The following is a 72,089-nucleotide window of genomic DNA, read 5'->3' on the forward strand; positions in this document are numbered from 1 at the left end:
GGTTTACAGAACTCATTTGGAGACCTCATCATATACCGGTGAAGAGCTTTAAATTTAGACCTTTACTCGGCATTCAAAGCCATTGAGCCCTGGGGGATCTTTATCGCGCCAACGCCTGTCGTGACACGGGGTATCATTTTTTTAAGATCTAATGCGGAGTGCCAGCAACTATGACTATGACTTCAAAGTGCCGAGCGCCTAGCGAAAAAACAGTTGCTACAGACCCTGAAACGTGCTACTACCCCACACGCACGCTGCACGAACGGTACACGCTCGCTACACGGTTTGCACGAAACGCTGCACGGTTTACACGAAACGCTACACGGTTTGCACGAAACGCTACACGGTTTACACGAAACGCTTTGCACGAAAGGCTGCACGGTTTACACGAAAGGCTGCACGAAACGCTTTGTACACGTTTCTCACACGCTTTGTACACGATTCTCGCACTGTTTGGCCTCGATCTAGATTTTCTATTCGGAATCTCTCGGTCATTATTATTTTTTACGGGTTAAATATAGATTAATTAAGAGACGCAATCTTTCACAGTACGTTTTAAATTAAAACTCGCTACACCTGTACTACATGCTTATAAACCGATAGAAATATTCAAAGTTTAGTAGTTAATAATTCATGATTGTCATTCCGTTTGTAATCCGCTTGTTTGAAGGTGATATGCCCATCATCGCCAGTATATATGCATTTATCACTAGTCTAAATTATACACTGCAAGAAAAACATTTATATTTGTCCCTCATAATTTCTTTCGGCATTATTATTTTTTATAGTATTTATATTAAATATAACTTTAGTAATTAATTCTAATAAATATTATACTGTGTTTTATTTCGTGAACGGATTAATCTTCTAATGATTTAGTAATAAGTTTATTTTATTGAATTAATTTAGGTTCTCTCTTTAATATTCAAAATTTATAAGTACATTGCAGAAAAGAGGATGGTTATGCATTTTCTTTCTTCCTTTCTTTTTTTTTTATTTTTTGGCCGGGGGTGAGGAGGGGGGATTACCGAGATCTTGTGTATATGTAAATCTGACATGGCTAAAAACCAGCAGAGTCATTTCAGTAATCATGCTATCGTGAAAAAATTACTAGAGAAACAAGTAACTGTGCTTAAGAATATTCTTGTCTCCAGCGAGATTAGATTAAATAAAACATTTTAACCGTTTTACATTGTTTAATTTAACATTAGAATTCTATATGTAAGAATGGAAGAAAATTCCGCGGGGGGGGGGGGGGGTATAAACATGATAAAGGATAATTAGCTCTCTCTACATGTACCTTAAATACATGTAACAACAAAAACATGTACCCATTACCTTGTAAATTCCTTCATTATAAAACTCGGTAGAGGGGAAATTTTACGTAATTTATAAATAGTCACGGCACTCAACTTACCATGTAATATTCGTGTATACATTCCAAGTACATTGCATGAAAACTCATCAATATTTCAAAAATTACAAATTAAAGCTGCCTGATTTATAAAACAACTGATAAGTAATTATTATTTATAATTTATTTATTTCTAAACTCTTTTTTTCATTATGACTGCCGAATAATCCACTGTTCACGGAAATTCGGGTCGATTAAAAATAAAATCCACAGGTATTTTGTGTACCCATTAAATAAAAAAAAATCATTTAATATCACACATTTAAGCTCAATGGTTATTCTCGGGTGTATTTTAGCCATGATCATTGATAAAAGATAAAAGCGGAACAAGTTTTCAGTTCTCGTCCGTGGAGCCCGTGGTCGCTGTTGTAAATGACCTTGATTACATTCGCACATTGCAAATGGGAAGTTGACGATTTAAATATTCCAATATATTTTAAGTGGTGAATCCGATGTACCACATAAATAAAGTATTTATTTCTTTATACAAAAGAAAATCAATAATGCTTTTTAACACCCGGTAACGACAAAAAATGAAATTTAAAGCTCGCGTTTTTGAAATGCGCCCCCCCCCCCGGAAATATCTAATCATAATTCGTAAATGCATGTGAGTTATAATTCATATATTTTAATTATTAATCAACCAATGCTATGTGTTAGAAGACTATTAATGACACACTGTTCTGATTAAAATTATTTAATACAACCTGATAATACATGTAAGTAAGCGCAGATTCCTGATAAAATTTTTTGTTTGAAATTTCGTTTGTTGCTTTCTTTGGAAAATAAAATAAAAAAGCTAGGATAACCCCGATGGTGCATTAAAATCAATTCATTAAAATTGTTGTACATACACTGTAATTACATGTAAATAACTTGAATGAATTCTCTGTCCATCTTTATTTTTGAGAAAAAAAAAAACAAAACAAATTAAATATACATTACCGTGTAATTTTATTTTGTTACTCTCATACTTTTTTTTAATTTCACTCTTAAAATACATCCAGTATAATATATCCGAATAACATTAGCTATAAACAACACTATTTGGCATCCTGACCCATCGATAGCCATATTTAAAATGAAATGACTTCCGAATGAATCTTACACGTTTTTCACACGATTCTTGCACGAAAGTCGCACGTTTCTCACACGGTTCTTACACGAAAGTCGCACGTTTCTCACACGGTTCTCGCACGCTCGCTACACGGTTTGCACGAAACGCTTTGGAGCTTACACGAAACGCTGCACGATTTACACGAAACTCTACACGGTTTACACGAAACGCTACACGGTTTGCACGAAACGAAAAGCGCACGAAAGTTACACGCTTTTTTGGGGTAGTAGCACGTTTCAGGGTCTGTACCTATTTTGGTAACTATTAAACATGGGAAGTGTCTAGAAATTTAGTGTTAAATCATTTGTCATTCATGTTAATTCATCTACTAAGGTAAGACAAGACCTAAAATAGAGAATAGATAATGAAATTTATATAAGTACTCTGAAGCTGATATTAAAAGATGCTTGAGTTTCTGATTGACAATATCTATCTGGTTTTTGGAGACCAGGTCTTCCAACAATCTGCTGGAATTCCCATGGATACCAATTGCGCTTCTTTATTAGCAGACTTAGTTTTGTTTTGTTTCATATGAAGCAGAATTTATTAAAAATCTTATAAATGAAAAGAAAATTCTTGTGGTAGCCTTTAACTCGACATTTAGATATATCGACAACGTATTATCAAATAACAATAGTTATACCATTCATATGTCGACACGATGTATCCTAGTGAGTGTGAAATTAAAAATACCACCAAGTCTGAAAAAACTGTTTCACACTTGGATATTTTACTGTTACGTTAATAGTAACCTAACAACACAGCCTTGTGATAAACGTGATCATTTAACTTTTCAATCGTCAACTTCCCTTTCATATACAGCAATATATCCTTATCTCCTGCATATGGGGTTTATAGCTCTCAGTTAATTCTATACGCAAGGGCATACATTACGTTTAAACGATTTATAAAACGAGGTAAAATTAATGACAAATAAGTTGATGAAACAAGAATATCAACAGTCTCGTTTAAAGTCATCATATCGCAAGTTCTATGGTCGATAGAATGCCCTTGTCAGCCAATACAATCTATCATTAAGTCATATGTTGACTGACGTTTTTCATAGTGATTGTTATGCTATTATTTACACGCTGTATTGTCGAAGGATTTTTTTCTCCACATTTCCCGATCATGACAAGGAGACACGGCGGGTGTGACCGGTCGGTAGGCGATGCTAACTCCTCGATAGCACCTGATCCCACCTCTGATTTAAATTACTTAAATGTATTGTTGAGCTTTAGTACTGTTCGTTATCTCCAATATCTCATTATATTAATGTAAAAAATCCCAGAGTTTGGATCAGGTGCATAGGAGGAGTAAGCCTTTTGACCGATCACATCTGCCAAAAGCACTATATGTATTGAAGATGAAGAAGGAACAATCCGTATACAAATCCAGTAAGAAAAAACAAAGGTCTAACATTTGGTATGAAACAAGTCAGCCAAAATACGACCCAACGAAAGGTGATTTTTTATGGTCATTAAATAGTCCCGCTATAATCTATACAATCGCAAACAGTTCATAATACTTCAAATTCACTGGATTTGCGTCCGTTTTTCCCGGAGGGTCAGTGCGCGTGCACGAGCAATGTAGCGTCACAATCAATTTCTGAAACAACGTTGAAAACAATGGTTGTAACGGCCGGAGTCAGCTGTGTTTCTGAGCAGAAATGTCTAGGCAAGTCTACTGCAGGATTATTTTCCAAACACGTCGATGTATTACGCACAGCGGAAGGAAAACAAGGAAGTTATAATTTATAATCTGAACATTTTTATTATTTTTCTACGACAAATTTTGTTTATGAAAATGGTATCGTCATAAAGCCTTCTTTTTTATTCAAATCCCTACTATATAATAAGACAAATATGGACTCTCGGTAGTGAATTTGGTTTGTTATTCACCAGGAAAATATCAATATTGACTTAGGCGAAGCTAAATTCACCGCATAAAGAGTCCATAATTGTATAACATTTGCTAATAAGGTTGTTATAACGACCATAGATTTTACGAAATGCTGACTTAAAACGAGGTTGTTGAAAACCCTGCAACATCAACTTATCTCATGAGTATCGAATAAGTTGGGAGATGTAAAGGCCATGTTCTGGTGATAGCGTGATATTACTATTTAAGTTGGCGAGCGACAGCAAGTCTTCTCCTTTCCTGAAGACGTTTTTGAATAAATGATTAAACATTTGGACTACAACTAATTCTATACAACAACTTCCTAAACTTATTATCATTGAAAATCTAAATTGACTGATATATGAAGAAGACAAATAGCAACTTATACCCTTTTCGAATCTGATATGTTTTTTCTTTCTCCCAGACTTAATTAAAGCTTTCATTCTTACCGTTAGGTCATTAATTATATGAAAAGAAAATGTCCAAAATATAATAAATCATAATTGATACATTGTAGACGTCTTTAATTCAATACCAAACTTTTGAATAAAAAATATGAATTCTATACAACTTCTACCTGAAATGATTATCATTGAAAATCTCAATTTATTGTGATGAAGACGAATAGGAATTGCCTTAATTAAAGCTATCATGCTTAATGTCAGATACAGTTATTATATTTAAAGAAAATCCTCAAAATATAACTTATAATTATGGAAATGAAAAGGTTAGAAATGTAAAAAAAAAAAACACGCCCTGTAAACGGTGAAATCTGACTATAAAATAACCTTTCTAATTCTATGTTTCATCAATTTAACATGTAATTCGATTTCAAGACCGATTCGTTTTGGACCTTAATTGTTCACGTCTTTAAATATTTGATTTCTGCCTAACTAAGCGCAATCAACAAAGATATATTTTTTGAAACTTTGTTTTGTTTCGATTTTTGTATGTTTTTTGTTTATGTGTTTGTTTTGTTTGTTTGTTTGTTTGTTATTTGTTTATTTGATTGTTTGTTATACACGAAGATACTATTTTTCTTATTTTTTGTTGTTTTTTTATTGTGTATGTGTGTGTGGGGGGGGGGGGTGAAAAGGTAGCTTTGTTATAATTTCCGGTATTTGTAATCAAAATAAACATATATGTTAGAGTATTTAGTAACTTATGGCGTCAATTTTGCTGTAAAATATATATTATGCAAAGCAATCTGTTTATATTTTCTTAGAAATTCATCCAATAATTTAAAACACTCATTCTAACAACATTTGAATCAATAGAAGACATTTGCCATCTCTCATAATAGAAGCATTTTCGTGAGTCTGTATGAATAATTTAAAGTTATATCAGTCTCGTAGATTATCTTTGATGGGCAACGTTGATGTTTGAATTAATTCCGTTTATCTTCACAGAAATACAAAACTTTTTACAATAAATTTCTCTGAAGGTAAGATGAATGGCCATTTTTTGAAATGTCAGAATAATTTTCCACATAAAATCATTTTGTACGTCAAGAAAAACAAAAAATATTATTTATTAATTTGATATGGTCGTTATAATAACCTTCTTTGTAATTAAATGAAATATGTGGAGATAACGAACAGTATTCGAGCTCAAAAGTCCATTAAACATTACAAAATAAGAGCAGAGCAAACACGGACTTCTAAAACATCAGAGGTAGGAACAGGTGCCATCGAGGTGCCATCGAGGAGTGAGCACCCCCTGCCGACCGGTCACACCCGCCGTGTGTTCCTTGTCCTGATCGGGAAATAACGGGAAAATCCGTCGACAATTCAGTGTGTAAAAAATTAGTATGAAAAAAGTCATTCAGCATTTGATAGTTTGATATTTGCTGACAAGGACATTGTATCGACCATAGATCATGCTCTGGCGTATCGAATCATCTGAGAGATATAAACCCCGTATGCAGGTGATAAGAAATAAATAAGTGATAAATACAACCTCTCGTTGGGTCGTTTTTTGTCTGACATGTTTGATACATTTTTTTAGATCATTGTTTTTATACTAATTTGACTACAGAGTTCTTCGTATACATACTCAACATATAGAGCTATTGCCTAGTATGACCGGTGACGAGGGGTAGCTTACTCCTCAATCGTGTCTGATCCCACCTTCGGTGTTTCCTAGGGTCCGTGTTTTTGCCCTCTTCACGATTTTTTTTATCGGATTTTTTTATTGTTCGTAATCTTCAAATTTTACATTGTGTTTTGTCATTAATTTACAAATCGTTGTAAAAAAATTTCCTAGGGTATAAAGAGTTTTTAGTTTTGTTCTATTTTTCTGCTTTGTATTGTTCTATTTTGTTTTAGTTATACATTTTATGGCAGAGTAACACTGTGCTTCCAAATTAAAGTAATAGCATTGACTTCTTATTTTTGGTATCGTCGGTCCTATAACAGCACCTGGCCGTGCCAACAAATTGAATACCCTCACTAGTGCAGTTTCATAATTTATTGGCACGGACAGGTGCTGTAATACATAAAGGACCAAAGACCTTCAAAAAGAAGAATCGAATGCTTATACTAACATTCTCTTATTTTGTTCTCTTCAAAATTATTTCAGTGTGCTTAATAGATGAAAAAGCCGTTGTGGAATGGAAATTTAATTAGAAAAAATGAATATTGTGAGGAAAATTTGAAAAATTGAAAAATTAATCTATGAAAACAACTATTTTATTTTTACGATAATTTAATAGGACAATTATTTTTAATTAAATTGAGCAAAACAATATGCAATTTGGTATTCCTAGAGTATTGAAAAACCATGTGGTTCCTATTGCATATTCTACAGAGCAGTGACAAGGTTTCATATGTGTTATAGGGCATTGAATATTGTAGTTTTCCAATGAATTTCATTAAGAAAATTACACTGAATGTAAATATAAAATTTTAATTCTTAGATTTTGGATGTATAAGAACTTTATATAAAGACTCTATGAAAGAGGATGCGGCTAGTGTCCTCTCATTCGTTTTTCGATCAATCTTTAATATCATTTTTGAATCAAATTTAATTCATCATTTATCTGATTATACTTCCTTTATCTCAAAGGAAAATGACTTCAAGAATGTTCTGGAAAAAAAAACCCGGTTCATTTGTACAAAAAATTCTTTATTAGATGAAGGGGTCCCCCTCCCCGGCCCTTCCTGCACTGCCCTACGTAGACCAATGCGGCGGCCCTGCATCGAGATTGATGAAGTATTATTTATAATTTTCTACTAGATTTTTCTGATGAAATAGAAAAATATCCTAATTCAATCATGTAAAGATCAGTTAAGGTTATATTGTAGTTTTAATAGTTAAGCCTTTTCTATATTAGTCTTTTTTATCTGTAGCTAATAAGTACGAGGGGTGATCAAAAAATTCGCGAACTATCTATATTATCAAAAACCACAATTCAAATCAGAATGAAAGGACAAGGTATGGTAATGGCCGAATCTGGCCCCTTATTTGATGTAAAAATCAGAACACAGTTAAAATTGTGATAGTTTGTAGTTAAGAACTTAAGATGATGCTTGATTTAAAACAAGCACTAATTTTGATTCAAAGCTTACACGGAGGGCATAAGAGGTTGCGAATGTAGGACATTTTCCCGAATTTCCTCAATTTCTGTGGAATTTTGTCAAATTTGCGATACTTTTCACTTCGGGAAACATAGAGCACAAGCTTGCCTATCTGAGATTTTTATAGAAAAGATGCATCTGATATTAGTGTATGAAATATATAAATTTGGTAGATAGGCAAACTTGTGCTCTATTTTTTCTGAAACAAAATGTGCCCTAAAATTGATGAAAAGTTGCATAAAAATGAGAAAATTCGGAAAATGACATATTTTCTGACCTTCCTGTGACCTCTGTGTATCCCATAACTTAGAACCAATACTCATTTTGTGGCAGGGGTTACAACAGGTCTTTATTGGGTCTTAGCCTATCTTATCCTTTGGCACACATATAGTCATGCACATGTTCTATAAATAGCAGATGTAATTTAATGTTTTGCTCCATGTTTGTGACGTCACAATGTGAAAATGACGTCAATATGTAGGTGACTTGTGACAAAAACTGATTTACTCAGTCTTACTCGAGCAACGAACGGCTGTAAAGTTCAACGTGTATCTTGGAAATTCCTTTGCAGTATCATATAATAATTTGTACAAGGTTTATGAAGGCAAAAGACTTAACAGAAGTTCAATTATTAATTGGATTGATTATTTTTGTGAAGGAAGGGAGATGTTTAAAAATGATGTTTGTTCTGTTGCCCAGTGAAAGCAAGCTGGGGAAGAGATGTGTCCATAGTTGAGCAATTTGTCATGAAAGATCGCAAGTTACAGTTAGAAAAATGCTTGAATATCTTAACAATAATATGATTATTAAATTCCTAAAATATCGTTTACTTTAGATTTTAAACATATTAGAAATGATAAAAGGAAGGCGCCCATACTTTATCCACATTGGATAAACGACGCTTTAAAGACAGAAGATTCGGGTTGTGATAGTCACCATGCTTAATATGGGAAAGGATATCCTTATCCATCCATCCTATTGCCGAAATTTCGCCATTTTCGACAAATGGACTGTTCTTGTTATAAAATATAACTTGCATGGTAAGAAATATACGACTCGGAAAAATCTTTAGCCTCTGTGAACAGAACGCTATGGAGCATGTCACGTGACTGCCTGTATCACGTGACTCGCACATGGGCAGAACAGTGGCAGATTTGCATTTAAATCGGAGAGGACTATGTTAAAAAATCATGAACACTGAAACCTAATATCATTTCTTTTATGGAAGTAGTTCAATTTGCGAACTTTTTGATCACCCCTCGTATATCTGTATGATATGATATTTCTCATCCACATATATATATATAATCTTTCCGACGAATGAATGAACAAAGATGAATAAAGACACTTGAAGACCAGGCCATTTTGAGTGACCTTAACAAGTTTCAGGAGTGGGAGGACAAATGGCTTATGCAGTTTAACCCGGATAATTGTGAAGTCCTACGGGTTACCAACCGGAAGTCCATACTACGCGCCGAATACACCATCCACGGCCAGGTCCTGAACACCGTCGACTCCGCAAAGGAATCTTGGTCTTACGATCCACAAGAGCCTCAGCTTGGATACGCACATAGACAAGACCACTAAGAAGGCCAACTCCAACCTAGCCTTCCTGGGCAGAAACATCAACTGGTGACCAACCAACATCAAGGCACAGTGCTACTCCACTCTGGTACGACCTACCATCGAATATGCATCCAGCGTGTGGAGCCTAGCCAAGAAAGAGAGCATCAAAAGATTGAGGCGGTACAGCCTAGGGCAACTAGATTCGCCATTGGAGATTACCAACGCACAAGCAGTGTAACATCCATGCTACAGCAGCTCCAATGGCAGTCACTCCAGATCCGTCGGGAAAGGGCCCAAGTCATCATGCTATACAGGATAGTTTACCATCTTGTGGACATCCCAGCGGAGAGCTACCTACATCCATCATCACTGAGAACCAGAGGCCACATGCTGCGATTCCTGGTACCACACACCAGAACAGAAGTGTATAAGACCTCCTTCTTCCCCTGAGCCATGCGGCTGAGGAATTCACTACCAGGAGAAGCAGTGGAGGCCAAGACCCTGGACAGCTCTAAGACCCAGCTGTCCAGTGCCAGCCACTAGAATCACACCTGCGTTTTTTATCTTTTAATATTAAATTTCATTGTGCACTGTACATAGACACTCACCCCCTCGCGCAGAGTGCGATAACACTTAAGTGGTTTTGCACTGAACGGGGAGAAGAAGAAGAAATTTGCAAACACAATAGAAATAAGCAAATAAATAGACAACTTAGGTCATCGTGTGAATGTCACACAGTAGGAATGAATATCTTCTTTCACGTTTAAAGTTTGCAAAGGTAATGTGAATATCATTCTATTTTCTGTGGACCGTGAAGTCCATTGCGGGAGGTTCTCCTGGGACAGATGGTAGTATAAGGAGTAATAAAAAGAAAACGATATCATAATTTAATTATCATTCAACTTTATTTTTATTTTCTTACATATTTGTGTAAATTGAATAAAAAAATAAAAAGCATGTAATTACTTTCCAGTCTATCAAAATGAATTAAAATCTTTCCAGCATTAAAATTTTAATTTATAGTGTTTGAAGGTCAGTCTTTTCGCATTAGACACACCTTCTGTGCGATTTTTTTCCTGAAACTAGTACCTCCAATCAGAAGACAGGATGATAGAAAATCCATTCTGACAAAAGATAACTTCAATAATATGTTACCTTATAAAAGTGATAAAGAGAACTCCAGAAAGGATCCCGATGAATCCACTCCCCAACAGGACAATACGAAGGGCTTTGCTTGCTCTCCTAGTGTTTAGATTATCCAGATCTGGTTTAAAGTGCTACACTGCTAAAATGATTTTTATGAGGTTGTATTTCAGGACAACCATCAGGCAGAATATGACACTCATTCACTTAGTAAATGTATGTGTTCAGCACTGTTTGGGCCACATTATTCATACTTTTTTTCCGGAATATTTTTGGCGTAATTCCTATGGGCCTAACCTCGACGCGTACAGAAAACCGCTATTATCAGTTTATTTATACTTTAGAAAATATTAGGAAAAAATCACATTGCACGGCAAAAGTGTTTCTGACGTTTTATGACGCTACTTGTTAGTACTAATTTTCTTCTCATCCTGAAATCTTTCTATCCTCTCACATGTCTCTGCTGTCCATTTGCTATGAAGCATCTTGCTTTCAGTTGTAGTTTTAATATTGTTTGAACATTATGTCCAAAAGCTATGTCAATATATTTCTTTTGCATCGGTCTTATGTACTAGTATCATCAGTTTCCATAGTAAGTGACGTTCAAATTTGACAGATTGCCTACTCTCTTCTTCCGCAGTTGAGGAATGTTGAAAAGGGTAATAAACTGACGCAACGCCAGAATACAGAACTGAAACATTTAAAATTATTAAAGGAAATTTTTTAAGATAATAAAAATACAAAAGTTGCATAAATAAATATCCAAATGTAAGTCAAAAGATGAACAGGTTCTTTGAAGAAGAACGTGTATTACTTTCTATTGAATCCAGTATCAGTATACTTGTTTTGTCAAAGCTTTTAAAAGGGGGAATAACGATGATAATATTTATAAAGTCAGTGTCTCTTTTAATCATTTTGTTTTATTAATTTAAGGGATTTTATTCTCCGGCGGATTGAAAAAAAATGTTTTCTGAGTGTCATAGATAATTATTTATTTTCTAGGCAAAATTGAATCCTTTTTTAATCTAAAGTCATTTGATATTGTAAAGAAACTTTGACCTTTATTTATAATGTATTACTATTTTTTGGCTTTGGTGAATATATTATTGAGTTGATTAAGATTCTGAACACAGAATTTAAGGCTTCAGTGTTACAAGTGGGTTTTTATCTGATCAGATTGTCATTGAGAGAGGATGTAGACAAGGGGAATTAATTAAGCAAAATAAAATAATAAAGGGTATCACGATAAGTGACAAGGAACATAAAATAAGATGGTTCACCTAAATCTTTGTTTGCTGCCTTGGATACCTTAATTTTTTCTCAAAAATATCTGGTTTAAAAGTAAACAGCTCTAAAACAAAAATAATATGAATAGGCTCAAAAAAGTTTTCAAGTCAGGTCTTTCATCATTCTAGATGGAAACTCGACTGGGGCTCCACATCTTTTAACTTATTAGGTATTAATTTTTCAGTTGACCAACAAAAAATCACAAATTTGAATTATGGCATACAGATTCCAAAAATAAAAAGCATGCTACAACAGTGGAAAAGAAGAATTCTAACACCAATTGGTCGAGTTACTGTGGTAAAATCTTTAATTATTCCAAAATTTAATCATTTGTTCAGATCACTCCCTACTCCAGAAGGGGAGATAATCTCATCATTATGCAAAGATATTTTTGGATTTATTTGGAAGGCAAAATGTGATAAATTAAACGTACAGTTTTAATTCAAGATTATCAGCATGGGGGATTAAAAATGGCAGAAATTGGCAATTTTATTCTGTCTTTGAAATGTTCTTGGCTGAAAAGGCTAATAGCAGGTAAAAAACCTTGGGTATATATTTTTGAAGCTATAAATGATACAGATTAATGATTTTGTTCATAAATTGCTTGATTTTGGTGATGCATTTATCTCTGAATGTGTAACCCCCCAAAACAACTGTTTTTGGCAAGATGTTTTTAAGTCTACGCTTCGTGTTATTAAAGCTTTTGATAGCAACTTCTACATGGAAAATTTTCCTAGCATCCCAGTGTGGTACAATACAAATATTAGGGTTGGTACAAACACACTGTTTATAAAAAGTTGGTATGAAAAGGGTGTGAAACATTAATGATTTTTTAGATGAGGAAGGAAATTTTTTACCGCATGTCATTTTTCAGCAAAAATTTGGTATTCAAGTATCCATCATGCAATATAACAGTGTAATGAGTGCAATATCAAAATATAAGAAATCTTTTGTAAACAAAGGTTTATTTAAAAGATCTTCTACTCCATATATTCCATTGTATTATAAATCTTTTCTTTTGCAAAATAGATGTACTAAAACTATATACAAACAGTTAAATGCAATTATTATTATTCCTACTTCTGTACGGAAATGGAATTAAGAGCTCAGCCATTATGGTGTAGAGGTTTGTGTTCAGGATGTTTTACTGTTTGTTTTAAGACTACCAAAGACTTTTCAATCCAATGATTACAATATAGAATTCTTCATAGAATTTTACCTGTTAATTATTACTTGAAAAAAATGCTGTATCATCTGATGGCTGTTCTTTTTGTAAACATCAAGTTGAGACAATTCAACATATTTTTATTTAATGTGAAAAGGTATCCTACTATGGAGTGATCTTAGCATGCATATTGATCAAATAACTTAGAAAAGAATTGGTTTTAATGTAATTCACATTTTATTAGGCGAACTTCCGTTGTCTAAAGGTAATAGAGTTGTAAATTTTCTGATCATGTATACAAAACAATTATATTTTTTCTTGTCTAAAAAAGGCAAACTACCAAACTTCCTGGAACTTCTCTTTCTCTTATACAATAAATATAGGGTTGACAAATGTATTGCAAGCCAGAATTTGGAAATGCAAAAGTTTAATAATACCTGGCAAAATTGGAAATGTTTATTTGACAATGTTAATAAGTTATAATCTGTTACAATATGTAAGACTTTTTCTTTCTTTCTTTTTTTTTTTGTGTGTCATTATATTGATCTGTTGATGTATTTTTTTTTATCATTCTGTTAAAATATAAGAACAAGTATGCTTCCACATACCAAAATGAATATATTATGTGTGAGTGTGAAAGTGAGAGCGAATGGTGTGTTAAAAAGAAAAAAAAATTAGTAATACAATATGTTTGTATTAAGATAAAAAAAATTATTTAAAAAAAAAAGACAACTTTGACTCTTTGGACTTGCAAGCATTTATACATACACATATAAAATATACACACAATTTAATTAATAGACCCCATTTTAAAAAAAAGATACCGTTCTCTTTGTTTTTCATGTAATCAAAGGAAAGGATTCAAGTTTGGATTTAGCAACAAGAACCTGTGAGTAGGTTTACCGGTAATAATTACAGCTAGCTCTTTTGATAATCCATGTTGATTGATATTGCAATTTTTAGCAATTTTTTATTAGCTAGATATAATAAATATTATCCCAATGCTAATGAGCATATAACAAATCTGACAAGAACATTTTTGCAGCTGCAATATTTAACCTACAAGAGAAATGTTCAACGAAAACAGCAATCACTCCCTTAAGTTTTTATCATTGAGAATGTAAATTTATTGTGATTTATTGAGATATGAGATCGAAGAGGGATTGTTGTCCTCTTTCGAGTCTAGGATGTTTATTCTTCTCCTAGACATAATTAAAGCTACTATTCTTGCATTTATATACCGTCAATATATTGAAACAAAATCTCAAAGACATAACGAGATGTTATTGAAACATAGGGATATAAATGTGAAACTAGAGTGTTCCAAGGAGCGCAAGTGTCGCATGCTTTTAGATTCCTCAAAGATGTGAATCAATCTAAGAGTGGTCAGCTATTTATTTGTTACTAGCATTATAGTTCATGCACTTGGCAGCAAAGAAAAGAATTGGTAAGACTTCGATGGAATCTAATAATCTAATAGAAATAAAAATCTTCAACCCCTCAAAGCTAAAATGAATATTGATGAAATTTAAATCATTAGAAATAATTATTTATCAATTAGTTAATAAATACGCGCTTTCAACAATCCTTCAAAAGAGACTTAAGTCTGACTTTACCGAAATTGTCAGTTTACACCATCCATTTTGGAATATCAATTCCGAGGTATTTTCATAGTACTTAAACTTCAGTTTCTGTGGTTACTGTATATCATACAGTGGCAAAGTACATTGTCCTGAGCTCATAAACATGTATAAATGCTAACTATCAAATGCCTGCCTCTCTTAATTCAAAAAACATATGTAAAATTAAACCTTCTGCGTTATATGTTGCAATGTAGGTCAAAGATCAAGGTCAATTGGACTCTAACGCTATTTTTTTTAAAAATTACAACATACAGTGGACGTGCTAAATAGCTTAGACTCAACTCTTACTTGTCAAAAAGAAGTTGTATGTGGGCAATGTGAGCTATTTTAAAAAGTAGTTCAAAGGTCAAGTTAAAGGATCAAGACGTCGGTATCTGTGGTAAAATACAAAAGTCATTGTGTCAAGCTATACATGTGCAAAATATGAAATCCATACCTCTTACAGTTCTCGAGATATAAGGTGTGACAGACAAACAGACAGATGCCGAGTAATGTGATCCCTTAGCGTCGCTCCGCTCTGCAGGCGACGCAAAAATATATCATGTTCACTTTATTAAAACCTGACCATAAAATAAAGTTTCTAATTCTGCGTTTCAGAATTTTAACATGCAATTCGATGTCAAGATCGGCTCAATATATATATACACCTAGTCTGAATACGAATTTCCTATTGTTGAAGGAATGGGGGTGTTGATGGTGGTGGTGGTAATCATGAAATACGTTGAACATTAAATTGTGCTTTTTTAAATGGGATTTTATAATGACGTTGTTCAATTATTTAATGTTACCTGGTTATATTAGAGCGTTCGATAGAGTCACGAAGTAAGGAGATGATACTTAGGCCGCAGGTTCGAATCCATCTGCGGGACGTGGAAACTTCGGATGAAACTGAATAAACCGAGATCTCGTGTCAGTAATTGTTGGCACGAAAAAGATCCCTTAATGGCCTGATTGCCAAGTATATGTTTAAGAATAGCAGACCTCTACATGCAAGTAGTGGCGTTGCAAAATGAGTGAAAAAATCTCACTTAAACTACGCATTTCACCTTCTTTCTTTTACTTCAGTCAAAGTCAAAGAGCATCAAAATTATAACATCGAAAAATATGTCACAAGTAAGATTACCGGAAATGTTGAACTCAGTATCAATCATTTAATTAAAGTTTGCTACATCCTCGTGCATGATATGATTCGTGAAATTCTACAGTTACTAGTACATTTACAAGTTGAGAGATAGCAGTAGAACATACTATACATTAATTGGGTATATATTCAAAACACACAAAGGTTCCATTTTATATTCATTTCAATAGAGGAGTGATTGAATGAAGTGATAAGATGCGTTAAGATGAATAAACTAGTTTGTGTGCTTTTTATTTTTTTTTAATCTTTTTAAATTTCCGTGATTTACAATTGAATTAACCTTTCTCGGTTAAATAGATGATTGCATTTTTTGTGTGTGACCGATCGACAGGGGATTCTTACTCCTCCATGGCACCTGATTCCACCTCTTTTATTTTTAGCTGTCCGAGTTTGCTTTGCTCCAAAGGATCACTGCACTAAACGCTGTGTTTTGGGTCTTTTTCGGTCGCTTCTGTTGCTTTTATATCTTAACCTAATTTCAACATTGTATATTTATAGTATGTGAGATTTTTGTCAATTTGGCACCAGATTTAAACGTTAAAAATGATTTTTGACTCTGATACAATAAACTAATTCCATGTTTTCTGTCCTTACTGTTTTCCAAATACAGAGAATTTACTTACCTGCTTTTAGTTGAACATTAGATATGACAGCATGAGAGGTGGAGGTTACATTGTAAAAATGGGTCTAAAATTAGGCTAGATAAATAACAATATGTATATAAAAATATGCGCCCATCCATGTAGGAAAAGAATATTTTAAATCCATGTCTGGCAATTCAACGTATTCGAGCACAGTGTCCGTGGTTAGAACAAAACATGCTACCTTTCAAGTCACGTGACGGAATTTATTATTCACAAAGTTACATGAGTTAAGAAATTACTTGGTAAATTATAATATTCAACATGTCACAGCCCATGGTTACAACAGAGAGAGCAAATGTAAGAAGAAGCAGTTTATTTTCTCTTTTAAACCATGAGTGCATGTTTGTCTACTAATTTCCTTTCACAGCATTACTAATGCAAATATGCAACTATTGTTAAAAGGAGAAAAATAGACAAACATGCGTATAAAATCAGTATAAAAGGGGACGTCCTCATTATCGTACGGAGACTTAAGAAACTGTAATGACCCCCGCTTTTAAAGAGGCTGGGGGGTTGTGGCCATTTTTAGACTATGCTGGTAAGAAGTTAAAGCAAGTTAAACATCAGCTGTAAAAGTTTTATCATTGTCACCATAAATCTTTCTCTTGCCTTTTTTAGGAGGGCAGACAATTTTATAAATTGAAATCAGACTTCAAATCGTAATCATATTTTGAACCTGTGCATCCGTAATTTTACTTTATGTAAAATAAAACACATAAGATTGATAAACTACAATTTTCTTTTTGTTGAAATTTCATTTAAAATTTGCGCTTAAATAAAACTTTAAATTTGCTGTTTTTTAAAATGTAAATATTTCCCATAGAAACTACAACAGCTTGGGTATGAAGTAGTTAAATGACATTAATAAGCATACCTATAAAGGTGGGGGTGTTTTAAAAATGTTTTCCGATTTCCAGTTACTTAGTTTAAGGACAGACGCAACGTAGTTTTTACTTTATTTTTTCTATCTCCAAATAAGAAAGAGTTCCATTGAGAATATTTCACTAATTGGGTTCGATTTTTATTATAGATTGCGTACCTTGGTAAGCTCTCTCTCTCTCTCTTTCTCTCTCTCTCTCTTCGCACAAATAAACCTCTTCAGCAAAAAATATCGGACCACTTCGTTTTTCAAGGTATTTACAATACTGTTCACAAGTTATTTATTCATTAATTTCTATTTATACATGGATTACATCTATAACTTTGTTTCTTGATCATTACAATTAAGGAGTTTCTACTATGCAGGTAATTTTTAGTCAATATTTCAAAATACATGTAATAGCATGTGAGGTGTTTTCAGACTGTAAAATCAATGTTATGAACGAAAAATGCTTTACAAAATAAAATCACACATGTGATCTAGGTTGTTTAATTAATTAGACCCGCCTTCTTTTCGATTATCATTTAACATATATATCCAATCCGATTAGAGATTGATAAAGAATTCGCTCAAAAAATAACTTAAATAGTATAAAATTGATATCGACTATCACCATTCAAAAAGTGGAGAAATAATAATGATGTATAGCTACAATTACAGGGAAATGTTTTGGGCCTTGTTTGTTGTTTCATTTGGACTTTCCACATCTGCGTCGAAGCAGTATACCGCTCAACTAAATATGGACGGCATTTTATTCCATGAAAATCTTTTGGCAGAATATGGCGCTCATTCAATAACCATGTGTGCAGCAATGTGTGGTCAGGAGTGTACGTATTTTGGCGTCAATTTGCACACAAAGAAATGTAGAGTTTACTCGGGATGTCCGTCAGGTAATTTAACAGAAGTTCAAGTAGGATGGAGATACTACAGTCCGGAATCTGAAGGTATTTTGACTCATTTCAATTACAGTAAAACCTGTACATAAGGAACTCTAATAAAAAAGGAGTGAATAATGATATGTATTCATGTATATATGTTTATTCGTTTCAGTTTGTTCTCATTAAGTCATTTTCTTTTATGATTTTAGGGAATAAACGTCCACTGAATTGTAAAGCATTGTTTGCTGATGGTCATACTTTGTCTAATGTTTATACTATTCATCCCTCTAACAATCAATGGTCAGTTAATGTCCAGTGTGATATGAATACCAAGGGCGGAGGTTGGACGGTCAGTTTCATAATTATTCAATCTATTAGTGCATGGAATTATACCTGAAAAAAGAAATCAAGATTTGTTAAACTAATATCAAAGACAATTCTTCATCAATCCCATAGGTAATACAGAGGCGTGTTGACGGATCAACCAGTTTCAACAGAACTTGGAATGAGTACAAGGAGGGATTTGGTTCTGTTAATTTATCTTATTGGTAAGGTATATAGGTATATACATTTTTTTTGTTTTAAAAGAAAATTGTATCCTTAGTTTGAATCTGTAAGAAATTCAATGACGTTAGACACTTTGGTCGTTTCGATTTGCAAGGATATTTTGTTCTTTTTTAAATATATTAAATGTACGCGTTTATAGCCGTCTTTAAAAAAAATAAGATATTTATTTTTCCTGTTTAAATATTACTTAATCAATATCTATTATTTTTAGGAAATGACGTCATTCATCTGTTAACCAAACACAAACCGTCTCTTTATGTGTCCTTAACTCTGACAAATGGAAAAACTCTGTACCAACAATACGGTCAATTCTCCATTACCGACGAGGCAGACAAATACAGACTTTACCTTAAAGGACCGACCACTGGAACATTAGGTGAGATGTCGGTTTATTCAACCAGCTGGTTACAGACTAGTTAGGTGGATTAAGTTTCTGAGTGGAAGATGTAAAATTCAACCTGCTTAAAGTTATAAAAGGTGATAAAAAATTCTTGGTAATAACTATCGTAGTACATGATAAAAGATGAATACTATTATGAATAAATAGGTGACGATAGTCTTATCTGACTGATTATATCTCTGCTTTAAAGGGGCCTGGACACAGTTTCACTGTTTACAATTTTATATGAGTATTTTATTAAAAATACTGACTTCAGTTTAATGATTTGAACTTACACGAATATTTTATGAATTCAATGACAACGATATTCTTCTCAACATTCCGGCATACACCTGTGTTTGTCAACAGGGCACGAGTTCTGTTATTGTTGGTGTTTATGTTTTACCGGATGTGTTCAATTTGTTAAGTCTGGACACATCACTGAGCACGGACCGACAATACTGATGAGTTTGTTTTGCTTTCTAGCAAGTCTATTCTTATCTTTCTGGATTAAAGTTTTCAAATATTTCATAAACACACAAAAAGTTTCTACTTTCTGATGTATTATTGATCAAGTTTACTTGGTAAAAATTCAAGGATATGTATCAATAAACCGCGTCCCAAAATTTGCAGCTTTCATAATTTACAGATTTAAAAAAAGTTTCTAAACGCGTTTTAAATATTTTTTGTATGAAATGCTCTAACAACATATACGTCACAGGGTTCTCCATCATTTCAAATTTGACTGTGGCGGAAGACTTACGCGAAGTGCTAATATTCGCGGTCATTTCGCGACCGAATTCGCGTAGGAACAACGAAATAAATTAAAAAACACACAACCCCAATGCATCAATAGTTTAATACACAAAAGACATTTATTATTTGGCAAATTGATTTATAAATTTATTAATAAAAGCAATTAATCGATATCGATTAAACATAGTGTAAAACAAAAATAAGGATGTTTCCAAAATATATGCATACTGTGAAAAAGACCCTCAAACATAAAACCCTATTTAAAAAAAATTGTTTACAAAAAGTAAATTAGAATGTTCATTAAAGGACAGAGGAAATTCTGGTGAGTTAGACATTACGCTAACATCTATATATATTTGCAATTATCAGTCTGAAGACTGAAATATCTTAAAACTTGTGAATTAAAAAAATACTTAATTATTTTATTCATAAAATAATATTTTGGTTGATCTAACGTTAATTTTTCAACATTAAAAAAATACATGACTAGGATACACGTACGATGTTTTTGACTCGCAGTGCCAATGCAATTCTAGAGACGTGGTTATCTGTAGAAATATTAAAGAATTAATTAATATTAAAAATTTCATTTGCAATTAGAGTTGAGGTGTGAAAAATATGGATTGTCCTTTTTCATTCAAGCGTCCAGCGAGAACTAGAAGATAATTGCTTATGCAAGTCAAACAATGGACCCTAATTAGAGTAAATTAACGGTTTAGCATTAAAAACTAAAAAACGGTACATAATTTGGAGGTTCATTTGGTTTTTAAATTTATATATTTATCTTACTGATGACGACGATCTTACTGTGGCGCTAATATTTTAACTGTGGCAGAACTATGGCGCTGATTTTTTAACTGTGGCGCTAAGGAATTTAACTGTTGCGGGGCCGCCACGTTAAACGGCCCATGGAGAACCCTGCTTCATGATATTATTTAGGATAATAGGACATATGGGCTTTAAATCTGTGCCCCAGTCCCTTTCAGGTTTTTGAAAGTTTCTTTTAATTGATCTTAGAATGCAGGTACATGTCTTAATTTCTTTTCAGTACATTTAAAATTTTGTGAAGAATTTTTAACTAGTAGGGCAACACGTAATATCTTTTGATAGAATAAAGATCAATGCTGTATTTACATGCTCCATATAAATGATTATTAACAATATTTCTTTTCAAGAAAAAACCCCCACTTTTTTTTTGGTTTACTTTTAATTCATTTATTATTGATAAATATGTTAACTTATTTTGTCTTAAGGGGGCGATTGAGGTTTTCATTGCGCATTATATAGCGTGGCATAGTAAATCAAGCGTATTTAATCTTGTAAGGCAACTATATTGACATAATTTGTAAAATAAAATTAAGAAGCCATAGGTTAAAAAATCTAATTACATTTTTAAATAACTGATTTTTTAATCGATATTCAAACTGATAGTTGAATGGACGTAATAATAGTGAGTTTGTGACGTTATGATAAATTTTCTTTCAAAGTGGATCTTTGAAAAATGTTATGAAAGAAAAAAGTACAAAACATATGCTTTTCAAATTTCAAAACATAAGAATTTGAGAATTTGAGAATTATTTTGTATTTGTTTCATAATCCTTAGTAAAATTTGTTTATTTTGACATTTTGAAATGCTCCCTCTGAAAAAAAAAAGACGGTAGAATTTTGTGTTTCTTGAATATAATGTACAAAATAGTATTACTTATCAAATATCACAACTGAAGCAAAACGTCTTTTGAAGAATTTTTATAACTTTGCTAAGAAGGGCGAAAAATTAGCATATTCCAAGATAATCCTATAATAAATGTACCTGTATTTTGAAACGGTCCCTTAAAATACCGGTAAAGACGTTTCGCCCTAATTGACGATTCGCGCCGAGACCATTCACCCCAAAAGACCTTTCATATACTAAGACGTTTCGCGTAATAATAATCTAATAGAAGATTATCTATAAATATTATCGATGCTTATATCTTTTTATATATAAAGTTTATATTGACTTTATCTAAAAACAATATTATAATTAAAAATTATGAAAGCTTATTTTTTTTCCTTACGGATTATTCAAGTTAATAATTATCCACATGCAGATATAGTTTTCTTTATTCAGCAATCGTAATTAAGTGACTAATTAAGTTTTCTAAGGTGTTAAAACAAATTTGGAGACTTTCTCTCCATTGAAGTAAATATTTAAAATTTGAGACGGGTATTAATTAAGTATGAATCACGCAGGCATTTATGGCATTACAAAATCAACGAGGGATATAAGTCCTAAATAGAAATAAAACTGTTTTCTCTGGTTCATTTTACATTTACTGTACTATTAACATATGCGTCTATTTACATGATTTCGATAGAAGAAGGAAAAAAATTAATAAAATAACAATTCAAATAGTCTGTTTATTAGTTTATGTAGACTTTGTGTAAATTATATTTATGTTGTCCCCCCCCCCCCCCGAAAAAATGGAAAAATGTCGTAAAAGGCCTGAAAATATGTTTCAATACTTTCTAAGTTGTTTATGTCCAATTTAGAAAGTACTTTTATCTTTGAAAAACCCCCAACTGCTGTTTTTAATAATGAAAAACGTTGTGCGTAACATATATGTATGGTCGGGTCGGTTGTTTCATTTTGTTAAGGAGATGGGTGAACATGACGAGCGATAAGCCTATAGTGTGACAAACATGAAAATGAAAAATTAAATTTCAATTATATCAAAATTTTCCTTGATATTTCGTCTAACATTAAAATATACTTTATGTAAAATCTTTGCAATTTGCAAAAATCCCTCAAAGATTGAAATTATTTGCCTTTGAAATATTAAACACACACTAAAGCGGGCAAAAAGAGTCATTTTCTCATACTGTAACACTATTTTTCGATATGAGTGGGTCTTCGCTCCACCTTTTTGAAAGTTAATCCTCAAAGTTTGCATAAAAATATACATTTTTTGGTTACCAAAAATATGGAGCAATGACCCACTATTCCTTAAAAATATACTTATATGACATAACATTCGCATCTTTTCGAGAAATACTTGAAGTCCATTAAGTCAAGGGTCATATCACAAACATGATTTAAATGCCGCTGTTCATCAGGACTTGTGTAGTCTAGTGGTTAGCGTGCTAGTCTCGAAAGAAAATGATACTCAGCATTTTTTTTGCTAGGGTTCGAACCCCACGAACACCACATTAATTTTTTTTTTTTTATAAAAGAATAAATTTTGCCGAGAAAATTTTCCTCAGAAAAGTTTTGTTTATCACAATTTCATAAATTTCAATAATGAGAACTTTACTCTAAATATTAGATTCACAAACTGAACATGATTTTTATATTTCTGAAGCTATAGGCTTTCTGCACGCTATGTTCGCCCATCTCCTTTAAATAAAATGTAAGTGTATATGTCACTATAAAATATCGCTTGCTCAAAACAGACATGTACCGGTATCTCAGATTAGTAAACCCATTAAACAAAATATTACAATGCTTTGTGTGGCATGTAATACTTTATTCAACATAGACAATAATATACAATAAAATAATACGGAATAGTCATTAAAAAATTAAAAATAATACAAAGTCACTAGAAAGGTAATAATTACTACTTACAAGCCTTCATTGTTAGTAGTAATTAATTACAAGGGATAATTACGATTTAATTTAAGGAAATCATAACATCTGGCGCGATTCGTCTTGGAGCGAAACGTCTCAGCGCGAATGGTCTTTCGGGGCGAACCGTTCCGCATTCAAAATACCCATGCAGTAGATTTTCTCTTAACTTGGAATGTATATTGAAATCAATGTAAGGTACATATGGTATAAAATTATAGAGATTCTCTGTTGAAGTTTTCACACAAATAATCCCCAGTAGGCTTTCTTAAATACTTAGTACACTCTTAAAGTGACAATACATGTATGTTTAGCACTAAGCACATCAAACATAGAGTATGTCTAGTATAAAGGAAGTTTTGAAATTATCTCTCTGTACATTTGATATAGCCTGTCTTACCATGACTAGATGTACATGAACTGTGTGTGCTTATTTTACAAATACACAATAGTTGTACCAAAAGCAACACAACATTCGAATATGTGCCTGTTATTTACGTAATTTTGAAGTATTTATAATTATTAAAGTGATAGCAAAGTGGACAAATTGTATTGATTCCAGTATAATAACTTTAAGAAATGCAAACAACAACAATTGGAAAACATTTGATAATATTATATCATTTACAATTGAAGTAATTCTATTTTATTTGGATACATGTGTTTGTTATGCTGACAATGATTAATACGAGTAAATTAAAAGGGTGTATAATATAAACATAGTATGTGATTTTCTTCAGCTTTAAACTTTGTAAATAGAAATGATCTGATTTGATATTCATGACCCTGTGATATATTTATCCTTGATTGATATACATGACCGTGTGATATATTTATTCTTGATTACTGTAGATGACCGTGTGATATATTTGATTTGATATACATGACCGTGTGATATATTTGATTTGATATACATGACCGTGTGATATATTTATTCTTGATTATTGTACAGGAGACAGTATGTTAAACACAGGGAGGTCTGACACAGATCTGTCTGGAATGTACTTTAGTACACCAGACAAGGACAACGACAGGTGGAGTGAAGTTAACTGTGCTGCTGACAGTAAAGTAAGAGGAGGCTGGTGGTATAACGCCTGTCATCAGGCCTTCCTTAACGGTCCCTGGTCCCCGGAAGACTGGTTTTATCCATGGTATCCGCTTCTTATGGAAGGTAGAGAGAAAAAAGAGACTGTTATGATGATAAAACCTCACTAAGTGTGTTAAATGTTGTTTTTATGTCTGATTTAGAAAATTCTATTTTACATGTACGTCAGATTTTTTTTTTTTCACAACAATTACAAGCACTGAAGAACTATTGGCAGGCGGGTAGTTCTGTACCATATAAATTGAATATTGTCTATCTGGACTCCTCTAGTTCCAAATTGATCGGACTAAACAACATTCCAACAATTATATTCACTGAAATAAAATTAAATATTGCATCGTATTAGACAAGATTTTGGAATACACATCATCTGGATTAGGCATGTTTTACTATATTTACTTTTGGTAGTGAAGGGAAATTGCATGAGAGTACTGCTGCACTTCTGATATTTTTTTTTTCAATGTGAAAAATATCAGCTTCAAAATTATCACTTTTATGAAATGAATATATTTACAGTTTTTTACGGTTGAAAAAGTAATAAAGGAGTGTATCATTTGATGAAACCTTATTAAGAAAATTGATATTCAATATACAATATATGTGCAAATTGATCTATTAAAATGATTAATCTGATTACTACAGTGATGTTATTGATTTAATTATAATGATGTGATTGATCCTATTTTATTCCGTGAAGATGCTGTTTATGTAAAGTTATTGATGTAAGCCTATGTTTCTGATGTAGCTTAAACACCTAATTATATTATAGATTAATTTATAATCTATAATATAATTATAGTTATTTTATATTATAGCTTTTCATTACCATATCAATATGTAACTGATCTGTCATTTATTTTTAATATGTAATGATATAATTAATCTTGGATTGTAGCATACAAGCTATGTTTGGAACAAAATTTTCTATACGATAATACAAATGAAAAATTGTGATATAAACGTATTAATCATCTAGTGTTAAGTATATGATGTATAACTGTTAATACTTGTATCTTAATTTCTATCATTTTAAAGTGAAAGAATGCTTTAAATCTTACCATTAAGAATAAGTTTCTTATGACCAAATTATGATTATCCTTGGCTTAAATTTATAGTTACACATATAATAAAGATAAGAAAGTAACATCAATGTATATGTCGTCTTTGTATTTGCTGTATGACTTTGGAATTTAGGAAGTAATATCCTAAGGCTTACATTTCATTCTTTTCTTTCATGTATGAACTACGATTTTCCATTTGCCCGATCATTACAAGGAGCACACGGCGAGTATGATCGGTTGGCAGGGGATGCTTACTCCTTCATTGCACCTGATCCCACTTCTGATATTTTTATAGGGCCGTGTTTGCTCTGCTCCAATTTGTATTCTTTCAATGGAATTTAGAGATTGATTACTGTTCGTTATTTCATATATATTTTCATTCAACTTATCCCAATGCTAGGGGATTAACCCCTTGTTTTTACTTTCTCATTATACTGTTAACAAATACTAATTGCATTTCACCCCTAAACATAATCAAATTATATACCACAAAAATAATGCTGTTTTTAATGACTTGCAAAATAAAAAAAAGGTTTTAAAATCTTAACAGTTTGACAGCAAATGTACGGCGTGTACACTTGAGATTTCCATCTACCACCCTCCCTTATTACATCTGAAGAACAATATACAGCAGTCGATGACCTATTCTAAAGGAGTGTGCTTAAAAGAACAAGATACGTATTAGCTGTTATTGGCCGCAAAATTTACGATTTTTAATTTTTTTTTCTTTCGTTTATTGATGTTGAGCATTAAATTTAGTAAGATGCGAACTAAATTCCACAGATACAACAATGACGTCACTTATACCAGCTAAACATGGAATGTTTGATTTCAATCCTTAAAGATTTTGTAAAATAAATAATCTTTCCTAAAATTAAGCCATTTCACATGCAACAACCACTTTTCTATTCCACATTTATGTTCATTGGTACATCTCATTCACACAGATAAAACAGTGTTGGTTGTCACCTGTGTTCAATATGAATTTTGGAAAAATTGAATACGGAAAATGATATTTAACCGACGTAATTTACTTCATATCGATGTTAATGACGCACAATTGACGCAAAATAATGCTATTATTTTTTTTTATCTTAAGGTCCATCACATTGGTCATAGTAAACAACATACAAGTATACATTTAATAATAAACATGAATGAAAAATATTTTGAAAAGAAGATGTGTTTGTGAAATACTGATGCCCCCGTATGGCAGCTTATGGCAAAGGTTAAAGTTTTTCAAATGCAAGTCAAAATCCAGGCCAAAAGATAAAAAATGTTTAATTTGAAAGCCTTAGCTGCAACTGTTCAAAAGTTATGGCGAAGGTTAAGTTTTTTAAAAGTAAGTAAAACATCAAGGTCAAGGTCAAAGTTGTTGGTATCCAAAGGAAGGTCTTGTCACAAGGATTACATATGTGAAGTATGAAAGCCCTAGCACCAACCATTCAAAAGTTATGGCCAAGGTTAAAGTTTTTCAAAAGTAGGTCAAACTCCTATGTCAAGGTCAAAGGGTCAAAGTGGTTGGAATCCAAAGAAAGGTGATGTCACAAGGATTACATATGTGAAGTATGAAAGCCCTAGCATCAACCATTCAAAAGTTATGGCCAAGGTTAAAGTTTTTCAAACGTACGTCAAACTCCTAGGTCACAGTCAAAAAGTCAAAGTGGTTGGTATCCAAACGAAGATCTTGTCACAAGTATTACACATGTGAAGTATGAAAGCCCTAGCTCTAACCGTTCAAAAGTTATGGCCAAGGTTAAGGTTTTCCACAAGTAGGTCAAACTCCTAGGTCCAGGTCAAAGGGTCAAAGAGGTTGATATCCAGAGGAAGGTCTTGTGACAAGGAATACACATGTGAAGTTTGAAACCCCAAGCACCAACTGTTCAAAGGTTATGGCCAAGGTTAATGTTTTTCAAAAGTAGGTCAAACTCCAAGGTCAAGGTCAAAAGATCAAAGTTGTTGGTATCCAATGGAAGGCCTTGTCACAAAAAATACACATTTGAAGTTTGAAACCCCAAGCATCAACTGTTCAGAAGTTATGGCCAAGGTTAAAGTCTCATAAAATTTTGCAAAAGTGGATCAAACTCCAAGGTCAAGGTAAAAAGGTCAAATATGATGGTTCCCAAAGAAAGATCTTGTCACAAGGAATACACATGTGAAATATGAATGTCATAGCTTCCACCAATCAAAAGTTATGTGCAAGGTTAAAGTTGTCAACAGACAAACAGACGAACAGACAAACAGACAAACAGACAGACAGGACAAAAACAATATACCCCCGGGATCTTTCGATCCGGTGGCATAACAACGCGTAAGTTGTACTGAAAGACGCTGCTTGTACTTATGCCGTTTGTTCATGTACGTGCATAGTGCCCGTCAGCATTGGTATTGAACAAGAGTACTAAAATATCCCACACTTCCATTTATTCTATATACAATGTACAGGCAAATAGCACAATGTTTTTTGTGATACCTCAGTATACATCTTTTATTCTACGAGTCTTGAAATACGTTCCTCAATACATGTAGTCTTACAAGTGTGACTTTCGAAAAAATGTTATACAGATATCGAATGGGTATGAGGGAAATAAATAGAAAATTTATGGTTCCACGAGGGAAGGAACTATTTCCCGAGGCTGCGAAGCCACCGAAGGAAATAGTTTCCTGCCGAGGGGAACCATAAAATTGCTATAGCTCGAGTATCAAATCCATTGCTGTTTACAATACCAAAACAATCAAAGGAGATACTCAGACATTTTAGACAACATAGAGGCATTCAAAAAGCATAAATACATGTATCTAAAATTCAAGATATCGATATTGTATCAATACCGAGGAAAATAATTACAGGTTTAAAAATTAAAACTATCTCACAGATAATTTAATCAATTATCGAGCTTGTCATTTTGCTATAATTCCTATATGATTTCGACATCGCACATTGAATTGTTTTGAAGTCAAAGTTAATTTTGCTAATAACAATACGCCACAGACCCGAAATTTGATTAGTTAAAAATATTAATGAATATTAATGAAGGAGTAGTCCCAGAGGGTAGCACTGATATTACAGGAAGTAGTGCTAAGTTGGGGGAAGTAATGCTTTCTGAGCGAAATAGCGTGTTTTATGTATTTATGTATTTATTTTATATCGAGTAATAACAGTAGAGGTATTATAAAGCACTCAAAACTTTAAATATATGACAGCCATAACTAAAATATACATTAAAATGTAAATGTATGGAATAAGTTTTACGATTTACTTTTAATGTTGCCTTTAAAGTATGGTCCGAAATTTTACACGTAAAATCAAATATTGTTTTATAGCCTTTGGTTGTGAAAAATAAATATGTAAATCTGCTTTAGTTGAGAGCAGTTAAGCAAAACAATCAGATTTTTTAAAATCTGTTTTTAGGAAAAAATTCCGACAAATATATAGATAAATTGTACATTAGCAGTCACAAAAGCGCGAGCATTTCCAAATATATTTTTTTGCAAATATTTCGTGCAGAATCACCATGGCGTAAATTTGCTCGGAGTCATACATTACCTATATCATTTGCACATACATATATTTCTAAGTGGGTGCACGTTGTAGATGAGGGGGTTAACCCTGATGATGTTTGTTTATAAAACTGAATAGAGTTTGAATAAAGATAGAAAGAGTTATGCGTATGTTCGTGAAATTCTGAACGTTCTGAAATTTACTAGTCTTCACAGAGGGCTTTGACGTAGTCAATCCAGTGGGGGGAGGGGGGGGGGGCTTGGATTTTTAGATTTGTTAAAGATCTACAATAAAGCGCACAAAAAGATGGGAAATATTCCATGAAACATGAACGGACCCCTCTTGATTCGTTGTAACGAAGGCAAGCACCTTGCTTTGTAAGGTGTCTTTGAAATACGAAATAAATGTTGGAGACCTTTGGTTTTTTTCTTTATGAAAAAAATTCTAAATGTTTTTTTAAAGTTGTGAAATCAAGCATATCTGCAAACGTTACAACTTTTCAATTATTTCTGTATGCAAAGATTTCACACCTAAATCCATGTAAATGTGCGCTTTACATTGACCTGCAACGAAATAATATTCAGCTGAATATATTGGCAACAAGTCACTGACAACAGTGAAAAACTCACGTCTACTTTCTCAAGTTTCAGTAATTTTACCGAATTGAAGTTTCAAAATTCTAATACACCTTAATTTTAATACATGTATATGTATTATTGAATTTCACCCATTCATAACAGTTCACATTTTTTTATATTGGAGAAAACGATTCTGAAGGAAGAAGGGATGGGGTCTATTTATTATACAGTGAAATGCATTATTCTATGAACATCTTCTTCTCTGCTCCTGTGTTCAAAGAAAACAAACCTATTATATAGTTATGTTGAGCAAGGGTGTCTCTTCAAAAAACGTAAATTTCTGATTAAATGGAAAAATACCTAAGTCAATCAAGTAGAAACTGCAATTTGAAGACCAATTAAGATTTTTAAAACTTGTCGCTTCAATGATAATCTTTTCCTATACTAGTGGAACTTGTTCTCAATATGCTATTTATATCAATGTTTGTTTGTATTAAATAATTAAAAAAAAAAGCATAAAAAGTAATTTGAATTCTTTGCATAAATCTTATGTTACATGAATTTACAATTCGGATTACTTGTAAATGACTGGTTTAACGTAGCAATGATAAACTTACTTAAATTATGAAATAGATAGAAACGTTCTCTTGCTTAAATAAATTCCTACATTAACACTTTTTTTGATGCTAAAATAAGCTGTAAAATGATGCATGGTAGAAATATAATCTTAAATGATATTTTATCTGACTGTATATATATTTCAAAAAATTGTACTTTAAAATATGTGGAGATAACTAACAGTATTCGGGCTGAAAAGTCCATTAAACATTACAAAATAGGAGCAGAGCAAACATGGACCTCCAAGACATCAGAAGTGGGATCAGGTGCCATGGAGGAGTGGGCATCCACTGCCGACCAGTCACACCCGCCGTGTGCCCCTTGTCATGATCGGGAAATAACGGGAAAATCCGTAGACAAATCAGTTTGTATATAATGGCCTAATAATTAGTATGAAAAAAGTCAGTAAGCATTTGACGTAATAGAAGATTGCATTTGCAGACAAAGTCATTGTATGGACCACAGAACTTACGAAACGTTGACTTTAAACGAGACTACTGATATTCTTTTTTCATCAACTATGATAAATCATCCATTGGTGCTAAGAATATTTATTATTTAATTAGCCTTAAATGATATATATTAAAATAAAAATAAGGAAAATCCCTACAACATATGCTTGAAGACAAAATACGTTCAACCTCTGACTTCCTAAATGTAAATAGGAAAAAGGAAGAAAAAATAAATGTAAAGAAGTTTAATCTAACGCAGGAATGAAAGATGAGAAAAATCATACATTCAAACCTTTTTTCTGACGTTCGTCAATGGATGAAAGAAAGACATTTAAATATGAGAAAGAAGAAAAAAAGTTAAACGAATATTTTGATATAAAAAGAAATATCGGCTAAAAAGTTGAAAAAAGAACAGAGAAAAAAAATATCGGTTAATCTAATGGAATAAAAAAATTGCACCTCTTTTAATTTGTTCATCACATAAATGAATCAATAGTTTTTTTATTCAACAAAAAAAAGAATACCAAGAATATATTGAATTTCTTAGGAAAGAAAAAATCAAACATATTGTGAAATAATCTATTCAAAAGATTCATACCTGCCAAGATCTATTCTGAATATTATTTTTGCTATATTTGAATATTTTTTTTGGGGGGGGGGGGGGTATCTGTTTGGAAAAAATCAAACATAGCGTGGACTATTCCATCCAAGGATTTATACGTTAGACTTTAAGTCTATGTTGAGATCTATTCCGAATATTATTTTTGCAAAATTCTGATCGTTTAAGAAAAATGATGTCGAAATTCAACGAAATTAAATTCTTTGCATGTCACCCTCGCTTATTTAGAAAACTGTCAAAGAAAGTGTGACATTAAATTGTAACTTTTTTTATTCAAATGCTGTATACTTTGAGCGCCCTAACAGAAAATTTCAAAAATAATTTTCACGCTGAATATGTATGAATAATACAGAATGGTTGCATAGTCCATTGAAGCCCAGGATAACGGCTATTTCAAAGCAGATCTCAGATGTCAATCTTACTAAAGAATATTTCTAAAATCTACTTTGATAAACAATAAAATTGATAAGAAGAAATAAAGGTGACACATTCTGTCTTCTGATAGCATGATGTATGATTTTGATTATAATATCTGGAATGTAAGGATAGATATGAAACATATGTTTTGAAAGATATTAATTCTGTCACTTTGGAACCCCAACGCTTTAGATCGTACTCCCTTGAGTACTGATTAAGTAATACACTTAATATTGGTTCTTAAAAAAGAAGAATCTTCTTATTACGCGCCATATGCTATCCGAACATATCAACACATGGTATCCGAAAAAGAGATTGAAAATGGCGGAAGAAAAGAATAAAGATAAAAAAAATCTAAAGGGAAAAAAGAAGACAAGAATAGAAAAATCTTAAATGATATAATCATAACGTGACGTCCGTTTGATAGAAGTAGAAATCCTTATATAAATTATGGGAAAAGGCATAAGATAATGACAGTCAAACTGAAAAAAAAAGTTAAGAAAAAATGTGGACGAGAAAAGATAGAAATATATTTTTTCTTCTTTATGGAATAAGACATTTTCAGTCTTGAAGGTTTGGAGCTTCATTTTTCTGGTCATTTATCTACGAATTATTATGTTATAAAAAGTAGTCTCCTTTGTTAACATCAAACCACCGTTTGCAAGCGATGTATTTTTCATTATCAACTGCATATGGGGTTTATGTCTCAGTTGATTTGAAACGCAAGAGCATGCTATACGTATTCGATACCCTCTACGTATATACAATTTCTAAAACGAGGCAAATTATTGACAAACAAGTTGATGGAACAAGGATATCAATAGTCTCGTTTGCAGTCATCATTTTGCAAGTTTAACGGTCGATACTGTGACCTTGTCAGCACATAGAACCTCTCATTAAGTCAACTGATGACTGATATTTTTCATACTAATTAGTAGGCCATTACTTATACACTGAACTGTCTAGGAGCACGCGGCTTGTGTGACTGGTCGGCAGGGGATTCTCACTCCTCCATGGCACTTGATCCCATCTCTGAATTTTTAAGTCCGTGTTTATTCTGCTCCAAATTTGTATCGTTTCATTGGACTTTCCAGATTGAATTCTGTTTGTTATTTTCATATTTTATTAGTATGTGAGTCTCTCTATCTAAAACAATTTTTTTCTGTCTATAAGACAATTATATCAAACATGATAATCTTATTCTTTTGTTTATAGTGTGTTATTTGTTCGACCTCAAACTTGCTGATCACAAAGTTAAATTGAAGATATTGAAAAGATTCTTAGCAAAGGTTAACAAACAATACAGGTACCCAAGATGACATGTAAAATAATTTCTTTACGATCCAAGCAAAGCTTATTATTTGAATATTTTTTTTCAAAGTTCAATATCGAAAGTCCCCAGCCCAAATGTTTTTACGCAAAAAGTAAAATTTTATTAATAAATGCCGGATTTAAAAAGAAAAAAAATACCGAAAAATAAATGTATTAAAGTTTTTAAGTATAATGCAGCCAACGGATTATATTATCCAAAATTTCGAAATATCAAGAAACATTATTTACGAAATCTACCGAATTTAAAATCCTTAAGTATCGTTTTGGCTTATTTGGGAAGGAAGTTGTGAAATAAAAATAACAATTATAATGAAAGGTCACTTGGATGAGTCCAAGTTTAAAATAAAATAAATGATGAATGCCCTAGCAAAAATTTCATTTTTTTAATGCTGATAGTGATGAACGAAACAAATCGGCAGCATAATCTTGTGGACCCCATAGAACACTTTTTATGCTAAAGACGGGAAGAAGGAAAACTGAAAAGATGGACAACAATTTTTATTTAAATTTTATAGATCCTTTGTGATGTGAACGAATGTGCTCCGTTCCATTAATCAGTAAAGTAAGAGAATTACAAGGTTTGAACCTTTCTTTTTGGCTGTTTTAAAGTTCCGAAGAGTATAACAAGATACCTGGTCTTAAATATATTTTTCGAGGCGACAGGAATAAGTAATACAGTTTGCTATTTCAAAGAACGAGAGTGAAATGTGCGCCAATGGAATTCTTCCGTAGTTCAAAAAGGAACATCTTAGAACTGTATCAACGGGTCTTTCCCTGCAATTATAATAAACACACGACAAAAAGAAATAACTGCAGTGGTAAGGGTCAATGAGAAGTAATTTCCTCCATATCATAAACACCTTTCCTCGTCTTATTATTATAATTGTTTGGAAAAATGTAAGTGAAAAATCTGATACATTAAAACCTTGCAGTGAAGCCATGGGGATTGTTTTGAGGTAAAATTAAAAATATCCTTGGTTGATTTTTAAAAAAAAACTTTTTAAAGAAGTTGTTCAAATTTGGAGAATGTAAATGTGGAATATTAATTAATTGATTGGCCATGATATTAGTGAGTGGCGTAAAACGGCAATGTCAATTATGATGATCGACCATAACATTAAGGTTTCTCCTCCCTTCGAGTTTTCATGGTTAAATACATGTAATTGTTGTTTAAATTTAAAGAATAATATCTTAAGAATTAAAATAAAGAAAAATATTTATAAGTTGCAAACCTTTTTTTAATTCTGTGGCAGTTTACATAAGTACACTATTTATAACATATTAGCGAGGATTGCTGTTAAATCAAATATCACATAAAAACTATATTAATATGCAAAATCTACAGCAAATCTTTGCATAAAACAATACAAATACTTTATTTTATTTGTTAAAACAATATAGAGCCATTAAACCTTTCAGTCTTCAATAATGGTTCAAACTTTATACTATTCCAATTATGACTACATTTTCTCCCCACTTTCTACATGTACATGACAGTTCAATAGACATATGTACCGTACATAAATATACAATGTATGTATGCTTACATACTAAGATAATCCACAACCTTTTGAATAATCTTTGAGGATTTTGTTATTCTTACACTCTTCGGATTTCCTTTCAATGGTTCTGAAAATATATATCTAATCCCATTTTCTGGGTCTCTAGCATGAATTTGTCTTAGTTTTGTCAAACAAAGTCCACAGACAACCAATTTTCGAAGTATTAAAGCTGACACAACTTTGCCTCTTAACAATGGCTCTAAAGACTCTTTACATGTGTAATATGATAAATAAAAAGCATTTTCAGACACTGTACTTTCTGACAGACACAACTTAGAGTAATATAACTTTTCTAATGCTGTCACATCTGCCATCGCATTATGAGCCTCATATTCTTCTCCTAATAGATTCTGAACCAATGTCTCTTGCTTGTAGTTTGGAAGCTGGATAACTTTCAATAATTTCTTGGAAATCTTTAGAGTATCTAAAAATCCAGTTACATTCTTACGAAATCTTTCAAGAAGATCACAGTTTCCCAAATGGTGTCGCAGTATTGGTAAGTCAAAGTTTTGAATGTTGTGTCCCACTAACACTGGAAGGTCAAAAGACTCCGCAGGTATGTTAAGGCAGTACCCAGATCATATTTCGGCGAATTTAGACTTTTTTAGTAAAATGTAACATTGATAAATCGGAAAAGCCTTAGATAAAACATTTACTATTATTATCCATTGTATAGACGTCATTGAGTCTTAGGCTAAAAGAAGCACTCCACTACGACGTCATCACGTGACGTCTATAAATAGAAAAATTGCCTTAATGAAAAAGTGAAAAGTTCAACACTACCCTAGAAATAATTCATTTCTTTTAGTGAAAATAATTATGTAAAAACATCACTGGGCTATGAAAAGTGCTGCTAGAATCCTACTCTCCCGACACAGAAAAAATTTTTCAAAAGTTTCGCATGAAACCTTTCCGAAATTTTTACATTTTATACATACGATCAAGGAATTGCTATCAATTCATGTTAACCACACGATTCTAGCAGCACATTCCAAATACTATAGAATACAAGCTTTCGATACAGACAAAAGTTATGTTTCAAAGTATGCGGCGTAGTGTTGAACTTTTGCATCTTTGTTGACATAGAGCGACAGAGGAAAGGCTGATCGGGATTTCAAAGCACTGCCTGTGTTCATTATAAAACATGATAAGAATATATCAGCATACCTGATTCTTCATCTTTAATTCCTTATGAATCACACACAACATTCACGGTATATGCTTTAAAACTCCCATTTCATTTACATGAATTCTCGTCACCTTTAATTTCACTCGGCAAATATTTGATCAATAGTTATGGGTTTGGTATTTAACCCCCGTGCTAAATAAGTAGCTATTTATACCACCCAAAAAACGACAAGATTTAGTTTATATTATGTTTTGAATGATTCCATTCATTTCTTGGACCTGAAAATAAACTTTAAATATAGATATAAAGAAATCATTATTTCTAAAGTTCTCGTTATACCGCTTACTATGACGTCACATTGTAAAGGCAAGTAGGATATCTCTGGGTATAGCCTTAACATACCCGCGTCTAAAAATGTAAGAAACTTGGTGAGTGTTTCAGATGGAGGAAATGCAGTGACTGCTTCTCCCTTGTAGCAGAGGTTGTTTCCATCGAAGGTCAAAGAGGTTGCTTCAGACGCTTCCTTGCTGATGGAGCGAGTAGGCAAGGCATACACTGAGAACTCCTTTTCTTTGCATTTTGCAGCAATTTGAAGTATATCAGATGTTCTTCCGATAGAAAGAAACAAAATGTGTGATCTTATGATATTGGCATACTCAATGTAATGATTACAAGAGGGATTTTAAAAGTATTATATGATTAACAAACACCTATAAATTATACATGTACTGAAATTTAAATATGAACAAACCTAATCCGACTATTTCCAAATCAAAGAACACCAATGGATGTGTATGCAGATGGTCAACAGGGGCATCCAGTTGAATATCATCTATATCTAGGTTTTCTTCAGCCTCTAAGCATATATTTGGCTTATATGTATCTCCTTGAAAAATAAATCATTTTGTTTTCAGATTGTATCAACATATCTCGTATATCAAAGATGACGAAATCACTAAAAATTAGTCAATACTTAATAAATGTACATACTAAATAAATGTACATGTACCTTCAAGAACAGACTGTGAGGCATTCTTAGATTGCCTTTCAGCTTTTAGTTGCAGTCTTCTTCTTTTGACACTTGGTTGTGCATTTCTCAGGCGCTTTCTTTTCAGCTTAGCATCCTTGAGTCTCATGTGTCTCATGGTGTATGTACCAGGTGATATTTAGCTACAAATCAAAGTACTTAATTACTAAACATTGAAACACATATCAGCACATTAGACACACGAGAAAACAATTATAATAATTGTGGAAGTTAAAAGTAAATTCTTCTCTTGAAGTTCCAAGACATATCACTGGTTACAAATTTTAAGTTTATATTATTATTTAATACATATATTAGAAAGAATTAATGTTATAAATATTAGTTGGTAGAGTCCCATATTTAAAAAAAGCAAAAGTAAGGTGCAATTAAACAGACATAAAACAATATTCAAATTACTTTGAACAAAAATAATGCCCGAAATTCTTCAAATATAAAGATGATAAATAACATCAAAAAAACCAAATCATAAATGGCTGCAAGTAACACATTCTACCTCAGATACGTATTCAAAACCATCATTTTTTTGGGCAATCTGTGGCAGAGAGCCTTGAGGCAAGGCTTTCTGAGCCCCCATAAAACCTGCATTACAGATGTATTGCAAAATAAGCTACACTGCTCTTATATATTTATTGCTATTGTTTATAAATATTAAATGCTATGGGGGGTGAGTACATGTAACAATTTGCTCACCAAGATTAAAAAAAGGTTTGTTAGCGCGCTTAGCCAAGAACAGGGGTGAACCTTTACCACCGATTCATTTGGAAGGTGACCGGAATAACATTGATCACACTGAATGTGAACAATTCGTGCACTTAGATCATGATTATTTTGGTGTAGAGGAAGAAGTGACCGTGTGTGATGATGGATATCCCTCTATAGACAACGGTAAAAGCTATGATTGGCGGGTGGGTAGACGTATTGTGGAATTGAGCGTTCTTGCAGATGGGTTAAGGGCTTGTCAGCTTTGCCAGTCCCCCCTACATTTACATAACTGCATAAATGAACGAAAGTTTGGACTTTCCCAGATCTTGGAAATTAAGCGTGAAAGCTGTCAGCTAGTAAACGACGTTGCCACAGGAAGCCGTCATCGGACAGAAAGGGGGGGGGGGGGGCTGGCATGGGATGCCAATACAAAACTAGCAGCAGGTAAGATGGCCAGTGTAAAATAACACGATAATTTGTCGATACACGATAAAGCCAAGCTTGGTAAATTATCCGTTTTTCTTACGCAGCAGATGTTCGTTTTTGGCGGACATTGTAAACACATGTGAGATAAGGCTAGGTATAGGCGTTCCTATGCAAATGAGCTAATAAAAAAGCACAAGAGGTATATTTTTATTATTCAGAGAAAGTGTTGATTTATTTTCTTATGCATACTTAGTACCAACGATATGTTATAGCCAGTACACATTATGACGTCATATTATGACCTCACTGATCTTACCTACTGGAGGTAATAAAACACATCAACAAAACAGCTTTGGCGCAAGGGATTACCCTATTTATTTTTACATAAAAATTGTATAATGCTTAGAAGAATATTCTATAGATTAATAAAACTGCTGCACAAATCCAAGGCATTTTCTCATTTGATCGGAATTTGAGGAAACTTATACCGGAAGGTACATTTTTATCTTTATTTAACTTAAAACTTTACTAATAGACATTATACAATTGAGCTGTTGAAATTTGTGCAGCAATTCTAGCAAGCTTTAGAATATTTTGCTTCTAAATATACCTTGCTTCAGTTAAATAAAATAGAGCATGCCCTTGCGCCGAAGCATTTTTGTTGATATCCATTATAATCTTGTGTAGTAAAGAACAATGACGTCATAATATGACGTCATAATGTGTACTGGCTATCTCATGTCGTAGGTACCAAGTATGTATTAGCCAATATGTTTTAACTTTCTCTGTATAATAGATATAGAACTTAGGCATTTTAATTAGATTTTTTGCATAGAAACGCCTATACCGAGCTTTAACTCACCTGCGAATGCATAGCCGGACTTCAACTACCGCTAACTAATATTAAAAACGATAACGGCATAAATATTCCGGAATATTCCTCGTGATGCTGATGACATCATACGACAATCGAAACACCTTAATGAAGATTTGAAACATCGACACTCTGCCCGCATTTGTTCAACTCAATTAACAATGGGGAAAGATATAACGGACAAGAAAAAAATTCCTTAAATGCCATTCTGTAAATTCATTTTACACAAAATACGGATGGGTATTGAATTTAAAATAAGTAAGATTTCACCAGTCATTTAACACTATGATAGGATTTTCACTCTTCCCTTTTTTATTGTGATTCCCCGAACACAGAGGTATGTTATTTATACAATTGTGTTTTCTATGTTAAATTTAATTATATAACGGACTGTTTAAGATTTCTCGGACTTCTTAATCTTATTTTCACCCTCCCTTAAAAGACTCCTACAATGGGAAGTATTTTCTCTCATCTGGAGTCTGGAAATATCAAATTAGATGTCCAATTTATTACGCAGGTACGTTAAGGCAGTACACAGATCATATTTCGGCGAATTTAGACTTTTTTAGTAAAATGTAACATTGATAAATCGGAAAAGCCATAGATAAAACCTTTACTATTATTATCCATTGTATAGACGTCATTGAGTCTTAGGCTAAAAAAAGCACTCCACTACGACATCATCACGTGACGTCTATAAATAGAAAAATTACCTTAATGAAAAAATGAAAAGTTCAACACTACCCCGGGGATAAATTATTTCTTTTTGTGAAAATAATTATGTAAAAACATCACTGGAGCATGAAAAGTGCTGCTAGAATCCTACTCTCCAAACACAAAAAAAATATTCCAAATTTTCGCATGAAACCTTACCAAAATTTTTACATTTTACACATACGATCAAGGAATTGTCATCAATTTATGTTAACCACACGATTCTAGCAGCACTTTCCAAGTACTATAGAATACAAGCTTTCGATACAAACAAAAAATATGTTTCACAGTATGCGGCGTAGTGTTGAACTTTTGCATCTTTGTTGTTATAGAACGACAGAGGAAAGGCTGATCTGGATTTCAATGCACTGCATGTGTTCATTACAAGAAAACATGATAAGAATATATCAGCGTACCTGATTCATAGTCTTTAATTCCTTATGAATCATACATAAAATCCACGGTATATGCTTTAAAACTCCCATTTCCTCTATTTGTTCACATGAATTCTCGTCACTTTTCATTTTCACTCGGCAAATATTTGATCAATAGTTATGACGTCATGGGTTTGGTATTTAACCCCCGTGATAAATACTTAGGTATTCATACCACCCAAAAACTACAAGATTTAGTTTAAATTATGTTTTTGAATGATTCCATTCATTTCTTGGACCTGAAATTAAACTTTAAATATAGATATTAAGAAATCATTATTTGTAAAGATCACGTCATACAGCTTACTATGACGTCATATTGTAAAGGCAAGTAGGATATTTCTGGGTGTAACCTTAACATACCCGCGTAAATGGCAACATGGTATTATAATATAATGGTATTGATAAAAACTACATTAATACTGCCTCCAAAGAAATAAAATACCACAAGTTTGAAAAAATCCTGATTATCTTAATAATATTGATTTTTTACACAAAATATAGCTTATTTAAGTTGAGTATTTTTCAGATTTCAATTATTTTATAATGCATAGTAACAGATCACATTCCTCGACTCTCAGAGACTGTCTACGTGGGATTGTGTCATGAAATAGAGAGTCCTACAGAAGTGAGCATCAGGAGAGAAGTTATGGACACTTATGAATAAAATATATGGAGATAACGAACAGTATTCAAGCTCAAAAGTCCATTAAACAATACAAAATAGGAGCAAACACGGACCTCTAAACATCAGAGGTGGGATCAGGTGCCATGGAGGAGTGAGCATCCCATGCCGACCGGTCAAACCCGCCGTGTGCTCCTTGTCATGATCGGGAAATAACGGAAAAATCCGTTGACAATTCAGTGTATAAATAATTGCCTAACAATTAGTATGAAAAACGTCAGTCAGCATTTGACTCAATGATAAATTGTATTTGCTGACAAGGTCATTGTATACCATAGAACTTACGAAATGATGACTTTAAACGAGACAGCTGATATTCTTGTTTCATCAACTTGTTTGTCAATAATTTACCTCGTTTTAGAAATTGTACATACGTAGAGCATGCTCTTGCGTATCGAATCAACTGAGAGATATATACCCCGTATGCAGGTGATGAAGGTATATTGCTGCATAAGTAAGGGAAATGAATGAGTAAACCTGTGGATATCAGACAGGGAATGGAAATGATCAAGAGTGGAAGTGAGCGTGAGGGATTCTGACTGAAAACTTCAGATACATATTTGGTGTTTTGGTCTAAAGAGATTTTTGGCCTCAAGGTAATCTGTGATCTCTCTCAGAGCAGTCTCTACCGTATCCCACAACACACTATGGTTCTGATGGAGTGTGATGATCTAGCATCGAGATTTACCAGACTGAGACTCCCCTCAAATGAGCTAGTAATCAGATCCTGTGTAACTAAGAATAATAAAATACTTTTTTCAAGTACATTACTTCGATTTTACAATTTCCAAGTCATCCAGTTCAGACATGCTTTCTTCGCTTCTTCCACTCCTCATGGACCCTCTTCCTCCAATATCAAAAAACTTGGTAGGGATTCTGATCATGTTTTTTTGGTCACACAAATGGCCGACAACAGCTCTACCATGGATACAGTGATGCCTTAAACAAGGCTGGTCTTCTGAGATTGCTCTTTTGGAAATATCAAGTGTAGGATTCCATGTTGTTCCTGTCGCCAGCAGACCTGAAAATGAAGAAGAATGGAGAAACGCATTCTCAACAGCAGACCTGTGTATTCAATGAATCATTGTCAGTTTTTGTGTAATGGTCTTTTAAAATCTTTCTTAAAGGTAGCCATTAATTTTCAAAAAAATAATCCGGTTCTTTGTTCATACTTCATCAAAACATATGTATTTTGGGTTATTCAGAATAATAATTCTTCGAGCCGGAAACCAGCAACTTATTGTCTTATATCTGGAAACGCTTTAAATTATTGATATACTGGGTACGAATCAGAGAATGTCCAACCTTTTTTATTCCACGAAACAACATGTTTAGTTTGAAAGTTTGAAAGTAATAGGTCCGTACAAACTTCCTTGTTCAGTTTCTTGTCTTGTTTGTACAGAAAGGGGATTTCTTGTTTGCTGTGAAGTCAAACCCTGAGACCTTACTTCAGTAACACCATTATATACAGAACATTGAAAGTCTGCACGGACGAGAGAAGTATCAAATCTAGCACTGAGTTAGATATTAGCTTCTTTATAGAATTTTGAGAATTAGAAACTAGTGCTTTTGGGGAATTTGCAGTTTACATGAAGAAAATGAAGACACTGATAAGAGAAAGGCTGACACATTATGAGGTTGTTACAATACAATACTTGACATCAGATATTTTAAGGACAACTGCCCTTTAAATAGAAAACAGGCTCTAAATTAAAAAAAATCGTACTGTTTATTGCAATGCCAGTAAAGTAACCACGTTGTTAAAACTGTCATGAACAATAGGTTGTTTCTCAGATATTCTCTATCTTGCTATTTATTTCTATAGAACACATTGGTTTGAACAAGCACTCAGCATTTTACAGAAAGCACAGGAGAGAATGTCAGTCCCTTTATTGTGTATTATGACAAAGTAAATATAGATATGTACGGACTCTACACGGCTGCGATGTCTCTGGGTAAAAGAAATCAGGAGAGCTGTAGTGTTAAACATTAGATTATACAATAATATGCTAGCTTACATTGATGAACTAGTGCTAGAGTAGCAGGTCCGTGACAAGAATGGCACAGCCATAATATTCATTCCACTACTAGTGATATTACAAATGTTGTTTATGCTGAATCACCAAAGACTGGGTGACAATATCAGGTCACAAAAATCTCTACAAGATCTACAGAATCTGATGCTCTATGATAATGGTTTTAATGCACTAACTCTCCTCAGAGATATTACTTGGCAAATACTGGGAATCTGTCAACAAATCACTGGAGACTACTTGGGATCTCTGCAGTCGTATCAATATTCCTTACAACAATATCCCATTCACAAAATCGAGACAGCAACTCTGTTAAGATTGAACGCACTTCCTCAAGGAGTTATGTAATATTGATTCGTTTAATTCAGATTGCCAAGTGTTAGTTGATTTTATTTTTGTCACTTAGAAAAGGTCTGCACAAATTCTTGTAAATTCATTCTTTATACCTAGATTTTTCTAACAATTGGTTATTTTTAAAAATTTGTAACACTTCTTTCGTATTTTATTTTTCATATATGATATTTTACTCCTATTGTTACTTGTACACAGTGCATACTTTCATTACTTATATTTTATATGTAATACTTTATTACATTGTTCATGATTAAAACATTAAAAAAGATTATGGTTTCAAGTTGTTCTTTGTTAGGCTTCTCATAGCAGGAAAGTGAGTGCTAATCAATGCCTGTCTTTTTGATTGCATAAATAAAAGGACCTAAACATTAATATACTTGAATGTTGATCTAATAATTTATATTATATCACGATCTATTATTCCTGAAAGTTTCACTTTTATATCTTGATGAAGAGTTTAGTATTAAAAGAGAGAGAGAGATAATGTTTAATCATTCATTTCAGATTACTAGTAAATGACTGGTTAAACTTAGCAATGATAAACTTACTTAAATTGATAGAAACGTTCTCATGCTGACATAAACTCCTACATAAACACAGTTTTTCACTGCTAAAATAAGCTATGAATGATACCTGGTAGATATATAGCCTTCAATGATATATATATATAAAAAATAAGGACATTCTTTACAACATATGTATATAGACAAAATACATTTAACTTCTGACTTCCTAAAAGCAAAATAGGAAAAATTCGGAAGAAAAATAAAGGCAAAGAAATTTGATCTAATGCAAAAATGCAAAAGTAGAAAAACCCCACATTCAAACTTCTTTTTCCTGACATACGTCAATGAGTGAAAGAAAGACAAGTTAAATATAATATATAAGAAAAAAAAAACTCAACGAGAATTATGATGTAAAAAAACTGCTGAAACGTTGCATAAGAATATAGAAAAAGAAAATATCGGTTGATCTTATGGAATAACAAAATTGCACATTTTGACTTTGTTCATCACATATATGAATCATTAGTTTTATTTTATAAACCAAAATAATTAAATACATGTATCAAGAAAATATCAAGAAAATATTGAATTTGATTAGAAAGAAAAAAAATGAAACGTAAAGTAAATAATCTATTCGAGGGATTAATACGTGTATATGTACACATTTTAAAAACTATACAGTAAAATAAAGAATTTAAAATAACAACCTACCTCTTGGGTTGTCGCCTTGCCCTTGCACTTTTTGATTAAAAATTGAAATCTTGACACATTAATTCTAAATTCTTAAGGCATTTAAAAATTGTAACACATTTTTGGTATTTTTTTTCTTTTTTATATCCAGTATTTGTGTAATAGTTCTTTTTGTGTTAATACATTCGGGCTAGAGACTTCCGTTACTGAAATCTGAAATAAAAAATCATTGACATAAAAACAACACGTTCTGCTTCGCATGTAAAGAAATTATTTTGCGTTCATCTTGGAATACTTGTATTGTAGGTAAAATTTTGTTCATAATCTTCTTCAATACATTCAATTTAAGTTTGTGATCAGAAAGGTTGAGATGGAACAAATAAAACACCATGAACCAAATGAATAAGAGTATCATTGTTGATATAATTGTCTTTTAGACAGAAAAAATGTTTTAAGGAACGGAGATTCACAAACTCTTGTAGAGCAAGGAAAAATATAACGCTTGCTCACGATGGCTTTCTGTTAACAAAGGAGAGCACTAGTTATAACACAAAAGTGAGACTCAAAATCTTAAAGACTGAACATTTCTTATTCCATAAAGTAAAAAAATATATTTCTTTATCTTTTTTGTCGATATTTTTCTAAATGTTATTTTCCATTTGACTGTCATTTTTCATGCCATTTCCCCATAATTTATTTAATTAAGGAGTTCTTCTGCCATAAAATGACCTCACGAAATAAAGATATCATTTAGGCTTTTTTTTTGTGTGTGTATTCTTTCTTTGTTTAAACTTCTTTATCTTTATTCTTGTCTTCCGCTATTTCCTTTTTCTCAATCTCTTTTCGGATACCATATGTTGATTTATACAGACGGATATTGAATTTTAGATAAGTAAGCTTTCATCCGTCATTTGACACCATGACTATTGAGATTCTTCGAATACAGAGGTATGTTGTTTAAATTGAATTTAATTATACATATATATAACGGAAGTGTCTCAGATTTCTCGAACTTCTTAATCTTATATCCACTTTCCCTTAAAATATTCTTAAAATTAGAAGTTTTTTATATTTTATCTGGAATCGGGGAAGGTCAAGTTAGTTGTTAAAATTATTAAATGGCAATATGGTGTTATAATATTACGGCATTCACAAAAACTTCATTGATATTGCTTCAAAAATACAACAAATAGTAAAGATCATGATTATCTTTTGAAATATTAATTTTTACACAACATAGAGCTTATTTAAGGTGTGTATTTTTTTTTTCAGATTTCATTTATTTTATAATACATTGAAATGGATCATTTACCTCGACTATCCGAGGCGGTCTACATGGGATTGTGTCATAAAATAGGGAGTCCTACACAAGTAAGGGTCAGGAGGGAAGTGTTGGATACCTATGACGTTGTTACTAAACCTGTGTTTATCATGAGTAGAATGGACACAATCATGAGTGGGAGTAGACGTGAGGGATTCAGACTGAGCACCTCAGATATGGATTTCATGCATTGGTCCCCAGACGACAAGGTAATCTGTGACCTCTCTCAGATCAGTCTCTACCGTATCCAACAACACACTGTGATTATTATGGAGTGTGATGATCTACCACCGGGATTTACCAGACTAAATCTGAGAACTCAATCATATAATGCAAATATCATATCCTCTTGTGTAACCAAGAAAATATATATTTCTAGTGAATTATTCCGCTTAAAAAATTTACAATTTCTCCAGACCTACAATGCTTTCCTTGCTTCATTCGGTCCTCATGGACCCTGCTTTTTGAATATCAAACAACAGAATTATGAATTTGATTTTGTGATGTGCTTTAGATCTCAACACTGGCCAACAACAGCTATATCATGGGTACAGAGATGTTGTCACCAAAACTGGCCATCTGAGATTGTTCTTTCGAAAATATTAAGCGGAGGATTCCATGTTGTTCCTATCAGCAGCACAGCTGAAAATGGAGAGGAATGGAGAATCTCATTCTCGACAGCAGAACAGAAAGGTGTGTATTCAATGAATTATTGTCAGTTTTTGTTTTATGGTCTTTTAAAATTGCTTTTAAAGGAAATAATTAATTCTCAAAACAGTAACCCGGTTCTTTGTTCATAATTCATCAAAACAATTGTATTTTGGGTAATTCATAGTTCTAATTCCTTAACTTGGAAACCAGATGACTTATTATATTATTTCTGGAAATGCTTTAAAATATTGATATACTGGGTACGAATCGGAGAATGTCCAAACTTTTTTATTCCTCAAAACAACATGTTTAGCGTGAAAGTCACCGGTTCCGTACAAACAGCATTGTATAGTCATTTATATGATTTGTATAATAAGGGTATATCATGTCTATTATTAAGTGAAACATTGAGACCTTACCTCAGTAAGGTCGTTTTATACAGAACATTGAGAGTCTGTACAGACGAGAGCAGTATCATAGCAAGTACAGAGCTAGATATTTGCTTCTTTCAAGAATTATTCACTTGTGTTAGTTTTGAGGACTCCGCAGTTTCCATGAATCAAATAGAGAGATTGATAGGAAGAAAGCTGAAATCGTATCAGGTAGTTACATTACAATGTATGGCATCGGGTATATTAAGGAACCCTGTCCTCTTGATGCAGAACAGCATACAGGATCAATGAGGTTGATCACGGTTCGTTATCGTAATATATACCAATCATTTGGACATATTTCGACTGACGTGTTTCATACCAATTGTTAGGCCTTTCTTTGTATACTAATTTTAATACGAAATATTTCGTTTTCATGAACGATACATTGGGATCACGGTCGGTAAAGATGGAATGCTTACTCTCTTTGACATCCTGGAATTTCCGGGGGGGGGGGGGTGTTTTACGCCCTGTAAACAGAACGGTATTGTTTGTAGATTTTAGTTTCTTATCTTTACCTTTTTTCATTTCTGAAAAACATAGCAATACAGGCTACTTCTTACTCCTCCTTACTGCTTACTCCTCCGAAGCACCTGATCCCACCTGGAATTTCTGGGGGTTCTGTTTTATGCCATTTTCATATATTTGTATTGTTTGTAGATTTTTTAATCATTATTCGTTATCTTACCTTCCCTTCCTCATTTAAACCAAAGTCATCAAATTAATGCTATCTTCAAGTTTTTTTACTCCTGGACATCAATCATTCAATCTCTTGGCATAATTGTAATAAGGATTGAGCTTAATACCGAAATTGTAAAATTCATAACCCTATGGCCAGTGTTTTTTTTTTTGTTAGGGTAAGACTATATTATCAGATAGAGAAGATACATAAATTCTTTAAAAATCTTCTGATCTGTTTATTACGGACACACACTGAGTGCATATATATATATTATGAAGAATTCCACCTTCACAATTGTGAAATTCATAGCCCCTGGGTCAATGGTTCTGGAGTGGAGCTCTATTGATCATATATTGAATTTATATTAATGCTTTTACAAAGGATGACACCTCTTTCAAATTTGTTAAATCCGTGGCCACGGGGAAAGGGGTTTTGTAGTAAGGCGAGACTCTATGGATCAGATAATGAAAATACATAATTTCTTTGAAAATCTTCTCTGCTTCTGGGTACTTAGCAAACACACCAAGTGAATGATTAGTATGTGCAAAAATGCTTCTTCCAAAATCGGTTAATTCAGGGACAGGGGCTCTGGATTCAGGACAAGGCTGTATTGGTAATATATTAAAAATGCATCAACTTTTTGAAAATCCTCTTCTCTGCTCCTGATAATAAGGCAGAAAAACTAAATGCATGGTTATGGAGAGAAAATGTTTCTTTCAAAATTTTTAAATTCAAGGCCCCTGAGACAGGGGTTCTGGAGTATAGGCAGGGCTCTATTATAATCATGCCTGGAATTTTTACTCTGCTTGAAGAGAAGTCATCCCCCTTGTTACCGGTATATATCCATGGTAATTATCGATGTAAATAATGAACTTGATAGGTAAATAAAACAAAATATTATTGTTAAATAATACAACAAGTACTTGATAATTTGAAAGTCATGATACATGGTCACATTAAAGTAATTTATCAGAATAAAGAAATGTTTATTCCTCCGTTGAGTATTGATCTTGATCACGCGCATTATCTACGAATTTTACATCATAGCAACCCTTCACAGGAATACATGTAAATCTATTTACTTGATTAAGCACAGTCTCTCATTATAGGCCGATTACGGTAGCTCAGTAATAGGCCTTTTTACTTTGCGATCAGTTGGCCCAGGTTCGATTCTTGTTTGCTGCGTGACGTCGAATCTAAGACGTTAATATAGGTAGTGACTTTTCCTTCACGAAACCCCCGGCGTAAGAAGTGAAACTCACGGGTCTTTCGGACGAAACATTAAAAAGTGATTTCCCGGTAGGTGTTAGCACAATAAAGAACAATCATTGCTCAATGTTCCTGATCCCCTGACAAAAAAGAACTATAGTTAGCCATAATTAATTATAGTTTACTATAGTTAACTATATTAATGAAATATGTGAGATAACGAACAGTATTCGAGCTCAAAAGTCCATTAAACATTACAAAATAGGAGCGGAGCAAATACGGACCTCTAAGACATCAGAGGTAGGATCAGGTGCCATGGGAGAGTGAGTATCCCCTGCCGACCGGTCACTCCCGCTGTGTGCTACTTGTCATGATCGGAAATAACGGAAAAATCCGTCGACAATTCAGTGTGTAAATAATGGGCTAACAAGTAGTATGAAAAAATTCAGTCAGCATTTAACTTATTAATACATTGTATTTGCTGACAAGGTCATTGTATCGACCATAGAACTTACGAAATGATGACTTTAAACGAGATTGCTGATATTCTTGTTTCATCAACTTGCTTGTCAATAACATAAATCAATCTTTTCACTATAGTAAATCAAAGTATTTTAACTATGAATCTCAGATCGTCATATTTTGTTTTTATTAATTCCTACAAGCAATTTTCTTTTTTAAAAAGAAATATTACTTGTATATTTACAGATTATTTTAAAAAATTACATCATTGGTATTAATTTAAGAAATATTATGGCTCTGAATCTTCAAATATGTTCTAGAATAAAGTTTCATAGTAAATCAAAGTATTTACTATAGTAAACTATAGCAAACTATAGATAACTATAATATTTTTTTGTTAGGGTCGAGTGCCGAATACATGTTTAAATTTGAAATCTTTCCCCGGCGTATCTTTTTGAGTGAAAAATTCTCCAAAAAACAATCAATCAATCTCTCATTACATTGCTTTTACTTTAGGAGTAATCTGTAAAAAAAAATATTTCCAAACTGAGAAACGGACTTTGATTAAATGTAAAACACAAAAGTTCTAACTTTAAGATAAGAAAGCAACCAATTTTAAATGTCATACATTGCTTTGTATTCCAAACCTCCACTTTGGTTTCAGATTTCAATGTTTCCATACATAACAGGTCTTAAAACAATGGTGTCCCTTAAATATCTACTACATTATGGATTGTACGTAATTGACGCAGATCTTGATTTCAAAAGATACTTGCATAATTTGTTTCAGAGCGCTTTACTGCAATCTATTACATTCAAAGAAAATCATTTTGACTATTTTTGTTATTGTGAAAGCCTAGATAACTTCTAAGAACTTAATAAATGAACGAATCCAGTTGACTCGGGGCGAGGCGATAATTTCAGGTTTCAAGTTCGTCAGTTCTAGATATTACTCTGCATAACCAAACATAAGGACATATGTCTTTACATGTGTTTATTTCAGGTTTTCCTTTTAATATAGAAGGAGTCCAAAAACCAAATTTCATTTTGTATGCAGTTTTATTTATATTTTGAACAGAAAATGGTTCCCTTGTTTTTTTTCTTTGTGAATTCTAACAATTCTCAAATATTTTCGTAGAATGATCCAGAAAATCGAAGTATTTAAATGTTTGGTGGTATTTTTAGATACGCTCCCTATCTGACGGCCGCAATATAATAATATCGATATTTTTGTCTCGCGTTTCCGTTCCACATTATTATCTTTTCAAGTATGGGCAAATTCGTCCTGTAAGGCTTCTCTGCCTGCATTAATATCTGCGGTATTTGAACCAACCTTTATCCTTTTTTCAGAAAAAAAATCTCGTAGATTTCTTCGTTATGACCCTCTTCTTTCAAATATCTCCATTCAACATTGTTTTTGTGATTGGCTTTGGTCGATCACAGTTGATTCCATATGAGGCATCCGGCAGATATAACTATCTACGCACACATTACGCCTGCACTACTTTGTTTACTACATGTATGCAATGACAGTTTCGTAAAATCTTTCAGAACATGTTAAGCACAAATTACATTATTTTGAAGCGTTTACCTTCAGATGCAAATTTTTAATCAGTTACATGTTGAATAAACATATATATTTTGACATGCGTAAAAATTTCATTCGGAAGTAAACTTCCCTTAAGGATGAAGTTTATTCGTTCGTTGTGGAAAGCAAAAAAAATGTTCAAGTCAAATCGAATTAAGAAATAGCGAGGCACATGTATCGAATTCTATTTATAGCATTGTGGACTTTCAGCATCTCATCGTTTATAAAGAAGCTTCAAAGAAGCTTCTCATTGATTTCCGTATAGATGTATTTTGAAGTTTACAGTTATGGTGATTCTAAACAAATTGCTTGACACATCGCAAAGCCATAACATAACTTGAAATCACATAGCCTCCATTTACCTACAAAAATTATATCTCTATTTATAAAATGTTTTGATTGATTTTGCACACGTCTCGTAATTCCTTTGAAATTTAGCGGGAAACATTCATTCAGCAAATAATTTACAAGGGGTTGACACTATTTTTAGCCCTAAATTTGCTAGGGATATTCCTGAACATAATAACCAGGCACGTAGTATCGGGAGTAGGGGAAAAATGGGTCTGACACCCCACTTTTTTTCAAAACGTAAGGTTTTACTATTCAAAGGTTTGGTTGTCCCCTATAAAAACACACATTTTTTGTATCATATTTTGGTAATGTACTAGAAAAAATAGGTTAACCCACCCATCCCCATCCTCCACCCCCCAACGAAATAGGATTTTCAATTTTTGAGACAGGGCGTTTTCCTTTTTTATTGTTTGTCAATATTTTTTTCAGATAATTTTTTTTTCTGATTGTTCACCCATCCCCCCCCCCCCCACTTTTTCAAAAACGTTACAAAAAGTCACTACGTCCCTGATTACAAATCCTGTGAAATAGAAAAGTCAGTTACAAAATTGACAAGGTGTGGAACTGTCACCAGAATATACATGCCTGATTTTCTTGCATCTTTAATTAAGAACTCTGTCAAGAAAATAAAAAAACAACAACTGATAGTTAATTTACTGCATAGTTCTGCATTGTTCTTTGCAAAGGTCTAGTGCATTTGATTTCACGTGTATCTCTCCCAATAAAATAAGTCCACATTACATTTTTTCCAAATACAGACATTTTTTAAGCCAACTTAATGTGGTCAAAATACTATATATAAAAACAATTCCCTGTTAAAATTCGTTCTTCAATCTGAATTTGGTATGGTAGGAAAAGCCTGTAAATATGGCTTTATCCTCTACACGTCATACTCAGGTTGGAAATAATGTGAAATTAAATATATGCATGCATACATATAGTCATAGAAAAAAAATATATCAATCTAAACAAAAAGAAAAGCCTATAATCTTATTTTTCCTTTTACTGACTTTATGATCCCATGCCGGTCATTCCTTCAAAAGGAATACTTGTCACAATCTTTAGCTAGATGATTGTTTGATGCAGTTATAACAAATTCTTTCTTTAAGGGTTAATTAAGAGGAGACGGTACACATATCACATGACTCAATTGACTACGTCATAGTCACCGTTAATGTTGGTGTTAAACGTTGTTATAATCACCTGTATTTGTGTAATTTTTGTTCAACTTGTTAAACTATAACATTTTATGTAAAATATTTAAGAATTTTAAACGATCATGCAAATATTTAAAAAAAAATTGTGAAATCGATTGGTCTACCCCTCTGCTTCTTTACGCTGCAGTCTAACATGTCCGTGACGTCATATATGATCTCTTAGTGCAGTGAGATCAAGTACACGTTGATTACCTAGTCAGTTTTTAAACATTAAATTAGATTACAGTCAATGCATCTTTACAATTTTTTTAGCAGAGATTATCAGAATTAATATACCATTTCGATTGTGTAAGTTTTCTTGTGACGTCACAGTTATTTTCCCGTACTCGGAAAATGTAAACATGAAGCGTTTTTACCACGCTTATGTCTTGTTCAACTATGTACTGTGTGACAATGAGGTAAGCTTCGCCTTACGGTATTGCTACAATTGATTACTTCGAAGAAGGACCTCAGTTCAATCGTAAATTTTAAAATATTTATTGACAGATTTTTTTTTTCCGAAGTGCGTTTTTTGTTGTTGAAGCCGTCTTGAAAAGTGCGTAATTTATCCAGTCCGTATACATTGTAAAATATGAAAAAATGCCGTAAGAATTCTAAACATTATTTATATTCTGAATATTTAAAGAGCTGCATGTCCTTATACATATTTTTTGTTTGTGTTTAAAAATTTCCATTATAGACTCGATAATGGACCCGTAAACACGACGAAAAAAACTTAATACAACACTGAACGGAGCGATATTTGTATGGCGATATCTCTTAAAAAAGTCAAGAAAAGTGATGACAGAATTGCTTTAAGATATGTAGGACATACTTGATTAAAAATATAAAAAATCTGAAAAAAATCATTGACAAGATTTTTTTTTCAGCTCAAAGTCCTGTTCCTCCTTAAGACACTTATATGAGGAGTGATCAATGTTTCCGCAATTTGACACTGCATGCGATATTCTAACTTTATGGTCTTCAAATTTTGTTATATTTGGTAGAGTTTAAATTTGGTCCAAATTTAACGCACTTTGAAAAAAAAATTCTTTTCAAAGTGCGTTAATATCGACCATATTAACGCACTCTGAAAAATAATGTGCACGGCTTTGTCAATATTCTTGTAAATGTTAGGTTTGATAAATAATTATTTGAACCTGGTTGGATAACTTTTCGGTGATGACGTCACTAAAGGATCTGAGAAATAGACGTTTTAAAGATTTTTTTTTTTTGGGGGGGGGGGGTGTTATCTTGTTCTTGAAGGTTCTCGTAATGTTACAAAATGAAAATGGGTCTTTTAGAAATAATGGAGGAATGATTATTTAACAGCACAATTTCGTTTCTTTTTTATTATTATTATTATTTTATCCAGTCTGTAATAAGTTCGGTAGTTGTAGGAGTCGATAAGTGACTTCACACATTGCATTTTTCTAAGGGAAAGGGGAGCAATTCTGATTTTTTCAATGAAAATAATTTTCCCGCACAGTATTATGAATCGATTTTTTTATAGTTATTTCATAAGTATTTAGAAGTATGAAAAAATTGTTTATTCCCGCACAATATGATGGCCTATTTTACAGTTATCTGATTAGCATTAAGTGGTATAAAAGAATTACTTATGCATTTTATACAAGTTTTTTTTCCCATTTGTATTGTATTTGATTTTTTTAAAGCTACTTTGGCCAAAGTATAGTCATTTGGATATCGTTGCTTAGATCAAGAGCCACTCTTCTTTAATATAATAGGATGCGTTATTATTATTTTTCCGTAGGAAAGCTTATCTCACTTTTTCCCTCTATTTTACGTTAAGGTGGAATGAGACACAAAACGAAACTTCTCCTACATATTTATTAAACCAAATTAGGAGGATTTGAAATACCCCACCTTTCAGTATGTTAAATTGTAATTTTAATAATTTTTTAAATTATTTTAATGAGAAATACAAAAATGGTTTTTTTTCTTGTATATTTTTTTTCAAAAGCTTTATATTATAGACAGGAGTTTATCAATATAAAGTGTATATAAAAAACAAAATATATAATATGTCTTAGTATTTTTTTCAATATTCAACAAAAAATAACCTTAAAAACTGGGAAAACTTTATTTCTTGAAAACAGACGGATAACATTTTATGAAAGTCTACAATTAGAATTTATCTTAATATGTTAGCAAAGTGAAATAAACAAATTGAAAAAAATATGTATATATAAATGGAAAATATAAAATGCATTGAAATTTTTTTTTGAATTAAAAGATCCGAGCGGAAGAGTTATCCTTCTTTATTTTCCAAGAGTCGAAAAAACTTGGGTGCTATTTTAGAAATGATGAGCGTTTTTCCCTAAACCTAAAAAAATCGCACTTTGTTGTAGTGGTAGTTTTCCACTTTGAACTGTTCTGAAAATAATGCATGAACAATCGCTTTCCAGGACGTGTCTTGTTCAGAGCAATTGCAATCATCTAAACGTATTGGGACTATATGCAACAGCTAGCTGAATTGTGACCAATCAGTTACTTCTTGAATCAAATAACAAAGAAGACCAGCTCTGGTTAACGTGATAATTGATTGGTCATAATTAAGCACAATGTGAAGTAATCGCACTTATCCATGCCTCACCGCACACAAGGTGCTGTACAGTTATTCAAATAATTGAAATACAGCTTTTGCTTAAAAGTGTTCAAAAGCAGTGGTCAATGTTTAAACTATCTTTTACAGGGGTTTGCTTTTTAAATGTCCGTAGTACAATTATAAGTTTATATGCTTGTAATTTTTTTTGGTCTATTTTTACTTAAAATGCCGACTTGTGAGAACTTGTATTGAAATAGCTTCAGATTATTCTTTTAAACGGTGTGTCTACAAATTTTGACCCGATAATAAGCACTCATGTAAATCAAAACAATACTTCAAACGGAAATACGTCATAATGTGGAGGTATCCCATACTACATGTACCTTAACTCAAATTTATTGAAAGTAAGTATATCAATGTCATACCAGTCATACCAGTTATGTAAATACATATATTTAGGTAAGAAAGATTAAGAGTTGGGCTGAGGGAACTTCTTTTACCTCTCTTCTCCTCGTTCTCGATGTGGGTAGATCAATTCATCAGTTTTTCGAAAGAAATATATCAAAATGAGGCTGTCTATGACTAAAATCTAAGTCCAGAATATTTGTTTTATACATATTTTTTCAAAGTGCGTTAAGTGTCTTCATGGTAAAAAAATGTTGATGTACACTCTTAAGGAACTTTGAAAAGAATTTAAAGTGCATTGATTTTGTCCCATATTTAACGCACTTTGCAAAAATATTTCAAAGAGCGTTATTTTTTCAAAGTACCTTGCCACAATCGTCATAAAAACAACGGGGCTTTGATTTGATAAATGTATCTTCCTTGTAGAAAAATATATTCCTTTGCTAAACATAGAAAAAAATCTTGGAATGGCCTGGGTTTGCCATCGCTACAATCGATTATATTTTCAATATTTTTTATCGATTTTATTGATACTCACAGTGTTATCTCAAATTGCAGCATACGAGCTGCATTAATGAATCACACAAATTCATCAACATACAGTATACATCACTCTCTATTATGAATATTAAGGGGGGGGGGGTAATACTTGGAGGGAAAAGAAGAGCTTGGCGACTATGACAAGGGCCATAACTCTTATCCACTGATAAGGCTAAGTATTTTGACCATTGTATAGACACGAGATCATATAAGAATAATAGAAGCACTCTACCAAGACGTCATCATGTGACATCTATAAATAAAAAAAAATACCTTAATGAGTAAGTGAAGTGTTTAACGGATCTCTGGAAATACCAGAGGTGGGATCAGGTGCCTAGGCGAATAACATGAAATAAGACCTTAATATTGAGGTTTAATTTTAGATATAAGTAATTATTGCTTGAGAACACTGACCATAAAAATTGTAATATTTATATTCATAACATTGAATCTATTACGACGACTGCCTTTGATTTGAAACTCGACCTACTAATACTATTTCCATTTACATTGATAACGGTCCTTAGAACCATTGAAATAAGGCGTTAAACATTCCATCTTATTTATGGCAATGTGCACAATAAATTAAATTAGATACCATGCTAGAAAATACGTTATAGTACTATCAAATAACCAATTAAATTCTTAAAACATTTGATAAATGAATATCAATTACTTCCTCGCACAAAAAAGATTGGTGCTTCAATTTTGTAAGGCTAGATACTTAGCAGACAGATATTTCCTCGTTGTTCACATTATATCATATGTGAATACTTATCTGTTTATTACAGTTTTTATGTAAAATGTTTATAAGATCTGTACGCAATGGTTATTCTTTGCAGTGACTGTGATTAAAGGATTTGGATTTTTTTGTGACAGTCGTTTGTCAATGCACAAACGTTTATCTTGTCTGCTGCACCCAAGGTGGTGTTTCCCACAACCATGCACATAGGTACATGAAAACAAATTTAAAAAGCAAAAAAAAAAAAAATTATATTTCCGTATTCAATTATAAGTATATCAAAATATGATATCTATCAGTTTTCAATCTGCGAAGAGCCACTTCAAATTATTGTAAGTGATGTAAAAAAAAATTAAAATGATTTTCACATGCTTTTTAAAAAAACATAAACCGTATGCTTTAGAGAAAGGAAACTAAGGTTATTTTCAAATGGACTTATAAAATGAAAATTAAAATTATCTCATCTATGGATTATGTAAATTTAATTGTATCGCTTACTAATGGACGACATGCTCTGACATTGATTCCATAAATAGAGTACAGGTAATGAACCTCTTTAATGATACTACAAACCGAAAGTACAGAAGAAGGATTTCAAATCAGATAAAGATATTTTCTAAAGCCACCTTCAGGGGATTCAAAGTAAACAGTATATAATTTTTTTCTTAAAATCATATTGATAGACATCAAGTGGCTAAACTAACAGACGGAAATACAGTGCTATCTTGTTGTGACCCTGATAAGATGTTCATAAACTTACAGGCACGTAGTATTAGGGATGGGGCATGGGGCTACCCCCACGTTTTTCCAAAATTAACCATTTCGAAAATGTTAATTGACGGACTGGTTGCCTCCCTTTTTATTCCAGTGTAGTTAAATCAGGGTAATGAAGTACTCTATGAATTAAATTTGATTGTAATAGAAAATACCCTCCCCATCCCCACGAAATAGGATTTTTGACTGCAACCCTCAATTTTCAAACTGATACTACGATTTTTCAAAATTCCCAAAACTTTTAATTGATATCAAATTATTATTATACCAAACTACATTATGATACAGAGTTAAATATTGCTGTGTATTTTTCCCCCCAGAAAAATTGCTATTTTTGTAACACACTTGGAATGTATCACATACCTCGACTATCAGAGGCGGTCTATGTGGGACTGTGTCGTAAAATTGGGACTCCCACAGAAGTGAGGTTCAGGAGAGAAGTGATGGACACTGATGAGATAGTGAGTAGACCATTGTTTATCAGGAGGGGATATGACAAAGTGCTGAGTGGGAGAAGACGTGAAGGATTCCGACTAAAGACTTCAGATGTTGATCACATGTGGTGGTCTCCAGACCACAAGGTAATCTGTGATCTCTCTCAGATAAGTCTCTATCGTATCCCACAGCAGACAGTTATTCTGATGGAGAGTGATGATTTACCACCAGGATTCACCAGACTAAAACTGATGAGTCCTTCAAATGATATAAAAATCTGGTCCTACTCTGTATTGATAAATAACGAAGAATACATTTGTAGCATTCTATTCAGAGTCAACAATTTGCAGTTCATTCAGGACAGCAATGTGTACTACGCTTCTTCTGTCCCTCATGGACCTTGTTCATCTTATGCTAAGGGACCTGAAAACGAAAACGAAACAGATATAGCTGTCTGCCTCCAGTCACATCACTGGCCGATGGAAGCTCTACCATGGATACAGAGATGTCGTCAAAAAGGTTGGCCATGCGAAAGTGTTATATCGGATATAATAAACAGAGGATTCCATGTTGTTCCTATCGGTAGCACACCTGAAAATGGAGGCGAATGGAGAATGTCTTTTTCGCAAGCAGAACAGAAAGTTGCCTATTTAATGAATCATTGTCAGATTTTGTGTTATGGTCTCTTGAAAATTTTTCTTAAAGAAGTAATTAATGATCAAGACAGTACACCCGTTCTTTGTTCATACTTTATAAAAATAATTGTATTTTGGGCAATTCAAAATATTAATACCTTGACTTGGACACCTGATACCTTACTTTTTGGTTTCTGGGAATGCTTTAAATTATTGATATACATGGTACATATTGGAGAATGTCCCAACTTTTTTATTCCACAAAACAACATGTTTAGACTGAAAGTTATCGGCTCTGTTCAAACTTCCTTGTTCAGTCGGTTGCAAGATTTGTACTGTAAGGGTATATCTTGTCTTCTATTGAGTCCAACCCTGACGCAGCACAGTTAAGGCTGCAGTAAGGAGGCGGGGCCTAATTTGTACGGGAAATGCTTACTATGACATCACACAAAAATATAAGTTCTTCAAAATACCACAAAATGAAATGATTTGCTATTTTAAACTGTTGGATAGCTTTAAACTACATCAATACTAGTTACTGCATGCATTTTTGTCGTTGGTTAAACCCCACACAGCAATATATAAACAATTCACTGATCGCTATGCACTTGTCAATGTGACGTCATATCGTAAAAGTTGACGCAGTTTGTATGCAGTGAGAGGCGGATCAAGTTATATTTTATACAATGAAAAATGTATTTTGTAATTAAATAAAGTATTAATTTCAGATATATAAGAGGCCATTAACTTGGATGCGACGTCTATTTTATGATTTTATTATTATACTTCCCGTACATTCCCTTGACAAGCGATACTGCCGTATATTTGTATGTAGATTCATTGAAGGGTAATAGAAGGGTCGTAATAAATCGATATATTGCAAGGGCATACCCTCAATGAATTATGACAAGCTTTTACACATAAACTCAAAAAGTATGAAGATATTTGAAAAGTGCTGCGAACCTGTTGAAATCTTGCAAATGAATTAATTATATCTATATTTAATGTACTTGACCAGCAAAATATTCAACATACGGTCTAACAAATGTAATTTTAGCAATTAGATAGTAGAATCTAAATAGGTTCGCAGCACTTTTCACAAACTACAAAGAGTGTTGAAAATAATTATATATTAAACTTACATTTTTAACTTGGTTATGCCCTTGCAATATTGGAATTTATAGATGACCTCAATACTTCAGGTATATTTGCTTCATTCACGTGACTGCCACATCACGTGAAAAGTCTAAATAAGAAATCTAATCATCCTCAACATGTAGTTTTCAACCACATTGCATTTGTCCGATAATAGTAAAGTCCTAAAAAGAAACGCCCATCCTTGTAAAGAATGTATTTTCTATCTAAAAAAATCGCCGATATTTCCATTTGGCACCTTAACTGTACTGCGGAGACCTTACCTCAGTAAGGCTATATTAAACAGAACACTGCGAGTATGTACAGACGAGAGTAGTATCATATCTGACACAATATTAGATGTTAGATTCTTAAGAGAATTAGTGCTTTCCGTAGCGATAACTTGTATTGAGGAATTCGCCGTTTACATGAAACAAATAGAGAGAGTAATTATGGGACGATTGACACTCTATCAAGCAATTACCTTACAATCTATAACCTCAGATGTGTTACGGAAAACTGCCTTTTTGAAAGAGAGCAGTATACATCTAAATAATAATCGCAATTTTTATAACAAAACTAGAAAAGAAATGGGATTATTACAATGGTCAAGTAAAATAGGCTATGTATCAGACGTTCTGAACCTTGCAGTATACTTGTACAGATCACGTAGGTTTTAACACTCCCTCAATTGTTTACATAAAGCACAGGTGAAAATGTCAGTGCCCTTTATTATATATGATGGTTATGTAAATGTAGGGCAATACAGAAGATGCACGACAGGGATGTCTCTAGGAAATAAAATGAATAAAGCCAAAGTGAATGATATTATGTTAGTAGATGATAACAAGTACATTGATGAACTAGAGTTAGAACAGAAGATCAGTAAGGAGAATGGCATTGGTTTATTACTCATCCCACCTCTAGTGATGTTACACATGTTATTTATACTGATTCACCACAAACTGGGTGACAAAGTCAGGTCACAACAATCTCTATTGTATCTCAATCTGTATTGTAATAGTTATATTATTGGTTTCAAGTTGTTTTATCAAGAAATCGGACATTGACTACAACCCGTATTTTTTTTATTTTTCTATATTAGGTTACTTTTTAAAAGAAGTTCCGTTTTTCATTATATTTTCTTTTTACTTAAATTATTGATATTGCAATGTAATGAAACATCCGTCGTCCACGATGTACCTGAGTATTTTTTTTTATGATTTTCAAAATAATTCGTTTTAAAATTGTCCAGTGTTATTGCCAATGATGTATTAATAAAAAACTGGACTTTTTTCAGGTATTTACCAAACCCCGTCTCTTTTGATTATTTATCAATTAAACTTCAATATTTGGGGGGGGGGGGGGAATTTAATTGTTAAAATATCTAAAGTTCAATTTTTCATATTAGATACATTTGGTGGCAGCGGTGGTTGACAACCTTTCTTTTTCCTCATCAATTAAAATTGTTCCATTGTGAACGTTTGCCAAGTTCAATTATTAGAAAGTTTTCATGATTTAGTTGTATTGTGGTTAAACGGGAGTATCTCCAAATAACACTTAAGACAGTTCTAATTCATAAAAATTTGTTAACAAGAGAAAAAATTGTATATTTACATAAGCACACTCACATTCGCACACACTTGCGCATTCTCATTCAGATTTACTTATGAGGAAAAAAAATCAATGAACCCTGATAATTTGACCGACAGACAGAATACTCCTTATCAACTAGATGTTATTCTATATCTAAAATAACTTATAGTAATTTATATTGTTGCCATTAACTTAGTTTCCACGTATACAGTTCTGTAATCAAGGTTTACCACAATCAGTAGTGATCAATATGAGCTCTAAATTCTGTCAGATTTACTTATCTGCATCAAATCACATCAATAAGCTTCAGCACAAGTCCGTCGATCAATCATCCCATCACTTCTGTGGCGGTAGTCTTGAACTTGCAGAAAGGAGATGTTGATCCCTCTGGAATCCTGCTCAACGCAACAAGAGTCTAAAGTCATAACGTTACAATTTTCAGGACTTATAAGTCATTCAATTGGGCAACATATTAAGATGGCAACAACTAAAGATAATATATTTAGATAAAGTATTAATGGTAAATGTCTGTCTATATAATTCAGCTAACAAGTTTAAATATAAAGCATTGTATTGTACAATCAAAACAATATAGCGGCCAATACATTTAATAAAAATTACCAAAAATATCAAACTCAAAAAATACACCTAAAGAAATACTCAAAAGTGACACAAAATAAATTCATTCAATATTCTGTAGACAATAAAAGAACTGGTATTTAAACTCTCGCTACCGATCGACACACTTAACTGCTCACACAGGTAAGTTAGACAAATGAATGTAACTTAAGGTTATATTTAGGTCAATCGATAAACAAGAATACTTGAAAAATACACGCTAAACATAAATTAGGGTACAAACAAAACATACCACGGTCTGCTATCCGTGCCTTTGTTATGCTTGTGGTATTTCACGTTGCATACTGCATAAATTTTACTGCCCATGCAACAAAACTCAGCTGCCCTCTAAATACATGTCTCTCACACGGCAGCTCACCCGGGAATGTCACAGTGAACGCTAAAACACGTGACTTTTGCAAAAGCTATGAATTATTGGTAAAGATACCAAAGAACCTTAGCCCGATAGACAAGTGATTGTCACAAATGGTTTATAATTAATGCTTCTTATAACCTGTAAACTGAGCTTGCATGAATTCAATGACCCACTTTCTCCTTAGTCCTTGAGTTTTATTTATTTTTGGGGTTGGGGGAGGGGGTGTTGTTCATGAAAGATTTTTTTCATCATTTATGAAGTTGAAATAGATGCAGTGTTTTGTAACCCAAAAAGCTTATGACTTTTTTTGCAATATTTAACGTTGTATTTTCAACCCGTCAATATAACTATTTATCATATTGATCTTATCTTTGAGGTCCATAATATAATATTCTGCTAATTTAGTGACTATAATTGAAGCATTTATCATTTAAGCTTAAATTAATTTTACTAAATGAAAAAAAATATAATGATGCTTAAATTTTGTCCAAAAAATTCTTATCTTCAAAAATTGGAGAAAAACGTATGGATAAGCAGATTAAGAAAGAGCTCGAAAAGGTAAAATATGGAAGAGAATACTAAAATAGTATAACTATTTATATATCAGAAACGTGCATTAGAAAAAGCCTGAATATTTTACTATTTATCACTTGGTTTAGTTCTCAATATGATACACAATATTTTCATGAAAATTATTAGCTATAATATAGTTATTTATTTCTTTTCTGGTGATGGTGTACAATCTACATATATACATATATAAACATTGTACTCATTAAAAAACCATATAACCGGTTAGATTTTTATTATATACCCAACTGTGTATCATCAGTTTTACTGTTGATTTTACGCAATCACATGACGGTTTGATCCGACTTTCCGGATCACCAAACTATGGCTTTCTGAATCCATATCACCACTCTCTGAAACTGATGATCTAATACACAGTATACGTTTTTTTTTCTTGCAAATCAGAAAGTTACTTGAAAAAATGCTTTGTTTAATGGATAAAAGGTACATGTATATAATTGGTCACAAAAGTCTTGTTTTATTCTATTTGCTAACTGAAGAGGGGTATATAATAAATTGATCATATAACAGTAGCTTGATCCGCAGAGCCGTATCACGTCTCGTTTACAGGCAGATCATCACATCAAAGTCGACGCTTCGCGGCTCGTTTGATCTTAAGATCTGCGCCTGTCAACTCAACGTGATACGACTCTTCGGATCATGTTACTGATATATATATATATATATATATATATATATATATATATATATATATATATATATATATATATATATATATATATATATATATATATATATATATATATACAGGAAATGTATATATGAACAAAATCATAAAACAATGAAAATATATGAACAAAATCATAAAAAGGACATTGTATCTAAATTAATAGCCTCTTAAAAATCTGCAAATAATATTTTATTTATTTATAAAATACATTTCTTCGTTGTGAAAATATTACTCGATCCGCCTCTCACTGCATACAAACTGCGTCAAATTTTACAGAATGACGTCATATCGACAAGTGCAGTGCGATCAGTGACTTGTTTGCTATGTAGGAATTAACTAACGATAAAAACGCATGTTATAGTAAGTTTTGATGTAGTTTATTTATCTCCTACAGTCTAAAATCGCATATCACTTCACTTTATTTTTTGGTATTTTTAAGGATTGATAGTTTCGTGTGATGTCATAGTTAATATTTCCCATACAAATTAGGCCCCGTCTCCTTTTTGTTACCTTAACTGTGCTGCAAATTGGAAGCAGCAGCCACACATAGTTTGTGTGAATCTGCCAACGCAATGGTTCATGGTCATGTCCCGGAGGAGAGACCAATTGCCTCAGCTAAGGAGGTCGCCGGGTCAAAGGCCCATCTGTTAGTGGCCTGTCGGGTCAAGACCGACCCTAACTCTGTTGCCATGAAGAGAATACAGGTAAGAAAGGACCAGGGGGTAAATGTGATATTTTTTATAAAAACTTTTTTCTTGTTTATTATTCTGCAGATTCATTACTTAAGATTCCTCATTCTTTTGTTCATTCAGTTGCTGTAATAAAAATGATTTTGTGAAGGAAATCTTAATATTAATTTCAGCATAGTGAAAGATGTAAAATTTGACAGCAATCACCTTAATCTTGACAAATTTTGAACAGAATGATTGTCATTAGTACCCGGCAGAGTTATCTCCCTTATCAGAGGGTTAATGGATGGAAATTCAGATTTTAATCTTTAAAATTCTTGGAAGCAATATATAAAGCCCTCCTCAGTTTTAGCTGAGTAAACACAGAGCGCTGTGACAGATTAACTCTAATACTCGTTATTTTTGTACCCTTCTACAGGCTGCTGGCAACGCTGTGAAGCGAGCTACAGAGGTTCTGGTGAAGGCTGCACAACAAGCCGAACAGAGAGACAAGGATGAAGAAATTGACGTCGCTGTTGATTCACCATATACAGGTGAAGGGCTTCAAATTTTGACCTTTACTCGGCACTCAGGGTCATTGAGCAGTGAGGGATCTTTATCGTTCCAACGCCTGTCGTGACACGGGGCCTCGGTTTTTAAGGTCTCATCCGAAGAACCCGCAACTTTCACTTCAAAGTGCCGAGCGCATGGCGAAGGAACAGTTGCTACCTATTTTTTATCGACTGAGGGCAGTCGCGGCCGAGATTCGAACTCACGACCCTCCGATCACGGAGCGAGCGCTCTACCGACTGAGCTACTTTGAGGGGCATGATTTGACATAAATGGTCTTTCAACTGGAAATTTTATAAAGGAAATAACTGTCATTAATTAATCTCCCTATCAAAGGGTCATTGAACCTTAAGTTAATTCAACAAATCTCGAAACTTGTTTTGATTACAAGTTATCCAGTCTAGATGGTTTATATCTATATGCATAATTTTTTCCTTAGAAATCTTAACATGAACCATGAAATATGGAGATAAAAAAGAAAGAAAAAAATAATAACAAGGGGATTTATTAAAGGCATTGATACTTCCTGAACTGGATAGCTTTGACCATTGAATATACTGTTGAATCATTTTGATTTGTGGGGGTCAACGTTCGTGGGTTAGCAAAATTTTGTTGGTTAATGGGGACGTAATTTCGTGGGTAACTCATACATACAGAAGATTCAATGAATAAATACGTTGACAAGATAAATATTCGTGGGGATGTAAATTCGTGGATAAGGGTGACCCATGAAATCCACAAACATTGGTCCCCCATGAACATTGATGATTCCACAGTATTCTTGTTTTATCAGATTTCTTCTCCATTTTCAGTTGTCCTTGTCTACATGGTGCTTGTTCTCACTGCAAACTTTCTTATTTCAGGAAACTATGCCAATTTTTATCAGATGTTAAAAAGACATCAAATGACAAAAAATTTTGTTCCTTTTATGGTATAATCTTTCTGACTTTTCATTTAATATTGGTCTTTCTTTTTATTGTATAATAATAAACTATATTGATTTAAACTATGTCTACAATAAAAAAAAAGATTGTAAAGATATCCAATTTCTTAAAGCAAAATATATTTTAAATAGATTTTCAGTTTGCAAGTTATAAAACAATTAACATTCCATGTAAATCGCCATAGTCAGAAAATCATCCATGCTTTGTTGCTATTTTTAGCAAATTGAGGCCCACGAGAGGATTCTATAGTTGGAGAAGCAATTAGATGAGGCCAGGAGAATGAAGGAGAAACTGGCCGAAAAACGAGAAAAAGCCACTGCTCAATAAATCATACAGTGTGGCATATCAAAGCTTGATTCACTCTTTATACTGTTTTAGCTTCTTTTTTTTAAAATTTGCAACATTTCTTTCATGTGTTTGCAGTGTTTCATGTAACAAAGTTAAAAAGAAACACTCTTGGAGTGTTCAAATGTGTCTTAACTTACAAGAAAAAGTTTTTCAAAACAGGAAAAGTGAGTCTTGTTATCCCACTTTTTGATTGGTTAACTGTCACAAAGTGTTTGATTGGTTACCTGTCACAAGATGTTTGAGTGGTTTACTGTCAAATACTATTTGATTGGTTAACTCACATGGATTGCATGCTTCTTTTCCAAAGTCTAGACTTCATCTTTATACATAAAACCTCCTCTCTCCCATATGAAATTGTCAGGAACTGCATTTTCAAGAGGAAATATTGCGTAAGGAGAGAGAATGGAACGAAGCGAGGGAGAAGTTAGCCAAGTTTAGAAAACAGCGACACAAAGACACGCCCCAAGATAGCGATTCTTCTTCAGCGTTCTAAAACAGCTTTAACCATAAACTGTATAGTGCCTGTCTTATGTATTGTGATTTCATTATGGCTTCCATGTCCGTACGACCTTATAAAGGTCTTGGAGAGAAGAGTTTCAGAGACTAAGATGAGTGGTGTGGCTACAGTTAAGAAAGCGTTTGATTGGTGTGGGATTTGCAGTGAGTTTAGTTTTTAGGCGAATTAGAATGATACTGGACAGAATGTAACAAGATGTTTGTATTAGGAAGCAATAAAAAATCGTTAACTGTATATTTTTCTCGAAGTTTGGATCTGTTCAAGTGATCATTTGGTAAAAAAAAAAAAAGACTGAGTTGCAGTTTTATGCAGTATTTTTATTTTCTATATGGAATTTGTGATAAATGATTCAGATAATTATGCAACACTGTAATAACTTTAATTTTGTTGATGACTTTGATAATAATAGTTTTGTAATGCCCTGAATGTGTACTGTCTTTACTTGAGCTTAGTAATACAGATGATTATTTTTGTATTTTTTTTATATAAAATGTTTGCAATAATGTATTTTGCTCATAAATATTAATACATATACTTTAGTTAAATAAGCCATATTTTGTTTTTGAATGAGTGCAAAACAGATTGGTCTGTGTGTTTGTGTTTGCTGTTGCTAAGAAAATAAAAATCTAAGCATGGATATTTTTTATAATATAAATTTTATATGTATGTTAATGATAGAAAGTAATCTGTAACCTTTATATTTTTTTTGTATGGCTTCAGTAAAACCGAATGATTAACAAGCTAGTCTTTATATAACCAGTGCTAAGCCTGTAGACCTATATGTTTTATGTTATATCAATACATTCTGTGTATGTATTTATGTAATATAAAACAGGCTTACAATAACCAGTGCTAAGCCTATATATGTGTGTTCTGTTTAATCAATACACTGTTTTATACTATATACTATATATTATGTACATTGTTTTCTACTATATATTATGTACACTGTTTTATACTATATATTATGTACACCCTTTTATACTATATATTATGTATATGTTTTATACTATACATTATGTACACTGTTTTATACTATATATTATGTACACTGTTTTATACTATATATTATGTACACTGTTTTATATTATATATTATGTACACTGTTTTATACTATATATTATGTACACTGTTTTATACTATACATTATGTACACTGTTTTATACTATACATTATGTACACTGATTTATACTATATATTATGTACACTGTTTTATATTATATATGCTATATACACTGTTTTATACTATACATTATGTACACTGTTTTATACTATACATTATGTACACTGTTTTATACTATATATTATGTACACTGTTTTATATTATATATGTTATATACACTGTTTTATACTATATATTACGTGCACTGTTTTATACTGCATATTATGTACACTCTTTTATACTAAACATTATGTACACTGTTTTATACTATATATTATGTACACTGTTTTATACTATACATTATGTACACTGTTTTATACCATATATTATGTACACTGTTTTATACTATATATTATGTATATGTTTTATACTATACATTATGTACACTGTTTTATATTATATATTATGTACACTGTTTTATACTATATATTATGTATATGTTTTATACTATATATTATGTATATGTTTTATACTATATATTATGTACACTGTTTTATACTATATATTATGTACACTGTTTTATATTATATATTATGTACACTGTTTTATACTATATATTATATACAGTCTTTTATACTATATATTATGTACACTGTTTTATACTATATATTATGTACACTGTTTTATACAATATATAATGTACACTGTTTTATACAATATATTATGTACACTGTTTTATACTATATTATGTACACAGTTTTATACAAAACATTATGTACACTGTTTTATACTATATATTATGTACACTGTTTTATACTATATATTATGCCATGAAGGTACGTTGCATTATCACACCATGATGTGTCTAGATTTCAACTACAGCATGCATACTAAACTATTCAATAAGATAATTATCTCACTATTAATTGTTTATTATCTAAAATTATCTACCATTAAGATTGATAATCATCATTAAAGCCATCACTTTTTAATATAATTGGATCTTCATTGATGAAAAATTACAATCTCATTTTAGAAGTGAGTCCTACTGATTAAGATAGGTAACTCCTGTTACAATATTTTTTAAAGAAAAAGAATATTAAGATTATGTTAATAAAGCTATTTTACTATATCATTGTATTATATTGCAGAATTATATTTCATTTTAACCCATTCTTTGTTGGGTGATAATCCAATTATGTATAAAATTGTCCTCTTGTTAATATCTCCCTATGTGACAACATGAACTGCATATCAAAGATGTTTATTCATGATGCTTATGTTGTGAGGTGTTATAAGTGATGATAATAAATATATGTATAAGATATCAATATTTTCTTGTTTTATTTTAGTTCAATTTATGATAAACTTACAAAGTTTAAAATTTCAATAGAGTGATATTGAAAAATGTATTAAAGTGCAACTTAGTTTTTTTTTTAATTTTACAATGGTTCCACTTGTTACTTTAACAACAAGATGTATTTTTTAAACACATGCCCCCATATGACAGCTACACACCAAGGTTAAAGTTCTTTAAATGTAAGCCAGACTCCAAGGTCAAGAGTTCAATTATACTCACACCAAAAGAAAGGTCTTGTTAGATGGAATACACATGTAAAATTTAAATAGCCCTAGTACCAACTGTTAAGGAAATATGATTTTTCAAAAAGTAGATCATACTCCAAGGTCAGAGTCACAAGTACAAAAAAATAATGGTAAGAAAGAAAAGGCTTTGTTACCAGGAATATATATTTGAAATATGAAAGCTCTAGCAGCAATCGTTCCAAAGTTATAGGCAAGATTAATGTATGTCAAACTTTAAGGTAATGAGGTCAAAAATGTTTGCATCCAAGGATAAATCTTGTCGCAAGGAATACACATTTGATATAAATATATAATTGTCATAGAAATTAATTATTTTTGAGAAAGAAAGACTAGTATTTTGAGAATTATTTGGTGCTGGGCGACTAAGAAAAAACAAAATAGAGTATACCTTAATACACGATATTACTAACCATAAAATAGAAATGAAATATGAAGATAACGAACAGTATTCAATCTCGATGGTCCAATGAAACGATACAAATTTGAAGCAGAGCAAACACGGAACTCAAAATTTAGAGGTGGGATCAGGTGCCATGGAGGAGTGAGCATCCCCTGCCGACCGGTCACGCCCGCCGTGTAACTCTTTGTCATGATCGGGTTAAAACGGAGAAATCCGTCGACAGTTCAGTGTATAAATAATGGCCTAACAATTAGTATGAAAAACGTCAGTCAGCATATTTGACTCAATGATAGGTTGTTTGTGCTGACAAGGTCATTGTATCGACCGTAAAACTTGCGAAAAGATGACTTCAAACGAGACTGTTGATATCCTTGTTTCATCAACTTGTTTGTCAATAGCTTGCCTCGTTTTTAGAAATTGTTCATACGTAGAGCATGCTCTTGCGTATCGAATCAACTGAGAGACATTAACCCCATATGCAGGTGATAACGGTATATTGCTAGGGAGGTTGACGATTGAAAAGTTGAAGTCATCACGTTTATCATAAAGCTTGGTTGTTAGGTTATCATTAACGTCTTTTTCTAGTAAGATATCTAAATATGAAACAGATGTGTCAGAATCTGTGGTATCTTTTATTTCAAACTCACTGGGATATATCGAGTCGACATATGAATGAAAGTAACTATTGTTAATTGATAATACGTCGTCGATATATCGAAAAGTCGAGTTGAAAACCATAGCAAGTGTTTTCTGCTTCTCATGTGGAAGCTTTTGAACTTGGGAAACATGCAAATATTTCTGTGACTTTTTATTCAGAAACGTTTTAATGAACGCCTGAGAGCGATTTTGTTTGCAAAAAGGGGGATTCAGACACCCTAGAACCCCTCCTGGATCCGCCATCGTATTTCAATATAAAAAGAATCCTTAGATTAAATTATACGCAGAGGAAGATTTAAAGCCATTGATTATTACTGCATGGATATTTCACAATGCAAGTTAAGTTCGGTCAGTGACACAACTTATCTGGGTTTTTTTTAAAATTTAAATCGCATGCTTTATAGATTAGAAGTTTAGGGTTATTATCACTTAGTATTTATTGTGTCAAACTTGAAGTAATTTCAGCTAGGAATTGTGTATATTGATTTGTGTAATTGACCACGCGCCACTGCTTCATTACCAATAAAATATCTAATTTTAAGTTGTGGACTTCGATGAGTTTCAAACTCCCAAAATAGAGTACAGGTAAATACACAAACCGAAAGTACAAATGATGGATTTTCCATCTGATAAATATATCTTGTAAAGCCTCCTTCAGAATATACAGATATGGTTTGTATACCATTACATCTTTTTTTATTTTACAATATATCTAATTTTTTTTTTATTGTAAAATGATAGATTTATACTGTTATCTTGGCATGGCCTTGTTATGACCTTTGAAAATCTGCTTCATAAAATATACTACAGATATACTGTAGATAAGATAACATTTCTCATCAATGTCAAAATGATATTAAGGGAAGTGACATAATGATTCGAGTGTAAATGAAGTATTATCACTTTTTCAGAAATTTGCAACTAAATAATTGTAATTCTATTGTAATGGATCACATACCTCGACTATCAGAGGCTGTGTATGTGGGATTGTGTGATGAGGTAGGGACTCCTACAGAAGTGAGGTTCAGAAGAGAGGTAGACGACACTAAAGAGGTTCTAATGAAACCTATGGATATCAGGACGGGATTTAAAAAGATTAAGAGTGGAAGTAAGCGCGAGGGATTCAGACTGAAAACTTCAGATGATGATATGATGTTTTGCATTTCCAACCACAAGCTAATCTGTGATCTTTCTCAGATCAGTCTCTACCGTATCCCACAACAAACTGTGATTCTGACGGAGTTTGATGATCTACCACCGGGATTCACCAGACTCAATCTGCTTAGTCCCTCAAATAATGCAAATATAAGATCCTCCTGTGTATCTAAAAATACCGAAATTTATATTTCTAGTGCATTATTCCGCTTTAACGTTTTGAAATACCTCCAGAACAGGCATCCCATATTCGCTTCATCCGTTCCTCATGGACCCTGCTCATCTAATATCAAAGAACTAGGTTACGAAGCAGATATTTTGATCTGCCTTCGGTCACACCACTGGCCGACAACAGCTGACCCCTGGATACAGAGATGTCGTCAACAAGGCTGGCCATCAGAGAGCGTTCTATATGATATTTTAAGCGGTGGTTTCCATGTTGTTCCTATCGGCAGCATACCTGAAATTGGAGAAGAATGGAGAATATCATTCTCTCAAGCAGAACAAAAACTTGTGTATTCAATGAATCACTGTCAGTTTTTGTGTTATGGTCTTTTAAAAATTTTTTTAAAGGAAGTAATCAATTATCAAAACAATAATCCAGTTCTTTGCTCATACTTCATCAAAACAATTTTATTT

The 72,089-nt window shown here is 32.6% G+C and overlaps 4 protein-coding genes across 4 annotated transcripts in view; 3 read left to right on the forward strand and 1 right to left on the reverse strand.

Moving 5' to 3' along the window:
- The first annotated feature begins 18,266 nt into the window (after nucleotides 1-18,266).
- On the forward strand, nucleotides 18,267-19,229 carry LOC133198827 (microfibril-associated glycoprotein 4-like). The gene is made up of 4 exons (XM_061334795.1): nucleotides 18,267-18,424; nucleotides 18,568-18,707; nucleotides 18,815-18,911; nucleotides 19,137-19,229. The coding sequence occupies exons 1-3, from the start codon at nucleotides 18,280-18,282 to the stop codon at nucleotides 18,908-18,910; spliced, it is 381 nt and encodes a 126-aa protein (XP_061190779.1). The 5' UTR covers nucleotides 18,267-18,279; the 3' UTR covers nucleotide 18,911; nucleotides 19,137-19,229.
- On the forward strand, nucleotides 18,984-24,882 carry LOC133198371 (fibroleukin-like). The gene is made up of 3 exons (XM_061334468.1): nucleotides 18,984-19,056; nucleotides 19,137-19,301; nucleotides 24,620-24,882. Exons 1-3 carry the CDS (start codon nucleotides 18,984-18,986, stop codon nucleotides 24,880-24,882), a joined length of 501 nt encoding a protein of 166 aa, XP_061190452.1.
- A 142-nt stretch (nucleotides 24,883-25,024) lies between these two features.
- LOC133198372 (uncharacterized) lies at nucleotides 25,025-37,199 on the reverse strand. The gene is made up of 5 exons (XM_061334469.1): nucleotides 37,052-37,199; nucleotides 36,790-36,928; nucleotides 36,445-36,650; nucleotides 35,170-35,337; nucleotides 25,025-25,086 (listed from the first exon to the last, which is right to left on the reverse strand). Exons 1-5 carry the CDS (start codon nucleotides 37,185-37,187, stop codon nucleotides 25,025-25,027), a joined length of 711 nt encoding a protein of 236 aa, XP_061190453.1. The 5' UTR covers nucleotides 37,188-37,199.
- A 34,041-nt stretch (nucleotides 37,200-71,240) lies between these two features.
- Nucleotides 71,241-72,089, forward strand: part of LOC133198373 (uncharacterized) — a 2,037-nt gene continuing 1,188 nt past the window's right edge. The window contains exon 1 of the mRNA XM_061334470.1: nucleotides 71,241-72,089. This exon is cut by the window's right edge and continues 1,188 nt beyond it. Within this exon, the coding sequence (XP_061190454.1) occupies nucleotides 71,241-72,089 (849 nt within the window).

The sequence above is a fragment of the Saccostrea echinata genome, unplaced genomic scaffold (assembly GCF_033153115.1).
Source record: "Saccostrea echinata isolate AGI-Se365-2 ecotype Australia unplaced genomic scaffold, CSIRO_AGI_Sech_v1 ptg000033l, whole genome shotgun sequence".
In the NCBI taxonomy this organism is placed as follows: Eukaryota; Metazoa; Mollusca; class Bivalvia; order Ostreida; family Ostreidae; genus Saccostrea; species Saccostrea echinata.

Bases quoted from the DNA above. Each gene is read 5' to 3' on its own strand.
- LOC133198371 (XM_061334468.1), top strand. From the start codon at position 18,984: ATGACGTTAGACACTTTGGTCGTTTCGATTTGCAAGGATATTTTGTTC. The intron at 19,057-19,136 runs GTTTATAGCCGT...TATTATTTTTAG, and splicing joins TAAATATATTAAATGTACGC to GAAATGACGTCATTCATCTG. The intron at 19,302-24,619 runs GTGAGATGTCGG...ATTATTGTACAG, and splicing joins ACCGACCACTGGAACATTAG to GAGACAGTATGTTAAACACA.
- LOC133198827 (XM_061334795.1), top strand. From the start codon at position 18,280: ATGTGTGCAGCAATGTGTGGTCAGGAGTGTACGTATTTTGGCGTCAAT. The intron at 18,425-18,567 runs GTATTTTGACTC...TTATGATTTTAG, and splicing joins CTACAGTCCGGAATCTGAAG to GGAATAAACGTCCACTGAAT. The intron at 18,708-18,814 runs GTCAGTTTCATA...TCAATCCCATAG, and splicing joins CCAAGGGCGGAGGTTGGACG to GTAATACAGAGGCGTGTTGA.
- LOC133198372 (XM_061334469.1), bottom strand. From the start codon at position 37,187: ATGAGACACATGAGACTCAAGGATGCTAAGCTGAAAAGAAAGCGCCTG. The intron at 36,929-37,051 runs GTACATGTACAT...TTATTTTTCAAG, and splicing joins CTCACAGTCTGTTCTTGAAG to GAGATACATATAAGCCAAAT. The intron at 35,338-36,444 runs GTATGTTAAGGC...CTGGATTTTTAG, and splicing joins TCTTACATTTTTAGACGCGG to ATACTCTAAAGATTTCCAAG.